This window comes from Taurulus bubalis (assembly GCF_910589615.1).
Source record: "Taurulus bubalis genome assembly, chromosome: 3".
NCBI classification, from domain to species: domain Eukaryota; kingdom Metazoa; phylum Chordata; class Actinopteri; order Perciformes; family Cottidae; genus Taurulus; species Taurulus bubalis.
In genome coordinates this window covers 9,816,241-9,877,188 of record NC_136591.1, presented here as the reverse complement: position 1 = coordinate 9,877,188, position 60,948 = coordinate 9,816,241, and the positions used below count along the sequence as shown (strand labels likewise).

The following is a 60,948-nucleotide window of genomic DNA, read 5'->3' as shown; positions in this document are numbered from 1 at the left end:
TGGGAGCTTTGGGCTGAAGGAGGCGAGGGAACGGTCGTGTGTGCGCGTGCGCGCTCGGTTTGGCGGGCACATCACCATCCCGACCCGACCGAGAGACAGCAGACCTCCCACATCCTCCCCCGCATCCCCAAAACCACTGCATCGTGTCTGCAGGCACTCCGATCGGCGCTCACGGACCGCAACATGTGCGGGGCTCAGTAAAGCCAGTACCTTCTTTCAACGTGCTCGCGGGGTCTCACAGTAAACCGCAGCTTTTTTTGAGTCGTTTTGTCAAGGATAATGATGAGGTAAGCGCTTCCGGTCGCCATTTTGCTGGTGTTTGAGGGAGAGAGCTGCATGAATAATAAGCTGCTAAAGCCGCTGTTTGAAGATACTGGTGGCAAAATGTTCAAGCGACATCGTTTAGATCTGGGGGACGAGTGTTCGCCGGGTAAAAAAAGACCTTCCGATGGGTATGTTACGTTAGCGTCGCCTGTACGCGTCCGGCTGTTGGAAATGTTTGGTTAATTCTTCCGGCTGTTTTTGTTGTTGTCCCGTTTCTAACTAGCCGTGCTAACGTTAGCCCGTCGCACGTTTAGATAGCGAGTATGTGTTGGAAATGCACAATTGTTCTCGTGACCACATGGCCATCCGACTGCCGGGGGTTTGTTGCCGGGTCGCGCAGTGGTCCAGTCGAGTGGCGAGCGTACCGTAAGCTAACCCAGCTAGCAAACAAGCCCGCCTGTCCCGGTCCGCACGTGGCTACGTGCTAGCCAGCGCGAGTCGAGGCTAGCACTCCCCCCAGAGAAAGGACGCGCATTTCACGAGCCCAAGTCAACGTGCCCTAATGAATTATTAGTTGTTATGGCGCGAGGCTTTAACAGCATGTTGAAAGGGAGCTGAAAACTGAACACGGACCACCACCACCACCCATTCATAGCCAGGCTCATGTTAGCCGTTTAGCGGAAATGAGATGTCACCGCTATGGATCAAATGACTGTCCACGGTCGGTCGGTCGCGCTCTCTTTTTGGGAGTATTGAAAGGCCGCTCAGCGTCCACGTGGGTGTGGTAGGCCAGTGGAGTAGGACCGAGGAGGTTATCACCGTCCCTGCTCAGCAGTTGTCAAAGTCACCACGATTACTCTCAGGGTCACTGCCCTGGATTTGACGTCGCTTTGACTTAACTGGAGCGACAGGCGAAATGCGAATGTACCCAAAGGGACAACGTCGAATGGATTGCGTGCTTCGTGTGACCGATACACTGTTATATTCACGTACAAAAACAATAAGAGCCTGGCCTCATTCGACGTGCATGCTGTAGCTTTCCTACCGTCAAGGACACGAGTGGTCGAGATGCGTACAGCCAAGCAAGCTGATTGGTGTTGAGGTTTCAAACCAGATGATGCACTTTTGTTGTTTGCTAATTTCTGTCGCTCTGTACACAAATGTCATTGACACATTAGACACATCTTAATATTGATTAGTAGTAAAAGTATACATTAATCGTTGCAATGCCTTGCAGATGCATAACTGATCCAAGAACTTTGTAGTATTTCAAAGTTTAATCTGCCACAGTATTACTCGCACCATGTCTGTCAAACTTATGTTCGGATATTAATGGTTCACATTCTGTTCTAAAGGCAGTGAATGCATTGTTCTGCAATAGTAGAACAAACTTGTGGATTGTGCACAGTTTATTCATAACCTTTGTGTTCTTTTTGCACCACTGCATAAGACTGTGCAGTGACCTGTGTACATTACCTTTTTAGGTTTTGTTGCATTTCTTTGGTAGGTTACATGGGTTAGTTTGTGTGACAATGCTTCATCAAATCCTAATTTCATGCATTTCCTCTCACAGGCGTGACCGGGAAAGAGACCGTGATGAGCGTTCGAGGGACAGGGACCGGGACAGGGATCGGGACCGGGACCGAGCCCCAGAACGTGTCTGGGACAGGGAGGTGAAGCCATCCGGGGTCCCCAACAACCTAGCTGCAGGCGGTGCCGGTGGCGGCTTCCTTAAGCCAAACCCCATTCAGCAGCAGATCAACCCCTTCACCAACCTGCCACACACGCCACGCTACTATGAGATCCTGAAGAAGCGGCTGCAGCTGCCTGTCTTCGAGTACAGAGAGCGCTTCACTGAAATCCTGATGTGTAATCAGTCTTTTGTGCTGGTGGGAGAGACGGGCTCCGGAAAAACCACACAGGTACAAGGCAGAATGTTTTTGCAATTTCGGCACATACAGATGCGTTTCTGTAATTTGCCCCATAAAACCATCTTTAATGTTACATCGAATAAAATCCACTAATATAATTGGTTTAAAAGTACTATTGTAAATAAAAATGGGGAGCAAAGAACTGATTATGCATTTAAACAGTAGAGCAGTTTCACAGTGTTTGGTTGTTAAGTTCATTTAAAGTTCTTGAAAGAGCTTTGGGTTGCCTGTTTTCTTCTCTTTTTATTATTTGAAAGTGAGAAAATTAGAGTAGATTACTAGTTGAGCCTGAGCAGCCTCCTGAGGGCAATACAAACCATCTTCCAAACACTTTCTAAACGATTTGGTATAATCTAGTCAGTGCGTTTAGCCTTGATGATGCAATACATCATTTGTATTCCACACATTTATCAGACTGTCAAAGACTGGTTAGTTTGTTAGTCACCTTTAAATACACACATGCTCACCAAGGTAGGAGCTACATTTATGGATCTTTACAGATTGCCATTTGTGGTTATTGCTCATAAAATAAATGGAAAAATCAGCAGTGCTGGTATTTCTAGAGATTAGTATTTTGCTCAGCCAAACAAAGACTCTTGTCTTAATGCAAATGCAGCCTAAATTATTGTCATGAACAAAGGAGGTAGCATACAGGCATTCCACCAAACACATTCTGAATATTATCAGTCAGTCTCTGTAAGCACTAATAACATATGTTTACACTGTCCTGGAAATGTTTACCTCGTCCAAACCTGTCATTTGCATTTTTTTGTATTCTTCTGATTGGATGACATTTCAAAGACTTGTAAGATTTGAATCATCTCTAAAGGGCAGTCATCCGAACCTCAAGCGTAATAGAGTGGAAGTAAGACACTCTTCGTTTCGAGCCGCTCTCAGTAAGCTGCTTCTCTGTATTTAAGCTCTATGCAAGAACACGCCGTCCGTTAAAATGTTGACTGGTATGAACATGTATTTGTTTTTCAAGACATGGTAAACTGTAGTGACGCACTTCCAAGTAATAGTACTATACAATCTTTTATTTTCTTGAATGTTTATTGTATGCGGATACAGCCACTGATTAGGTTCACCCTCCTACATCATCTGTCCTGCATTAATTTCCCTAGTTTACCTTTTCGTTTAGAGCATTCCTGTGACTGTCTTTCACAACGTGGCTTGTCTGCCCTTTTCCAGATCCCCCAGTGGTGCGTGGACATGGTGCGGTCAATGCCAGGAACAAAGAGGGCAGTGGCCTGCACCCAGCCCAGGAGAGTAGCGGCCATGAGCGTTGCCCAGAGGGTTGCTGATGAGATGGACGTCATGCTGGGCCAAGAGGTGGGCTACTCCATCAGGTTCGAGGACTGCAGCTCGGCCAAGACTGTGCTCAAGTAAGAAGGCTCGTTAGAAATATTCCCCTCGTGTCTCTTTTTATGTTCCGAACAACCAATGACAAAAGCTGCATTTCCACCTTGAAGTCATTTTAGTCCCGGGACTGCTTTACATTGATCTAAAAAGGTTCATCCAGCCCATCGTTGTCTGTGTTTCCACAGCAGGCTAAAGACCTTACAGAGTCTCTCGGGTAATCACGCTTTGCAGCTTGCAGTTCAGTGCGAAAAAGAAGCAATTTTTTGTCTCACTGCGACGACATTTACTGTGAGATTTAATGAAGAAATTAAACTAAGTGTCTGTGTCGACAGTAAATCATCTGTTTAGTGTTTGATGTTTCTGTATTTATGCTTTAGAATGAAACTGCCGTGAAACAATCAAAATGATCTCTTTCTTTCTTTCTCCTTCACAGCATTTTATCTCTTTTACCACATAGACAATCTCTCTATTTTTTTCTTTTCTTTAAATGAGTCAGGAAGCAGACAACAATGCCTAACTTTACTTTTGATGTTATCAACTGCAAACATGCTTCCCCCTCATCATACAACGGCCCCTAAATTGATACTTTAATAATTCCTTGTTTTATGAATGAAGTATGTTTTAACAGACATGAGACATCCTTTCCTCTGAAGCGACCTCGGTTTCTGATGACTGCGGCCGACTCACAGCTGTTCAGTCGGCTTTAACAGCTGACGGAGTTTGTGTCCTTACACATGATCATCGGAGCGGAATTGTTTTCTGCTCCGAACAGTTTTAGCAAAAATTGTAATAAAAATCCATTTAAAATATTGACCAAAAATGGTCGTACAATGTTTGCAGTTGATTTAATGGTGTAAACTACTACTAAGAATTTTCTCATCTATCTTGATTTTTAAAGTTCCTCCCACTTTGTTTATGTTCTGCCCACAGCAGTTTGGCGAGGGAATTGGTCTGCATGGGAATGCTCTGCTCATCACGCAGGGTGTTTAAAAGATATTAATGAAAAGATGATGCTGATGAAGCCTGCATGTCTTCTTTGTCCAGGTACATGACAGATGGAATGTTGCTGCGTGAGGCCATGAATGATCCTCTGCTGGAGCGCTATGGTGTCATCATCCTGGACGAGGCTCACGAACGTACATTAGCTACCGATATCCTCATGGGAGTCCTCAAAGAGGTGGTCCGCCAGAGGGCAGACCTCAAGGTACAACACAGTTTTTTCTTTTAAGATCTTTTCATGATTAGGTCTTGCAATCCTTTGATCGCAGGTGGATTAATTTAAAAGTTAATCAGTTTCTAAATCTTTTTGTAACTATCTGTGTACATTTTTATTCAGAATATTCAGCTCACTTCTATTTTGTTTGCACCTCTAGACGTGGTGTTGAAAATATTTTTGACAGTAGTCAGATTTTTGTTTCTGCAAATATGTCCCACTTAATGCCTTTAATGCATTGTCAAAGCCCTAAACACGACTTCCTGCAGGGTATGTCCCTCTTCTGTCACCTCCCTTTTGTCACATTTTCTTCCGACAGTGTTTGACAGCTGTGTATCTGTTGAGGAAAGAGAAATGTTGCTTTTGGGGCTCAGAAATGCACATCTATTCTGCACCGCAGCACTAGTGCAGATTGCTCCTAGAGTCAGCCCAATTTTAAGCCAATCAACCAGGGGGAGAATGGCAATGTGTGGATGGAGTGTACAGGCAGGCGGAAGTTTTATCGGCAGACTGTGCCAGATATCGCTCTCATAAAGCAGATGGATAATGACTGGTTGTTTGTCAGTGTGGAATCAAAGGTTAGATTGTTGTTCGCCGACTGTTAAATGAGCTCGAGGTTATTGGGAATGATCACCCACCCACACTCCTCTATCCCCTTCATCCCTATCCCTTTCCAAATTTGAAAGTTTAATTTGCCTTGATTAAGAGCAATTATGATGTCTCGCAGAGCGTAAAGCGAAATGCCGAGACACTGGCCCCTGAAAATGTTTGAGATTGAAAATGTGAGGTGCGTTTCCCATCAGAATCCTAATGCGCTCTATCTAATGGCTCTGGAGAGAACATTGTGTACCCAACATCAGGAACATGGACTGTCATAGCTCTGTGTAGGTCATTGACTCGAGTGTAATGCCAAGTTTTACACCATAGACACCGTCTTGAGATCGTAGCAGCGCCCGCACCCTAAATCCTGATTCAAAGCATTAGTCATGCTGTGTAGCTTTTTGCACTCATTATCTATTCTGTATTTGGTTGCACCCTTATCCACTTAGTATGTGTCCTTATCCTCAATTATCATCAAGCTGTTTAAACTGTTAACTCATTCGACACTTACTTACGCTTACTCCCAGAATCGCCACATTTACATTCTGCTATCTTTACTTTTAGTTGTATCTTACTTTTTGTGAATGCATTGTCCCTTACAGACTTCTCTCTCTTTGTGTGCCCTTGTCCGTCAGGTGATCGTGATGAGTGCCACGCTCGATGCCGGCAAGTTCCAGGTGTACTTTGACAGCTGCCCGCTGCTCACCATCCCTGGACGCACGCATCCCGTGGAGATTTTCTACACGCCCGAACCAGAGCGGGACTACCTGGAGGCGGCCATCCGCACGGTGATCCAGCTCCACATGTGTGAGGTGGATGAAGGCGATGTTCTGCTCTTCCTCACTGGACAAGAGGTACGACTCCATAGGTTTTAAATTAGATGCGTTTTTACGGCTTGCCTGTGTTCAACAAGAGCTATGTTTGTAAATGGATGCACCCATTGCAATTTTGTTTGCAGATTCCGATTTTTCTTTTTTTAAGGATTCCAAAATCTGACCTGCCGATTCCAAATTTCGTAAACGTCTGGACTTAAATGTCAGAAGGTTATGTCCGTCACAATTATTTTAGAGATTGAGATTTTCAAATGCAATTTTTCTTACAAAACAAAAATATCAGTCAATATATTTCATCAGTCAACTAACGATTGATCAATCGACTTATCTTTACAGCGCTAGATACATGTATATTGTTTTCTTTGTCCAAACGAACAAGGTTATAAACTTGGGCAAAGATTTTATACATATCCAAAGTTAAAAGTGTGCATATTAATCTAATTACATAGATGAGTTACATACATGAGCCCACTCGTGCACCCTCGGCACAGGATATTATTAATCCTTAGTTTGATAGATGTTAATGCACGTGATATGCCTGCTTGGGAACCACCAGGATTTGCACAGTGGAGAACAAAGAAGAAAAAAAAACTAGGAGTGACCTACCTACTGCCCTTTCCACAAATCTCTGAAATTAAGTCATTTATTATTATTTTTTGCCTCCCTGCAAATGCTGTCCACTGATGTGTAATAGAGGGCAGGGTTCACGCCCAAAATGATGAATTTGGTCACAGCAGGGTACACATACACATACACGCACGCTCGCACAGGAAAGCAGCAACAAATGTCCTGATCACTGGACAGGAGAAGCCTGTCAGAGCCAACAGTGCCTGTGCTGGTATGATTATTCTCTCAGCACTGACAAAATGGTGTTGGAGACTATGTGATTCCTAGTGGTTGTAAAGGAAAATGTAACTTGTGTCAATACAGCACAAATTGCTCTGGAGATTAAAATGACACATTAGAATTCAGTATTAACGTTTTTGTTACAAAGTACCATTTATTTATTTTTCATCTGTGCAAACTCATGTAATTGTCTTCCTGGCTTCCCCAATCACATCCTGTGACATGTTGTTTATTAGCAGTAATTATTTTGTCACTCGACATCAGCTTGACTGTGGCAGGACACCGACGTCAGTTTTCATTTGCCAAAGCAGGATCAATATGCGGCTTGTTACGAAGGGGATAAAGTCATTGGAGGGCATGGTGTTTTGAAGTGGTCTCCTTCGAGGGCTGGTAATTGATTTCAGATTTAGTAGTATCCCAGCTGCTCGGAGTGCTAGAAACGCTGATAGTCACTCCTGTGAATGTGTAGAACAGTCTGGGATATTTGCAAGCAATGTGTTGAACGTTTCTCATGCAGTTAAATGTAATTTGTTGATTTTATATTCCCACCCCGCACTGTGTCAAGCTAAGGCATTACTCAGAGCACTCCCACGTTGAGTTCATTATCACCCCGTCCTAATTGGGTTAAAGAAGTTAATGTGTGGTAGGTCTGGCAGAGATGGGTGTTCAAAGGGTGCTGCAGCACGCCCCTAGAGCGCTCCTTAACCTCTTCATTCTCCCAGCGACTTTGATGTAGACTAATGATTGGGATGCAGATCCATAGCAAAGCCATACACTCTTTTTATCTGACTGTTTAATTTATAACGGAGGAAAGCAAACTGAGCGGGACTTTCTTCCTCCCTCCTCCAGTTTTTATGCGAGATATTTTGCTCCCACAAACAAATAGAACCGAAGCACCAACTCCAAACAAGAAAGTTGAAACTTATCACAGCTGTTGAGCAAAGATAAGTCCTAATAGTTAAGCTTCCCCCTCAGCAGCTAACATCAAAACATGGGGATTGGCGGGGGGTTGCTTGCTAGTCAAGAGGAGTGCCTAAATGTGTCGGTTATTAGCTTGGCTGTAGTTTGTTGCTTCTGGGGTCGCAGGGAGAGCTAGTGGACAGGTTCCCAACACTGGCCAACTGCCCCCTGTATACGTGTGTATGTGCGCACAAAGACACACATGCACACACATACACACACTCTGTCTTGATGTCCCTAAGGGACAGACAGCCAGCTTGCTTCCAGCGCTTTGGCAAAGAGGCCCCCTTTTTTTTTTTTTCTCCATGGCAGCTGCTGCATCCAGAGGCTTGATAGGCTATTAATACCCAGGCTAATTTTACCAATCCATTCAGCTTTACCGTTTTCCACTTGTCAGTGTGTTGATTAAAAGGGTACATGGCCATCAGCGGGGTTCGACTTAATGCGATGAACAAGGGGACGACAGGGCTAATAACATACTTGCGGTCCAGAAGGATAACAGGAAACCGCGGTGCTTTCTCATGTCAAGGCAAGGGTTACTGGCTTCACACGGCGGTACAAATTATGTCCGCTTCAGTCATGCTTAAACTGATTTCAGCACAGTATGCTTTCTTTCAGAGAAGAAGACAAAACGTCTGAGAAGTTTTTGTGGGTTAGTTTGGTAGCCTACTAAATAATATTAATGGGCTACATCAGAGCTCTTTATTCACACTTGTCTGTCTTTTAAGCATCAGAATGATACATTTGGTTCCTGTTCATCGTCGCCTTATGACTTCTCTTTTGGAAGAATTGCTGCATTGCTCCCACGGGCCTGCAGGTGGTGCAACAGTATAGGCTGTAACGTGACGCATATGGTAATCGCTCCTTCATGAGGATTAAATAATTGTTGTTAGCAAAACAAAGGAAATGGTTCTTAACAGCGGGAGTTACTTGGAAAATGAAAAGCTGTTCTGTGTTGTTTTAGGCCATACCAGAAAGCACTTCAAACCTTCAAGTATGGTGATTAAAAATGTGTATGCTGGCACGTGACATAATACAAGTTTCTATGAGCTAATGTGGTCCAAGCGATGGGTGCCTGTGGAATGTGTCGGCATATTTAGCACATGTAATAGTGTATTCCAACAGGCCTTCAGAGAAAGGGCTCTAGCCCCGTGCTCGGTATCATGCTTTCTTATTCCTGCCGCTACTCGGGTCCTCTGTCTGCCAGCCCACCGGCTCCAGAACGTTCAGCTTCACTAAACTGATCTGCCATGATTTGCCGCTGGTTATGCATCAGTGCTGCAGTCTCATCTCACATTCCCCTCTACAATACGGCACTGTGGAATAATGAACCCTGTTTGAGTCTGTCTGGCTCTGTGTGTGTGCCTTCGGAGCGTGCGCCTCCATGTTTTCCATGATTGCTGCATTTGACAACAGGGCCACAGGGAGCTCAGCAAAGCATACTGCAGTCCAGGTTTAATTTCCTCCGTCAGATGGAGCGATAGTTAGAACAAATGTACTGTAGCAGGGAACCACGGTTCCAGATTCACCGCCGTTGTTCAGAAGCTGTTTGATTTTCCCTGTTTACACACACAGGTGACAACCTGGATTAATTGTTGCACTTGCGTCTTTCAGGAAATTGATGAAGCCTGCAAGCGGATCAAGAGGGAGGTCGACGACCTGGGCCCCGAAGTCGGTGATATCAAGATCATCCCGCTGTACTCCACGCTGCCTCCACAGCAGCAGCAGAGGATCTTCGAGCCACCGCCACCCAATAAACCAAGTGGTGCCATCGGAAGGAAGGTATAACTGCCGTGTTGCTGTAAAAACACTGAGAGGGGGAGGAGTTGAAGAGGGGAGTTTGAGAGAAAATGAGTGGGTTTAGTGTAAAAAGGCCAGATGGGGAACAAGGTGGGTAAAGGAAGAGAGCTGGAAGGTAGGGACCGGGACTTCTCCTCCCCCCCTTGCTGCTTTTGTCGGCATGCGATTCCCTGCTCTAAATTATAACTGGGGTATTACTCACGCCCTCTGAGCCTGAGGAAAGCACTGCATTCTCAGTCGTTTTTATCTTTCCACTACGTTTGCACAGGCCCTCTGCCGCTCAGACAGGAGGCCTTAGCCCTTTTGCCGTCTGAAGCATGTGAAACACACTTTATATGCGAGCTGATCCAAAACAAGAGTTTCCTGGCGGTTCTTCCTCAATCACTTAATCTCACAGGTGTGGATGATCCTCTCATTGATACAGACGCGAGACAATTCCTCCCTTTTGTGTGACTGTTTCGATTCAGATGGGCTCATCACCAGAGTAGCGGCACCACCTGCGCTGCCACACTGTTGGCTGGGGATCTGACAGAATATCAGAATATCATCACTGCCAGTGAATGAGCAAACATTCAAACAAACACTAGCATCTGATGGGGGACAGTGTTGATGAATGACTCATTGCTACAACCCCTCTAATTGAGGCAGATTAGGCTGCAGTGGCAATATTTATGGGCTTTCAAAGTTAAACGCACCACAATACTGTAAAACGCTCAATTCAACCTGGATTTTGGGATAGTAGGATTCCTCGCAATAAAAAATAAATTCTAAATTAATGTATATGTATATATATTTATATTTACTCACTAAGTGTGTGTGGCACAGGCTTAAGAGGCTCAGTAGTTTGATTAGCCAGTGAGATCTTTTTTTTTAAGTTTAAAATATAATTCTCAGTGTTTGCGTCTGCTGTTCAAAGAAGAGTTGACATGGAATTGAGCAGTGGTTGCGTCGGGACATATTTTAATATTATGTGGCTCTTGCAGTTGTACTGGCAAGACCCTGTAAATGTACTTGCATTCATCTGATGTGATGGAACTAGGAGGAACAAAAATATATATCATTTTTTCACTGGCAGCCAACTTAAAAGCGGTTCTTCCGCTTGGTGAACATCTTGTAGCAATTTTCACCTAATTCCTTTGAGTTGGGAGTGAAGTTAATACAGGAAATAAAGTGAATTCAGTGACCGTTCAACCTCTGAACTGTCGAGCCCGCCACCACTTCAGCCTCTGAACATTACAGTGGATCCCCCTTTTTTTCCCCTCAAGATCAGCAATTGAAAACTGCAGAGATGTCATCCAAGCTCGCCCAAAAGGGAAGTAGTGAAAAAGAATTAAGGTTTGCGATGGCTGCAGCTACGCATGCTAACGACTGCATTAGGCACCTCTCAATTAACATAAAGCACTTGCCCGTCATTGCTCTATTTCTCCAGGAAAGCCACTGATCTTCTATTTTTGAACAGTTTAATCATTTAGAGCCAAGGCAGCAATTGACTAATTACAAACAAAGACTATAATCTCACTTTGCTTTAAAGCGTCTCAGAGATTGTTTCAAACAAATGTGTGAGTGTTGGTTTTGTTTTTAACATTGTCACGTTTGGAATACTCCCTCAAATGTCACCCGTGATTCTGCCGCGTATCCGTTTCAATGGGCTTTCGACGTGGGTGCGCGGATGCAGCTCAAGGCACGCTCTCCTTTTCCCCGAGTCAGGGGAAGGCTTTATTTGTCAACAAGGCTGTGTTTCCCCAGCAGGGAATGTGAAAGATGGCCCGCGTTAGCCATAGTACTTACTCTCCTGCAGGTAATAACCCAGAAATAACATGCAGAGATGATGCTCTAATGATATTACTGATAAAGAAGCCAGGATTATCCAGTGCAGCAACAGACTGGAAGGAGCCAGCCTGCGTTCAGTGTAATGGCCCCAGCCCAGAAAATCCTTCAGAATCAATGCAGTCAATGAGGCCACCCATATGATCATGAAATGTGAGAGGTTGTCATGTGTGGCATCTGCTGGAGCACTGACTGTGTCCCAACATGCAGGACAGTGGCAACCTCGCCTCGTCCATTCGGAAAGCGGACTTTGAAGCGTTCCATGCCTCTCGTTCCTTGCTGGGACGTTTGTTGCTGGCATATAGTGTCTGTCATGAGACACTGTCTCTTTATTTTTGGGACAGTCACTTTAATTTCAGTCTGCCACAGTGTGGCTAATAGGTTTTGTGACGATGTAATTCCTCTGTATCTTTAGGCCACTGAGGGCCTTTTTCCACTGCAGGAACTCGGCCCGTTCCCTGAAGCTTCAGTCAAACTAATCTTTTAGGAACCGTTTGAGTCTTTGGTACTCTGTTTTTTCCTGAGTTTTCATTGTATTTTAAAACCTGGGACATTTCAGATATATGCCATTTGAAAGGCAAAAGCGAGACCTACCAAGTCATTTTCTGTGCTGTTTGGTGAGAGATTGAAGGCAGCGGTTGTTACAGATTTGTTTCCCTGCACTTTTTGGCAGTATGTTGTATCTCCATTTGTGCCAGACACTGAGAACTTTTTCCCTGACACCGTTTTAATTTCTAGCAACATACTCCAGCTCTCTGGTCTCCTCGAGAGTTCTCCATTGTTGTCCTTTATTGTTGGCTGTCCTGTTATAGCTGCAGTAGTAAAATTATTGTTTTCATGTTTTCTGTCGTCCTCTTCGCTGAAATGTGACGACACATCTGCCTAACCAATAACGATTGACGGCACTGCCGGCAACCTCTGAAAAACTCTGATTTAGAGTTATTATAAATTATGTTTCAGGAGCACGTCCCTTAAGCAGATTGAGGACAGCGAAAAAGCCGAGTAATGGCTGCCCGCTATGTTCAGACTGTGAAAATGGGCTATATGTGCATCGTTGAACCAAACTGTTGAGTTTGGTGTGTTGCTGCTTAGCTTGTTGTGTTTTTTGACGGCCCATATTATTTTCAGTTGACCTATCAAAACTAAGCAACTCACATTTGTCACGGGGTGCTCATGTCAATCAGATCGAGCCATTCATCCAGGAAATGCACGGACAACCCAACCATTTGCCAGATACTGCTCTCTGATCAGTTTCATACAGGTGTTTATTGCCATCTCTTTATTCCTCTGCTTGAATACTAAGAAGAATGTGTCTTTTGTCAGGTGAATTATCCAGGGTCAAGGTCTGAATGAGTGGGAAAAGGCCCTCCCTGGCATTAATAACTAAACACTCAGGCATTCTCAGGCTCAAGAGAAATCCTCTCTTAAAAGGCGGGATTTAAAAAGCATGTAAGGCTCGCAGCTTGAAGACAGCTGAAGAGGCACAGCTACAAAGGAAGTGTGTCAAGTGTGCAAAATTGGTTCTGTGGACCGGTATCGGCAATGACTATAGAGAAATGTTTGGTTTTGTGCTTGGCATTTTAGCACAAGGACGACCAAAAAAGCAGACTAGATACCACCAAATGGCTGCTTCGGGCAGCCCACAGCTTGTTCTCGTCTTGGTAGATGTTGAGCAAGTTAGCAAGGGAAGGATATTGATGTGTGGAGTGGCATTTGTCCAAACACCCACTTGCATATTAAGCTATAACAGTGGAGTGGCAGTTGCCACTAGAGTGGGCTATGATCCGGGCTGCTGCAGTCGCAAGTGCTAAGATGAATCCAAAAGGTTTCTCCGTCCAGTCGGTTTGAACTGTTACGTAAGGGGAACACACCCTAGCGGCGGTCAAGGTTTGCGTGAGAGCAGCTACAAATCTGTCTTCCTCCTCCCGCTGTGTATATGCTGACAGCAAGAGACCATAGGGTGATGTGACTCATTTGAATTTTGTATTTATTTATTCAACTGTCATTTCATATAGACAGCCTGCTATAGGGGATAATTGTAATGCAAAAATATCTGAGACTGGGAGATGGTGCTGGTTCACAGTTTTCCCCCTCTTCTTATTCTCATTTTGTCCTCTTTTTTTTTTTTTCTTTCTACATTTCTGTACAAAGACACTGAACAATGACATCTGCCCTGATGCTCAACGCCACTCCTATACCACTGTGGTAAACCACCTCTGATATTGACACCATTATCAGTTGATCATAATTGCGTGGGGTATGTGTTCGCTTGCTTTAAAATGTTATGCCCAGAACTGTCAACATACAATGGAATGTACACAAACGGTGCCTCCTTTAACACTTAGTTGGCTGATATTGCAGGGTGGTTACCACCTAATTATACAATACAATTACACTTGGGCACGTTGGTGTGAAGTACCCTGTTGTCCTTTTCAGTAACGCACATCTCGCACAAATCTCGCCACGATTGCTGCTTATCCTAACGAAAGAAAAGTAGCAGTAACTCATCGATTGCATGGAGAAGTATTTGAAATATTCTCGTGATAAGACAAAGTGCAGTCTAAAATACGTGGGTGTAACTCCAGCTGTATAACTAGATGCATAGCCCACAGTCCCTATATTTCACAAAGTGAATGAAGGAATGTAAACACAGTTACTGTTGGGAATACATATAATTAAAGCACAATACTGCCTGATCGCAGTACGTCCACCAAGTGATGTGGTGGCGGCATCGACGGGGGAAATCAGTGCTGAACTCTAAATCAAAAACTACTCCGAAAGTGTTTTCATATCTACGACGGGACTTTGTTAACTCTTTGCATCCAGCTTTGCATTCGGTGTGTCTTTTCACTTCATAACACCTGCACCTACAAAGGTGTATGCATCGTGTGCTCCGAGGTGACTCAACAACTCCAACTTTAGTGTTTCATTGTCACACTACTGCATTTTATTTTCAACAAATCACCCGTGTCTTGTCTCACCAGTTTTTTAAGGACTGGATGTGCCCATACATTTACATATTCCAGTGCTACGTGTTAGTGTTGAGAATTAAGTAGTTGCTGTCAAATCTCCAAGGCGTCTACACAAATAATAGCTGGTCCACTATGGATATACGATAACAACATTTTCCTGTCGTCAATGATGTTGTAAATATTTTAAACTGGAAACAATGCAAACATTTGTAGTGGCAAGAAAAGATGCCCGGAGGAAAGCAGTCATCGTTGTCGAGCAAAAAGCAGGCCACTGAAGAGGAACCATCACATCAACTGTATTCTGTGATTTTAAAAAACCTTTCCAAGAGAGGGATGCTGACATCTCAACGAAACTAGCAGCATGCTGAGGACATTCAGACAGAACCCACAACCTCACACACACACAATCGCATAACCCAAAAGGGCCAGAGGTAATGCATTTGGATGGGACACTGAGCACCGAGGCAGCGCTCGCCACAAATGCGTTGATAGCACATTGAACTTGATTGCAGAAACTGTTGGGCTACTCCCCTGTTGGTTTGCATTAGGCAGCGTGTGTGCAGTGCACTGTAGTGGCCTCTCTGCAAGGTTCTTCAGTCAACTGGCTCACATCAGGCGTTGTTTTTCAAGTGAAAGCATAGCAGATATCTGCCCTTGTTTCTTCACTCCTTTACTCATGTTGAAGAAGGTTTATGATTTGTGACTCTTTGTGATTGTTTAACTACCTTAATTCATGAAATGTCCAAGTCGAAATCTCTGTATTTCAATGCTTGCGTGTTAGAATGTATTTCCTAAAAAATATTTTAATGCAAGGTCTCGTATCGGGTATTGCCGATCCCTCCAAACACTGGATCATTTCTTAACCCATCCGTTCTCATTTCCAAAGGTTGTCGTGTCAACAAACATCGCCGAGACGTCGCTGACCATTGACGGCGTGGTGTTTGTAATCGATCCCGGATTTGCCAAGCAAAAGGTTAGCTTTCCCCTCTGCTCCACCACCCACCCATCTTCTCCCACCACCTTTTTTATCTGTCGCGATCATCTGCGTCTGCTGCCGGAGAATCCCCAGATAAACACAGCAGTGCACACCTGACAGCGGCAAAGCCAGTTATTTATTCCTCTGACATTTCACCAGCCTGGAGCCAAGTCGTACACAGGGCACCAGTAGAGATTCTATAAGCATTGTGCTGGATAGTCTGTCTGCTTTTTTATATATTTTTATTTAGTTGGTCACTTTGCTTCTTTTTTTTCTCTCTTTCACCTCTGAAAAATCTGTTTTAGTTTGAACTTTTTTTTTTTTTTTTTTAATATGACTTACTTTAAATTCATCTATCCCCTCTCCTATCAGGTGTATAATCCACGTATCAGAGTGGAATCCCTTTTGGTTACAGCCATCAGCAAGGCCTCGGCCCAGCAGAGAGCTGGTCGTGCTGGACGTACACGCCCAGGAAAGTGTTTCCGCCTTTACACAGAGAAAGCTTACAAGACAGAAATGCAGGTAAGAAAATGGTAAGAGATACTATGAGGTGTTTGATTCTCACATTCTCCAATGTCACAAGCACTTTGTATCCCCCCCAAAGCAGCCCTCTTGCTGGAAAAGATCGCCATTATGCAATATTTGCACTACAAATCCATGATTCCCAGTTCAGCTGAGTTATAATTCCAAGAGCTTGGTGCTAAACCCCAGCGCCTCCACCCTTCTTCAGAACCTCTGCTCATGTAACAGCCACCTTGTGACAAATGAACCTGCAGAGGCCCAGCGCTCCACTTTAACAGGCTAATTCCTTCGCGTCACACTGAGTGGCAAAGGGAATCTTTCAAACAAGTTAAATAGCCCTTCAAATGCCCGAGACTCCCGGTCTCTGTTCAAGTTGACATATGAGCAACGCGTGAGGAGATAATAGGCACCCCGACTAATTAATAATACATTTTTCCTTGGGTTTGTCTTGTACCTCTTCACTGGCATAGGACAACACGTATCCAGAGATTCTGAGGTCTAATCTGGGCTCTGTGGTGCTGCAGCTGAAGAAATTGGGTATTGATGACCTGGTGCACTTTGACTTCATGGACCCACCAGGTTTGTTTTACTTTTTTTATTGATATATATAATATGCACTCTGTACTGTGTGTGTTTGTTCAGTATTTTTTACATGGTTCTTGCGGTCATGAAAAACCTGGAAACATTATTGAATTGGAAAATAGCAATTTTTAGGCCTGGGGAAGTTTTCGAAACGTCATTGAAATTTACTTTACAAATATCCGTTTAATATAGTATACACGTCGTTCAGCTAAACCCGACTAAGAATAATTTATATTGGTATAAAAAGAACTTGTGTGTTCTTCGGGCAGATCAGTCACGTTGTGTTGTTCTCGTCTTGGAGTAACGTCGGACAGACTTGAAATCACGTCTTGATATTACTTTGCATTCGGTCCCATAAAGGCAAAAAAACATTTGAGATGTATTTAAAATTATAATCTTTAAGACGTTCAAATAATCAAACCCCATTTCTGACATTATTTATGGTTTGTATTGTTCTGTATTGACCTCTCTCTATGCTCTAGTAGTTTTCATTGTTGGTGGCGGGGTCCAGGTCTGGATTACATGAATCTTTTAATCTAGTTTTACCTGTATTTTATTTTGGAAAACTGTTTTTGACTGACTCGTTATTCCGACTACATGAGAACTGTTCGGCTGCACTCTTGACTGATACACCAGTTGCGCTTCATCCAATATCAAATCATAGTGAGCTCTTGATTTTGATCAGTGACATATTAATCTAAAAGTGCCGTAACAAAATGCTATAAAATCTTAATTTAGTTGAACCGTAGTTGTTTCGATATCAAATCTGGGTTGGCTGTCTCTCATGGGAGCTTGGGGGAAACGACAAAGCGAAGATAAAATGATCTTGGCAGATATCAAATACTGCATAGTGAATGTTAGAGATTTGACTATAAGCGCTCTGGCAGACGAGGATTACACGGTAGTGTTATGCGGTTTGAAGTTCAGTTGAATCATGCTGGATGTAGGCCAAAAAAAAGAAGAAAGTTATGGCATTCTCCAGGAGACTGTGTTCCCGCGGAGACCACCCCTCCTTTCCCTATCTTTATCCTCAGCCCTCCCTCCCCCCTTTTCTCACCATAATATAGTTTTCATCTCACCTCTGAGATTAAACCCATCTCTCCCCGTCCACTGTGGCAAACGGCATTTTGAGAATGAAATTGGTTACATCAATAGCTGCACTATCACCTTGGCTATTGCCTTCCCTTTATATTCCTCCAGTGAAACGTGACTGACCTCCACCACCACCCACACATTTCTCACAAAACGCGAGAGTAAGCGTCAACATGTGGGATTGGCCTTGTCTAACTGGGAACAGTGGGGTGAAGGGAAAGGGGAGGATTATCTTTTATTTATTTGATCCACTCATGGCAGAAGGTTTCTCCTAACTAGCTCCTGAGCGCTGGAGCTAGTTTCTGTGCAACGGGTGAATTCTGCTTTGAGTCTGAGAGAGTTCCTCGACAGGTTTATAGCATCCAGTTACACTGGATCATTTCTGATACGCCGTGTCAAAGGCCCACCTCCGAGTATATTGACAAGCTTCTCTGGAGAGTTAAGACTCTGCGGATGAAACAATAGCATTACATGAGTTTTAAGATGTGTTTTAATATATATATATATTTTTGGCCTTTTTCAAATCCGAAATGAGTGGATAGGTAGGTGGACATTCTTGCAATTGTCGCAATCAAAACCCCTTGGTTTGAAGCCATAGATAATGCCAGGGCAAAATGTGTTTTTATTGTTGTTCCTTGATGTTTAGATTTCAACGCCGATGACTTTGATTTAGGTATCATCTCCCTGATGACCAACAATGTCAGCCCCAAACGGCAGTGGCCTTTTCCATTTCAGGTTGTCCGTGTTCTCAATGGAAACCTTGATTTTCCTTTCACTGCGGAATGCTCAAATATCTAGTTTATTTCTCTCTTTGCTCACTAAACACAGGAGCGAAGGCGTGAGCCAGCCAACCAAATGGAAAATCCAAAAGAAATCAGTAGCGATTTACACAAGGACTTGGCTGGGTGGGATTCATTTGCCTCGTGACATTTCCAAAGAAGTACCTTTCGACGCCAATGTGGTTTAATGTACCTTTAGCCTTTCGTCTTATTGATTTGGCCCTTGGTTAATATATCGGATTCTTGTGTGTTGAGAGTCAATACTTACTTTCTGATGAGCCGCGTTGTGTGTGTGTATTGAATTTCCACACTGGTTCATCATCCTAGCAGTACTTGGAAATCAGACTTTCACCTTTTTTGTTTAGCCCAACACAAGCCAATGGTGTGGTAAGTAATGTGGCCGGCACTCATTTTGTGTGAAAAGAGGAAGAAAAAAAAGTAGCTTTGATGCCCCAAATCAATATTTCGTAATCATAAAAAAAAAAATGCCTCCCTGCTGTTTTAAATTGAATTTTTTTTGGAAACACTTGAAAGAAATGAAAGTGAACGAGCACCGCAGCCTGAGCTTGAAGCTAATTTTCAGTTAACATGCAACTGGTCATTAGGCTTCAGCTCTCGGGAGCCAAAGGTCAATAATTGCGTCTGGAGGAAAAATCTTTTCACCAAACGGTGGATGCCTTTTGTGTTTAAACATTAAGTAGAAAGTTCCCCTGTAATTGCATTAGTTGTTTAGGATCGCCTGAGAGGAGGATGAAAAATGAGCTCTGCCATGATTTACTTCTCCGCTAGGTTTCTGTCTAGAGTAACTCTGGGCATCACACATAGGGAGCCTCCTCATTTTGACTGACTTCATGCTCCCTGCCACCAATTAGCCACCGCTTTACTGTCTCTGTCTTTTCTGAACTCGCATCTGTCTTCTATTGAAGGTCTGAGTAAAGCAGGAGCTGGAACTGGGGTGTTTTATCAACGTTTTTTTCTTGGCCGTCCGCCTAAGTGTAATTTGGTTGTTAGAGTTGCAAATCACTTCCTTCACTGAGCCTACCAGCAAGTTTTTATCTTAATCCGATAACGGCTGAATTACATGACATGGATTCAAAGTTCCCCCTTTTTAATTATCTATCTACAAAGTAATCAATTACAATTATTACTTTTTCTTCATTTATTGTGTTTTTACATTTAACCTCTTAAATGTGAATATTTGGAAATGGTATATTTAATTCAATTTTGAAGACCCAAACCTGTAATAAGGCAGGATTTTTTTTAAACGCTCGACCAGCCAAATTTAACATGGATCTTAAAGCAAATGGTGTCAGATCATTATTGAAATGCCATAATAGAGAAATGTATTATTTGGTGTAAAACTTAAATAGGGCTGCGACTTATGATTATTTTTGATTTAATCTGCCAATTTTCTCAATTAATTTCCCCATTATAATAATCCAAGCCCAAGGTGACTTCTTCAAACGTCTTGTTTCGTCTGACCAACAATTTAAAACAAGGGTATAAATCTATCTGGGGATCCATGTGTTTGAAAAGACCCCAAATGGTTCTCCTCAAGTTTTGCTGTGATGATAAAATGACAGTTTTGTAAATTGTTCCCTCGCTCTGTCATCTGTGTGTATTGCCCATGGGCTTGGAACACTGGTAATGGCCCATTTCTCCCATTCTGTCTTCCCCAGCCCCAGAGACCCTGATGCGAGCCCTGGAGTTGCTGAATTACCTGGCAGCGCTCAATGACGACGGTGACCTGACGGAGCTGGGCTCCATGATGGCGGAGTTCCCTTTGGACCCCCAGCTGGCCAAGATGGTCATCGCCAGCTGTGAATTCAACTGTTCAAACGAGATCCTCTCCATCACTGCCATGTTGTCAGGTAATGCTCAGGGCTGGCTAAATGTGTGGGTCTGAGCTGCTACTCTTTCCATTTCCTGTGCTCATGACCAGTGAGCTGAAAGGAAATACAGAGCAGCTTCTGTTGCGTCGCTTTAATGTATTTGCATTCTTTGACCCTTCAGTCTGTTTTAGATTGGCCCTCGTCATCAAATTTCACCTACAACTGACTTAATCTGTATGAACAATAGATAGTCAAGCCCAGAAGTTGAAAACTACTCAGAATAAATCCTCCTATTGAACTTAACTACAAAGCAAGTATGGGATAAAGACAGTGGTGTCAGCTATTACGTGTGAGGAAGGGGGAAAGTACATAACTGTACAAAATGTATAGGTGTAGCTGGAGCAGCACCAGCATGCTACAGCAGTAATTGCACTTTCGGCTTGCCAAAGCAGAATGCTGCTCATTGAGATGAATCTTGACGCCTTTTGAAGGGAGTGCGAGGGTCTTTGAGAGTGGGGAAATGGATTTAACTAGCTCTTTGGACGTGGCGTGCACTTCAAGCAGGTGTTTCAGGACGGCAGGTTTTTGCTGAGTTCATTAGAGTAAGCAGCGAAAGTACACCTGAGAATGGTGCCGCCACAGCAACCAACCACGAGGCTCAATAAACACAGCTTTTACCCATTAAAACCACAATTAAGCAGGTTTGACATTAAGCAACCCAGAGAAAGTTCACAGAGGGGAGACGGCAGAACCTGAGTCCTCTGGATGAACTCTTCAGCTCTGATTTGTCTCGCAGTATAGCATCTATAAAATGGGTGCCATGTGGTTGCTGAAGCTTGTATAAAGCCATACTGTAGTGCATCGGGACGGAGAACCCATCCTTCCCTTCTCTTTGACCCTCATCATCTTTTTCCACCGTAAACACTTCGCAATACACTGTGCCCTGTGAAGTGCTCTGTGCCTCTCTTGAGCTGAGGCCTTGTTCCTGTCTGTGGGATTTGCTTAACTTATCCCTATGGGCGGCTGTGTTGGGGCCTATACCAACCTTGTTTAGTCCCACAGTGCTTCGTCCGACCCACGGAGGCTAAGAAGGTGGCCGACGAGTCCAAGATGCGCTTTGCCCACATCGACGGCGATCACATGACGCTGCTCAACGTCTACCACGCCTTTAAACAAAGTGAGTGGCGCTTTCATGCCCCTTGGTTTCACTGAATAGTTTAACATTGGCTTGAGTTGCCTTACACTCTAAATTGCTCTTGTCTCACACAGACCACGACAACACCCAGTGGTGCTACGAGAACTTTGTCAACTACCGCTCGCTGACGTCGGCGGACAACGTGCGCAAACAGTTGTCCAGGATCATGGACCGCTTCAACCTGCCGCGGCGGAGCACCGAGTTCAACAGCAGAGACTACTACACCAACATCCGCCGCGCGCTGGTCACTGGATTCTTCATGCAGGTCAGTCACGTCAGGGTCCCTTTGTGAAGACTGCTGTGTGGGTATTATTCTTAAGCCTGTTCGTTGCCATTTTGACTTATTTTTCTTTCTCTTTGCCAATACATCATTACATTTAAATATATATTTCTTGTTTGTGCAAAGGCAGTCGTTATATCCAGCTCCAGCGTTATTCTGATGTTCATTGAAGTTTGCCCCTGTTTGTTTAGTTAAATCATTTGAAAAATAAGTGTTTTTGTGCAAAACCCAATACAGACGTTTTTTGTTTTTTTGCTGAGATGTTAATTGCAATGGATAACCACATTGACACACACACACACACACACACACACACACACAGCTGCTTTGCTTTATACACATAAAAATAAATCAAGTCAATTTGCTCCTCGTGTAAGGAAACAAATGGCATTTTGCAAGAAGCCGTTTTCAGGGCTACATGAAACAAGCAGCCTGACAAGTTGAATTATGGTGTTAATATTTAAATATTTGTTAACATTAACCTTTATCTTGGAGACAAATTTGTGGTTCATGTTGGAGCTTTCACGGCATTTGTGAAACCATGTCTTTGTTGGGAAAGGCCTTTATTGAGACTGATTGCCTTGGTTAATCACAACAGCCACTGCAGCTTTACCTAGCATCTCTAAAGTAGGGAAAATCACTCACTGCCTGCTTACAGACAAGTTTGCAGCGTCGGGCTGCTTTTGTATCAAAAATGGTAGTAATTAACTAATAAGATTGTGATGTGTATGTCAAGGTAAATTAATGACTGAAATTAAATGAATATATGTTTTTCTTCTGTATTTCTGTGAGCTGGATTTGCTCCTTACTGATCCTCTTCTTTCTCTGTGGCGTGAACAGATCGCTCACCTGGAACGCACCGGCCATTACCTGACGGCGAAGGACAACCAAGTCGTCCAGCTGCATCCCTCCACTGTGCTGGACCACAAGCCCGAGTGGGTGCTTTACAACGAGTTTGTGCTCACCACCAAGAATTACATCCGCACGTGCACTGACATCAAACCGGAATGGTAAGTTTCAGTTGTACAGAGAATTATCAGAAAGAAATGTTGCATTTAATTACAAAATGCGGTTTGGAGTGCATACATTTAGTGCTCGACTAATCCGCACACAATCACTTCATGTGTATTGGTTAAAGAATATTATTTGTTTGAAGTAGCTTCATAGAGAGATTTTTTTTACCTTTCTTACCTTTTGTTAAACATGTTGTCGGAGGACATTTAAAAATATATATAATCCAATGCATTTCAGTCTTCTGAAATTGGATCCAAATCCTACACTGTTCACTCCGTGTTAATATAAATATCCTGATGGACGGCGTAAGACGTGTCGACACCCACACCTGTTCTGTGTCAACCCGATCAGGAGCCTGTCCTCTTTCTCTCACCTTGAGAGCGGCACATTAGCAGAGCAGCAGCAGCGTCAGAGCGCCATCTGTGTCGACACAGCACTGTATTTAGTGTCGGTCAGAGCCCAACCGAGGCTTGCTTTAGTCGGCGTCATGGGTAGTTGTCTGATGACAATCGACGGCCAAAATGCTCGGTGTGAAAAGTTCCAAAAAGATAAATGTCTCTATAGAGTATGAAATGGCCTACAATTCTACGGTCCTGTAAGATAAGTTGCTGAGACAACTTAAATATAGCTATGTTTTACAAAAGTTTGGTTTTGCCTTCGCTGTGATTCTAATCCGATACACTTTTTGTCCATTAAAGCAAATATCTCCCCACGGTCCACTAGCTGTCCGTTATTTTTTTAAATTGCACTCGAAGCTTTTATTGAGGTTTTCATACGTTCCGTTTTTTCGGCCCCGGTGAAAATGTTGTTTGTGAAACACCACTAAATATGGACTGAAGCATAATACACATTGTGTATTTTGGACATTATTACATCTACCTTTTTTTTCAATAAATGGGAGGGGGAATATAACGACGACAGGTTTATTAATTAAAGCTCAAAGTTAGCCTTCACCCTTCTAGAGTGCCGGAGTACAGAGCTAACACAGGTTTTATGAGTTTTAACTTCATAATAAAATGTAGGCCTCACCAGTGGAGGATTGTTTGCACACACTTGTACAGCGACTGCCCGTGTTCCTCTTCCCCCCCATGTGAGCTTCGACAATTAAGTATCAAACTTGAGCTTTCACTGGCAGTCGCCGTGTGAATATGGAAGAACAGCGCTCTCCCACAAGTAAACACTGAAGACCATTTCTGTGACTAATGTTTACTCTCTTTCTTTCCTAGGCTGGTGAAAATTTCCCCGCAGTACTACGAGATGAGTAACTTCCCCCAGTGTGAAGCAAAGAGACAGTTGGAGCGTATCATTGCTAAATTCTCATCAAAGGAATTCACTCAGTACTAAGAAGGTTTGCATGTGCTGCAACGACATCCTCAGTATCTGTACAAAGTAAAAACCTGAACTTATTTTTTAATTCCACCAACAACCTAATTTTGAATTCTATTTTTGTCGTGCTGTGTGTGATGTGTTTCATGATGACTGATGAAATGTGTCCTTTGAGGGCCACTGTGTCATTTCTTTGAAGCCCAGGTGGGTTAAGCGCTACCTGAAATGGACTGTAAATGACCGGTTATCAGGAATTTAGTCATTACCCATTCTGTTTAAAGCATGATATGTCATGTATATTTCAGCATTCTTCTACAATACATCCATACTATATGTCACAGCTCAGGATGCTTTGCTGTTGTCTTGCTTCTACTCATGAAATGGCACAAAGTCCATCGACGCTTTTGATCGAATATAATTTATACTGTATTTTGATGCGGGCATAATGTATTGTTCTCTTGTCATGGAGATGCTAAGAGGGCCACTTTGGTAACATTTCTTCGCTGTTCAACTTAATAAAAATGACTTTGTAATGAAATGTTTTTCCAGTGTCAGCATTTAAATAACAGGATAATCAGCACAAATGCGTAAACCTTTCACTTAACCCTCAAACACACACACACACACACACACACACACACTGAGCAATCACGTTTTGACCTGCCAAATCCAGCTCGTTTCCTGGCTCTTCGGGGAAGTTAAATCTTCTTACTGGGATATTGATAGCTTTAGAAACAGTTGGAGTGAGGGGGAATGTTAATTACAAATGTTTCGGAAGAAGATCAGTGTGAAATCCCCGCTGTGCTGGAGCCTGTGCCGGCTGTACTGCTTTGTGTCGGTGCCTCTAATGTGGAAGGGAAAGCTTGCAGTTTTGGGAGAAGCATGGATCGTAAGCACTGTGGTGGTGATCTAGATGAGAACATAACCAGAATAATGGGCAGGGACAAAACCTGAATGCGTATTTTACTTTAGCTAAAAACGCAGCTATCGGGTCAAACTTATGTCGTGTCCAGCACCACACTTTTAAGAAGTCCTTAGCAAGTTGGATGAGCTCTGACCAACTTTCTCAGGAGGCTTTCCCTTCTCATTCTGTGGGTCAACAACTTAAACGAGGAAGCTGCCTGTGAGTGACGGAGTGCGAATTCCACTAAGAGTCTGACTAACCGGACTCATGAGGGGCCTGTGAAGGTTCAGAGGGTGTGTGGGTGCTGTCCCTGAGCTCGGGTAAGAGAGCACTTTGGGAGCATCCCGGTCTAACAGAACCACCCCTAAGGACTGCTTACGGCTGCTTGGCAGCTGCCAGTTAATAGTGCGTGTCAAGTCTTTGCGTTGTTTTTCAAGTGAGTAACCGCTCTACTTCAGAGCTGCAACATGCATTAAAGGAGCACTCCACCCGTCCACCGTTGGTAGCTCGTTCCAGTCGGCAGCAGTGCGCCATATCTTGTGTACAGCGTCTTCTGTGGCTCTGGGCGAGCTTGTCAAGTCTGAGAAAATGGCTTGTGACATCACCCGGGCATTTTAGCTCTGCTTTGGAGATGTGGTTTAATATTTTTACAGAAATCTTGCACAACAAATCTATGGTGGGGCGTTTAAGAAATGTGGGCGTTTTATGAAGCAGGGTGGATCAATGTGCGGCGTCTGCGTCATTGGTTTTTGGCCATTCTCTTTTTACCTCACTTAAAAGGCCCTTCAGCTTTTAAAGAAGTACATTTTCTAGAATTTAATAGACTTGTTACTAAGGCTGCGACTAAATTTTTTTTTTTCACGATTCACTAATATGACAATTATTTAACAATTAAAAGGGGCCAACATCAATTTGACATTTCAAAGTCTAGTTGCATGTGAAAAACAACTAGTACAGATCCCTTGGTGGAACCAAAGCTGCCAGAAGTCTGATATACTGCCTCAGGAGACCGATTGAAAGGATTGGCATCAGTTGGCGTTGAAGACTTCAATGTACACAAATATATTTAAAAAGTGTGGTGGTGTGGTGTTGGATAAAAGTGAGCTGAACATCCCTCTGCAACCTTTTCCTGATCTCTGCCTGAGGCGAGTGACTCAAGCTACATTAGCCACCACGAGCATTATGCACCCAAACACCCAACCTAAGTGTTGGTGGTTGTGCTGCATTGACAATAAAGAAGAATGCATGGATTTGTAAACACAATACATCTGGTTCTGCTGCATACATTTTTATATATATATATATTCCTCCAATTTACAACCAACGGTCCAAAACCCAAAGGTATTCAGTTTACTACGTGCGATAAGAAAACTCCCTGCAAACTTTTGATAAGCTGCATCTGGCAGATGTTTGGCATTTTATGCTTGAAAAGGGATGAAAATGATCCAAATAGTTTGGAGTCGATACATTTTCTGATTGATTAAACGACTTATTGTTTCTTTGATGTACACACTTTTTTGTGTGGAAGAATTGAAAGCCCCAAAAAATGCAGTTATTCTTTATTCAACTAAGTTATAGTGAGGCTTTATTTAATGTTAAATGTAAATCAAAGTCCCCGTTTTGTTTTCATAGCGGTCTTGCATTTTAAATGGCAATCTTTTGAACTGCTTCTTATCCAGATTTTGTTTCTCTTCAGGTAGCCTTTATGATAGCATATCCTTGCCTTCCTCTGTATTTGTCGGGGAATATACACAACACTGACCGGAGGATAGAGGCAGAAATGAACCCGTCAGCATTTTTCACAATCTCTGTAGTGTCTGGAAGTAGGCAGGCAGAGATACTAGACCTGCTAAGGGAGTTTTTAAATGAAGCCCGCAGATTGTGTAATATGCTAAGTCAGGAAATTACCATGTGTGCTTTAATATTTTCTGGACTATTGGGAGACAAGTTTTTAAGTGCATGGCCTTTTGCTTGGGAACGTACACAGAACCACAAAATGGTGCCGGAGAGATTAGTCTCTCTCCAAAGTGAAGCCAATAGAAAACCCATTAGTTTGAGCTGATGTGGAAATTATATGGAATTGATCCTGAGGTAAGAACAGTTTTTCTTGCTCAATACTTCCCATTGATTCACACTGCCATGATTACAAATGAAAGTCATAATGTCTCCCAAGTTGTATTTTGTTAGTGTCTGATACGAGGGCACACGACTTATGCATGCAGTCCTACATCTTGTGCTTAATCACACAGTCTGTCTGTAGTATGGTCTGACGCAGGAATCCTTAGGCCTTATTAAAAGTTGAATTCAGACAGTTGTAATAACATTTGGAGTTTTGTTTCGATGTTGAAGCTGAAAGCTTGCTCGAGGTCAGGGATGTACTGTACATTTCCTCGCGCAACTGCACAAACACACCCATCCTTGCACCCTGGGCTGATGTTAGAGGCCGTTTTTATGTGTCTCTTTGACAGTAACTCAAGAAAAGTAGCAAACACAAACAAATACAAGACAGGTATTGTTCAGCTAGTTTCCAAACAGTGTGAATCACCGCCCCGCTACAGCTCAATCTCCTGCCACCCACAGAGTCCAGTATGGTGCCTCATCATCATTTGATGCCGTGGGTAGGGAAGTTTATTGCAGAACACCTCAGCGTTTCAGGAAATCCATCGCCCCCGCCCAGTCCTCCTCCCATCCCACGCCGATCCTTTCACCCACCGACGCAGCCACCAATCGGAGCCGAGACAGGTGTCTTATCTCCATCACACAGCACAAGCACAGCCAATCTTCCAGGAAGATGGCGACTGGAATGTGACAAATCCATCTGTCCTGGTTTGAATTTGTATGCTAATTTGAAGTAATAGCCCCTCTGGTGACAGTGCAAGGGAACAATTCAATCATGCCATCTATGACAGTTGCTTTCCAGCCTTCTCTGTGATATGGGAGTATATGCACGTACCGCCGGGTTAGGCTTGATAAATTGGTTATGTAGGGGAGATGTGGCATGTAGACTGCATGTTTAAAATGGGCTGCCAGTTTGAAATGAATCGCACAACTACTGAAGGCACCTGTGCAGAATGTGCAGCCACTGCCTGTCAGCAGAGGGGAAAACAACATTTGATTTGACCTCATTTATTTCCCCCTCAACGCGGCCAGATCGGTGGCTGTCCTGAACTTTCACCCAATTTTCCCGGACGCAGCCTTCATGAGATGCGTGTGGACGACAGAAATATCCCCACATAAAATCACACCAACACAATTGTTACATTGTCACACTGAATTATTTCAGGCTGTTGATTTAATTCCGTGAAAAGCTTTCATGTGTCACTGGGCAGAAGAAGAAACTGCTCGGGGGAACGCTCACAGAAGATGCACAAGTAGAAAGAAGCCAGCTCGATGCGATTTGTGATCCCTCTTGTGCCTTGGCACTCCCCTGCATTGTGCAAATGCATGGCACTCCATAATCTTTAAATTAATCTACAGCACAGGACAGATTATGGACGATGGTGACAGATAAGGCTAAAGAACAAACCGCTCTTCATTTTGCGTGCATCATTCTTTTTCTTCTCCAGACAGGGATTTCTTTCTTTCAATGCACTGAGTTGCTTTACCACAATCCCGCCCCCACCCCCCAAAATGCATTTTCATTAAAAAATATGCAACACAACAATCAAAAACTGTAAAATCACTCAGACCTTCAACTGAAAGCTCAAAGCCTTCAAAAATCCTTTATATATTGCTTCTCAAAGGGAGAGCAATTTAATGTGTTTTTATTCCACAATTTGCAGCATTGACACCACTAACAAGCCTCGTGAGAATTAAGAAGATGGAATATGTAGGCTATGCTATGGTCGGTCACCGTGGGGGACATTTGCTGTCATTCTGTCTTTCTATACACTCACTATACTGCAGTGGATTCTTGACAATTTTCTCCAGGACAAAGAAAAAAAATCACAGCGCTGTGCCAATTGACCACACTTCAAACGGGGTGCAGATCATGCGTGGCAAACACGTCTGATCAAACAAGGAGGCCAGCACAGAAGGCTGATGAACAAAAAGGCCCGTCTAGCTGCACGGGTCTCACGCCACAATAAATAGTGTGCTAAAAGACAGCTCTCCAAATGAGCTCTTCCAGCAGCCCGCCGTCCTCAGTTTGCAGGGAGCTGAAAGATTTTCTGCGCTCAGCATGGCTGCACGTGGATAACAAATTCTGTAGTGCAAATATTGTGCTGCTTTTTTGTTCTGTTTTCCGCAATGCTTAACAACTGCTCTAACAGTTGACATACTGTACTTTTCCGACTAGTTTTTTCTCTCTAAAGCTGTGCGAATATAATACAATTTTAATAAGGCAAGCTTTTCATTTTAAGTCATCTTAATGGTCTTAATTAAAACTCAAGGTCCGTCATGTCTATGTGACTGATAAAACCTTTTTAATGCAACATTCCAAAAGGCAAACTCAAAGTAGAAATGCTCCAAAGAAATACATAAAAACATGATTTTTTTTTTTTTTACCCCTCATCTGTGGCACTTTTCCATGCCTACAAATGAAGTCCACGAGTTTCTTCAACCCAATGAAAGTCTTCCTCTGGATGGTCAGACTTAAATGTGGAAGCCACTCTTTCACAGCAATGGTTGTCTTGGCTCCAGAGTAGCTACTGCTGCTTTTCCATCTCCACAACTAGTGCAGTCGCCTGGAGGGCTCAGATGTAAATCGGCCTCTTCAAGGCTAAGCAGCTACAATACAAGCAGACGTGCTCATCTTTTGAAGCTGCTGTAAAGCCTTGGTATCATGGCAGCAACGCTGTGAGGGACGAATAGCGCAACTGCCCAACTACCTGTTGTGCACTTACACTGGTGGTCAGCAAACCTTTAGTTTGAGCTTTATTGGCTAGTGAGGTAAATATATGCAGCTGGTTTACTCCCATGTCAAAAATGATTAGAATGATATTCTATTTCTGACCTTTGCGCTAACATTTTTCTGTCACTAATTAATTGGCTTCCTGTGCTTTGCATTGCTCTATTTCAGTGGCACCTGAGTTGGGAATAACCTTAGCCTCTGGCTATATCTGTAAAAGTGGGTTTTAAGAAGTGACAGGAAGTTTTAGCTACTTGTTTTTTGAATTATAGGCCAAAACCGTTTTGTTTTGTTTTCACTATTTAGTCCGAATGAAAAGCCCTCATGCAGTTGTTTCCACTTATTCTCTTTGACTAGACGTCTGCTCAGGCTGAAGCTATAGGCGAAGTGGAAATTGCATAATGTCGCTGCTCTCTCTCTGTCTGTACTAACTCTACGAATGTTAAAGGTGTTGCCCCACAGCAACAGGTGCAACAAATGTAACAGGAGAGCGAGGAAGATGCCAATCAAACACGGTTGTTGGACAAGCGCACGCAGTTCTGATAATACACCAGTGGCAGGCCGTCAGGGCCTGCTAAGCCTTCTCTGCGGGCCTAAACAGAATCACAAAGTTATAGCTATTTTATAATGAAATAGTTTTTCACAAATACATTACATGTATTATAATTATTTTTCCCTATTAGCTTATTTTCTCATTGGTGCGGGTGCGCCGAACAGCTGATTCACTGAAGGCACAAGTACAAAACCCACGGCCCGCCACTGTAATACACCACTTAAGAAAGTTTCAAAGTAAAGTCATGCCGTATACCTTGGTGTTTTATTCTTTCTACACAATTACATTGTTTACAGAGCTGAATGTTTTGCAAGTTTGTCGTCCATCTGGGTTGACCGCACTTCTTTGATTCAATGTATATTAACTGTTATGAAAAGGAAGTTCGCTGCGCTGTATTATTATTACATTATAATGGTGTATTTTTTAGCTCAGGCAGGAGTCATCCTAAATGAAAAAGCTGGAGGCTGATGCGAATGACTTGAGCGCGAGTAGATGTCATGTTTCGCTTTTGCGAAAAAGCAAATTGCGAAAGCCAATCGCCGTTGAGAAGCTCCGCCCGGCATCACCGCCGTCCTGCCGTTACTGAATCAGACTGCTGCGGGTCCGCCTGAAGGAGCACTGGAAGTGGCTTCATTCAGACACTCGTCCTGGAGGAGTCGGAGCTGTGTGCGACGACGGATAATATTATGAACCCAGACACAGGGGCGTTTGATGTTCCGACGTTTGTGGGACTTCCACAACAAGTATAATCAGAACTAGTGGTTATTTCAATGGTGAATGGCGGAAATAGTAAATGTTTTCACAGACACGGAGATAAGCCCCGGCCCCGTTTGCAGTGGTTACGAAAAAGTGAATTAACCACATAAAGTCAAGCGAGTAAACTCAGGCGAAAAAGCGGTGCGAAAATTCTCAACTCTTTTGGTGTTAAGACGGCATCAGTGAGCATGCAAAAATGGTTACAAATGATTTAAAAGTGTTGGATTGTAAACTATTGACTATCAGGGAATAGTGAGCGAGTGAAATGAGGAGTGATTTTTAGACTGGCCAAGGACAGCTTGTTTTTTATTTCAGTAATTGGAGCTAATTGCAGCTGGAGCACCAGGTGAATTTAATTAACTCAAGCAAGCTAGCTTATTGTGCTCACGGAGACTTCACGTGTTGTAATAACAACCGCATTACTACTTTAGCCATGAAGTGACATATTACTCTGAAAATTAAAGTAGCCTCCATCATTGTGGGCACACTCTTGAACCTGCAGCCGACACCTGACAGGCGGTCCGCGGGCCCCACTTTGGGAAACGGTGCCCTCGCCAAGCATCCCACTCGGTTTTTTGGGAGAAGCCGCGCACGTGACAGGGGAAGCAGCAGCAGCAGCAGCAGCCAGCACACCGCCGCTGTTCGTTTGACAGCTTCCGCGGCGCCGGACGGAGAAGCAAGCGGGGCAGAGAGGAAGAGAGAAGAGAAAAGGAGAGCGAGAGAGACACACACACATCCAAAGAGACACTCGTCGAGGGAAGACGAAGCGAAGACAGCGTGGTCCTCGTCGTCGTCTGCACCCTAAGAACTCCGCAGACTCTTCCTACCGAGACGGCTGGCACACATCATGGACGGTTATGCCCGGACTGAAGACGAGCTGTTCTCCTCGTGCCTCCTGAACCTCACCTGGGAGAATTGCTACGAGCAGGTAGGACACGACTCTCTCCCACTAACGCTGTGACTTCCAGCAAAACAAATAAGACGTTTTCGAACGAACAAAAAGATACAAAATAGTCACATAAGTTGCAAAGAATACACCGAGCGAGTCGCTCACGAGGCGGGAGCAGGTGGCAACTTCACCAAACTTAATTCTCGCTTAATGGATGACCCCGCGAGAGGGTGCCGAGTACCCCGCCTCCCCATTTCATGCATTATCACTACCAGGTCCGTGCAGTCCATTACAGTTCTCTCCGAAACCACTTCTGTGGAAAGGGTTGCCTTGCCGAACTTCCACAGCTCTTTGGATGGGCTCAAACATCCTGCCCTTGGAATCAATAATAAATTAACCGAGTAGACAAAATAAATCTTATGCCAGGAATTATATAAATAAATTAGGATGGGGGCGGGGGTAAACGCAAACTTAGCATTCCTTTGAAGTAACTGATATGCGTCATCTCCAGTGTTGATTTGAGTGATGCCTTTCGCGCATGCAGAGATCACGAGACGCGCGCGCTCTCCGTATCTCTGCGTCCCGGCACCCGTGGGTTGCCAGGTTGGTGTTGGAGTCAGGTAACGGCGCCTTTGGATTGGTCGGTGAGAACAGACTTTGATCCTGGGGTGTTGGGCCTGTTCTCTCACACAGCGGAGTAGCTATGGTGTCTGCTTGGAGATAATTACCTAATTCCTCCCTCTTCTCTCCAGCTTAATCAGTTCTGCCTTTAAAATACACGTATCATGCTGTATGAAATCCCTCTTAATTCTCACATTCTAATTTGTGTGTGAGGAATGTGAGAGGCTAAAGTCATCTGCCACAAGAATGCCAATGAAATCATTCTCTGAATGCGAAAAGAGAGTCTCCGAGCTATTTAGCAATTTATGCTCAACGATTGATGCCAAAATGTTTGTATAGTGATTTTTATGGTAATTTACTTGAATGCCACCGTGAGAGCTAAGTATATATATATATCCAGGATATGCATTCTTCTCTTATCAGTATCCAGGTTGCAATACAGCACAGGAAGACTTTTAAACAATACATCTCCCGTGGTTTAGTGGGCCACCATCTGAATACAAGTAATCAGAAAATAAAGAGGATTACGCTCTTGAAGTCTGAGCTTGCTCGTGATTGGCTGTGCCAAGAGTCATATTGTAACAGTTATTTTGGCACAGAAAACAAAAGCCACCTCAATCAGAACTCATTATGAATTCCATTTTAAACGGGCAACAACTACGCCTCAACAGTTCACTGATTTTTGTCAAATCAGTTTGGGCGCATTAACCCTCGTGTTGTCTTGGGGTCAAAATGACCCATCAACACACATACATATACACTCGTACACGGGTCATTTTGACCCCTAAGACAACACAAGGGTTAAGACACTTAAATCCACAACGAGAGCACTTATTTTAGCTGCCCATCTCTTGAACAGAGGGTTAAAGTTCTTAACAGGATTCTTGAATGTGACAGCCGTCTTTACATTTCTGGAGAGCTGAAAGAAATGGTCAGTGCATTAGTTTTTCAAGGGATAAAATCACTAATCATTTGAAAATATTCCTCTTTTAAGTCAATTATCAAGCAAAGATACCAGAGATTGGCTTGTTCGTCTCCTGGAATGTGAGGGTTTGCTGCTTCTCTTTTATATCACTGTAAAGTGAATATTTAACTTTACTGTCATTACTCTTGTGAACAATGAATCGTCTTGTCATTCCACGGTGTGGTGCAATTTCCTAAAATGATTAACTGTGATATAAGAATATTTCTGGCATTTCATAGACAAAGGGATTAATTGATCATGATTATTGAATAAATAAATCTGGTCTCCCTGGAAAGCTTGCATGTAATCTCCCAAAAAACAGTTTGGTACAGTCTGCACTCCCCTTAATAATCCGTCCCTGTAAAAAATAAATAAAAAAGCAGGTCATCGGCTTGGCCGGCATGTCGTTAGCCATGCACATATCCTCCCTTGCCCTCCCCAAGTCCTACGGCGGGTGGGTAAATAAATAAATAAGGAAGTAAAGGGAAATGTTGACACAGCCTGTCCTTGTGGCCAGATTATCCACTCGTGCTTGAGCACTGGGTAAAGGCCCTGCATTATTCAGCCTAAGACACAGAGATGGGGAAAACTGTGGAAAAGCTGGGTCTTGCCACAGGAGTGTGTTTGTGTGTGTTTTGGGGTAGGCGCCGCTTTTGAAGGTGCAGACATGGGGATAGCTGAAATGCACAGGGTGGGAAAGAGGATGTGTTCGTTAATCATCAAATAAAACTATTGCCTCTCACTTTGCGCCATCTCTTTCTTTTCCTTCTGCATCTCACACACTCACTCTCCCCCTCGTCAGGCTTCTTGGGGGCTGCTGTCCATGGTGCTGAAAGTTTCATCACACATTTTGTGCATGTCTTTTTAAAATTCCTTGCTCCAATCCCTGCTCTTCAAAAGCAATGTATTCAGTTTGTCTTGACAAAGTGTGCCAGCACTTGGCAGTCCAGCTCAAAAGGGTGAAGCCTATCATTCAAGACGTTTCAAAAAGCTGCAGGTAACGCAGCGTGCTCTCAGAAGCAGTGAGGACTAATGCATTTTTTTTATGTGTCTGCTTCTGCCTTCGGCATGTTTCATCACAGCAAGGCTCAAGTTACGTTGGTACTCACTCAGTGGCTTGGTTAAATGAAAGCTCCTTTTGTGTGTGCTCTGATGTACAGTATTTGATCCATGCGAGTCACTTCTTTTTCAGTGTAATGAGTCAGTAGCCTGAATGGGTTTATTGGAGGCACACACAACAGCAAGAAAGGAATAACACATTTAAATATGGTAGCTTTTTGGAGCCTGGGACTTCTGTGTCTTTCAGATCAGACTCAGCAGAAAGGTGGATTCTGCTACTGTAAATGGGGTGTCAAGACTCAGTGGCACAAGTTAGTGTGAGCCGGGTAATGTCTGATACTGTTGTTTCATGTTGTTCCACTCCGGCCACAGTCGTGTCTGTCCAAACATACGTCCCATTCTTGTGAACACTTTATTTTAGGATTGCCTGGAGAGAATGTCATTACATCTGTCACAAACATCCACTTGGACTCAAGGATGGACATGTTAGTGAGTTTGGTGGTCAAAGGTCAAGGTTTTTGCTAAATATGCTAATTGGGACAATTTCACACAAATATCTAATAGGATAGAAATGATGAAGGGATGATATTCTGGACAGACATATGAATGCAAACTACACTTTTGACTGGTTTGCCGAGGCTACAACCACAATGTGGTAATTCTACCTTTTGGCTATTTTTTTAATATTTAAGTTGATTTAATCTATTCCATACAATGCATGTTGATGGAGAGAACGTTGCTTTACTGCTTGTTGAGTAAGCCCAAGTGCATCAGCAGAGAATCATTTTTGTTTTCAGGACACGTGGTACAGTGATAAGGAATGTAGTTGGTGAACTGGCCATTCCTAATTAGCATTTGACTGGACAAATGCAGGGGAAAAGCTTGAAAGAAGCCTTATTATTACCTCTTCCAGAAACTCACTTACTTTCTATCATGTTTTGAGTCCATGATGTGCTCTGTGCACCTAAAACTACTCCCACCTCTTACAAGTACCCCCGAAGGAGTATATCTAATTTCCATGTTGGCACATATTTTATTTTTGTAATCAACAAGTGTGTGCCTGCTGAACACCTTACTTTTGATAGCAACCCACAGGAGCAGGGCCTGTCAGCAGTTTAATGAGAAGTGTGTTGTTCCCTTGCAACATATTGCCAAGATATGGATGGGTAATTATCTAATCAAGACTTTGTGAAAGTGCCGCCACTTACTCACCGCTGACCTGCTAACCGTCTGCCAGTTTTTGCTGCAAGATGGTAATATACTTTAAATTGATCATATAGCTACATTTGGGTGCTTGTTACAGTGTAGAATATTGGTTGAAGGTTTAAATGGGTACTGATACAGATGACCATGTTTTAAAAAAAAAGAGTATGAATTGAAATGGCAACATGTCAGTTGTTGTTACTTATTTATACTGTATGCCAAAGTGTGGTGCTATCCATAGTTGTAGCTATTCTGTCATTTGAAATATTTTAAAATGCAGTTGCAGCACAAAGTGTACGACCTTCTCTTAGAGAAACAAAAGCTTTGTTTACCACATTATGAACATAGATGTACTCAAAGCACACTTTATTCAAAGTGAGATGTGAACCACCAGAGGGAGCAACAAGCTTTGATTCCCAATGGAACTGACACATTTTAAAGATTTTCAACAGGAGAACCTTTTTTGACTAAACCACCGCGACCGAATACAAACTGCATATTAGTTGAGAGAGAGATTAAAAAAAAGATAGTGTTGGTGCTTTTTCTTAAGGAATATATATATTAGCATATGTCCCTTTTGAGGTTTCCAGAGATATTATTGTTGTTTTAATGCCTTCTCGTACTGTGCTGTCTTAGGGTGCTCGAATCAGGAATTTTTGGGGCAGATCGCCGATGGCTGCAGTACCTGCTTGTACCGATCACAGGATCTATTTGAAGCCTTCTAATCACCTTGTTGCATTATTTATTTAACCATTCTAAAGAGCATTGTATCTTAAGTATAACGATTATGGAAATGCTCTTTGTGTTTTGAGCCGTCTGATCCTCTCTTCTGATCATCCTTGATAGAGACCACGATCAAAATATTCCGAAAAATTGTCAGCCGATAACAATCATTGGCCGATCAATCTGAGCGTTTTCAGTCATAGCAGGCACTCCAGACTACGTTCTTTGATTATGTGTGGGAAAATGTCTTCCTCACCATTGACAATCTGTTGATACCTTGCAAAATCTGAGATGAAAGGAAATGCAGCTTAGACTGTGAAAAATCCTTGCCTTCTCACCGGGAGGTAAAAGTACTCTCACAAACATTGAATTGTACATCTGAAGTGTTATCAATTCCACCTGAAACGGAGGGGCCCCGGTGGCAGAGCTGAACCCCTGTGCTTTTGATCGTGCCAGCAGTGCCTGTAAACAAGTATTTTCCCATCTCCCTCTCTGTCTGCCTCCCCTTTCTCTCTACCCTCTCACTCTTCCTCCCCCACTAAGGTGTCTGGAGGGGGAGGTTCCTTTGATTATCTCCGCTGTGGATTAATTGCTTTTCTTAACCTCTGCACAGACGTGCTCCTACACCGCCCCGGAGCCCGCCGCACGTGCCCAGATGGACCCCTGCCAGGAGAAAAACAAACCTCACCATGCTTCTATCTTCCCACCTTCTCTCAATTACTGACCTTCATCCTTTCATTTCGCCTTGGATGTTATCATCGGCATTATCAGTGTATTTACTTTGTTTGTTTAGCTAGTTACTTGGCGCACTGCAGCATTCTTGGCTAGATTCTTTTAAGGAAGACTGAGTGGTGAGTTGTGTGAGAGGTGTATTAATTTCTGGGAAGAGTTACTACAGTGGATGAGATGAGTGTGTGTTGTCAGGTGAATGTATTGTGTGTCATAAAGTGACTGTGGGGCACGTGTCAAGTGAGACGGGGGCGTTTTGATGCTGGAATACTACACTGCCTTTTTTAGAACAGCCCTTATTTTATGATTAAATAGATTTTGGCCTTGAGTTGTGCTAGCCAAGCAATTTCAGTTACACTTTTTCTTCCCAACGCTGAGTGCTCTTTAGCATCTCACTTTGCCTTTGACTGTCATATCGCAATGGCTTGCTTCCTTCAGACCTTGGCATTTTTTTTCTCTTGTCCAGGACATCCTGAAAGCACATCCAGGGGCAATCTCAATGATCTATGCACACATGCAGACCACCATGCAGTACCTTCCACTGTATGGACTAGACTATGACGATAAATTGAATTGCCAAAGGAGTAAAGGAAAAAGTTCAGATCTCTTTTTTCCCTGTTGTTGGTGCTGACAGAGTTCAACATTTAGACATGAGGAAGTTTCTTTCTTAGCCTAGAGTTGTTGGCAGAAAAGTGTTGGAAATATAACCTTTCTCGTCTCTGCCGGGAGTTTCATAATCCATAACTCAGACTATTTGGTCTTGGTCTCTCTCCAGTTCATCTTTTTTATCTTTATAAGTGAATCCAGACAAACTTCTCTTATAACTTGAGGTTTTGCATGACTATTTATGACATTACTGTAAGTGGCTTTAGGGATTTTTTTTTTTCAGAGTGTAGCCTAATTGGTTCAGGTGTTTGATACAGAGAGCACTGTGGGGCTCCAGTCTTGCAGCGATGAGACAGCCCACGCATACACACAGGCACACACACTTGGATACACAAATGCAAAATCTGCATGTGAGACATGAACAGACGCATAATGTGCACACTGACTCACTCATTCACTCCCTAACAGGCTAGACTCCCTGGACTGTATGGTACAGCTGATTTTCCCCATCAGCAGAAAGCCGGGATGAGCTGAGCTAATTGAGCTGGGAGGCCCGGCGGGGGAACAGGGCCCCTTTCACACACCGGCTCGTCACTTCCTTTTTTTTATCCATCCACCACTGTGTCTTTAGTCCCATATCGCCAAACCACTCGGTGCGGCACAAAAGAAAAAATACTTTGATGCACGAGTCAATGTTTCAGTAATGCCAGATGCACATTGATTTGATCTGAAATAGGATTTAAATGCATTGCAAATTCCATACTTCATGGTAAATGACTGCAGTTCTCTTTATTGCTTTTTGAAGCCCATAGTACTAGTTTGAATTATTTCTCTATTAGATAACCCTCAATACAGTCAATCAACTGTAAGCTCTCACATAAATGCCCAACCTGACAGGCAATTGTGTTCTAGTTCTGTGTTAAACCTTAACCGAATTACAAGCCACAAATGGACACACTGCATTGTCTGTATCGCAGCAAACTAGCTGACAACAAAAGCTGATTACCTGTTCTCTTTGAGGTATATTAAGATGTTACATGCCATTCGATTGGCCCTGGGAGGCTCGTCATAAAAGCCACAGCAAGCTGTTGAGACGGAGACTCAGAGTTGTTTCCATCTTTTAGCTGCACTTGGGGACTGATTATGGTCAGGCAAACGGCCTTTACCTGGAAAGTCACTTTCGCTTTCTCGTCCACCATTTGTTAGTATGGCTAATGTCTCATTAAGTCTCACATCGGGGAAATGATGTGCTCTTTGGGTGAAGGTTGGGCTCATAGCTTATCATGAGACAAAAGAGAGACTGATTATCACAGCACAGGCGTGCCTTAGCCCGTGTCTTTCACAACAAGTCCTATTTGTGTTTCTGCTGGAGCTGCTCCATTACCCATAATCTATTAGCCCTCCCTCCACCTCCCCAAAATATAAGTTAAAACATTTGGGCTAAATGATAAATGCTTGATCACTTCTGCGTGGTGTTCTACGGAAAGGAGTGGACGGACAGGAGGTGGGGGGTAAATTTTACATTATCAAGGAGATAATTACAAAGCAATCATAAGTTGTTTCCGGTAAAGTGGTAAACAAGCCAAGGGCTTGTGCTCTTTTCCCAAGAATAATTAAAAGCCGCTTTGCATTCCATGCATCAGTGTCCTTTCCTCCATTCAGTGGCCACCTTTTTGCATAATTTGTCTGGCTGAATCTTACCATAGGGGAGGGCTCCTTCCCTCAGAAGTGATTTGGCATTTTCTGGACTTTTCTGTCTTTTATCTTGTTACAGATCTATAGAAAACTCTTGAATTTGCACTTTGCAGTTTTCCTTTTTCATCTGTTATTTTCCTGCTGCCGACCGACAATTCTGAACTTCTGTGAATTGCTGTGTCACAAAGCGGGAAGGTTTTCCAAATTTAGACGACTACTCCTCTTTGGTCATGCCTTTAATGCCTGAGTAACGAGTTAATTCATCGATTGGTCTAGACTTGAGAGAATGGCGACTTGCAGGCGGAGGTGAAGGAATATTAGATGAGAAGCCTCTCCATTTGGATGAATTCTAAAGCATAAAAATTCCATCAACTTTTATTCCAAGTGACAATAAAAAGGGATATTTATATGCAGCATGCATTTCAGCCAGGATTCAATAGCAAAATGCAGCGCAAATGAGTCTGGGAAACAGGATGCCTTCATTTTGTGGATTTCTGCCATTTATGTTTTCCATGGCTTCCTATAGCATCAAGTGTTTTGACCTCTTGCCGCAATTTGCCTGCAGAACCATTTTTAACACAGTCTGAAGATCTCAGGAGAGAGAGAGAGAGCAACACCTAAGGACAATTTATTTGCACGTTATCAAAATCCTTTCTCAGCCATGTCTATAATAACTTAAGATGCCCGTGGGCTGTGTCACATCACAGCGCTGACATGTAGTCGTTACTCCACTTTAACAACACTAGAATCAGTCAATTATCCATGGAATCGATCAACACAACCCCACTGCCACTCATTTAAAAGAGCCAATCAATCTGCATGGGCCTTTTCTCTATTTTCCTCGCCCTGGTTCAAGCTTTTGTGTGTGTGTGTATGTGTGTGTATGTGTAAGGCGCCGCAGGTTGGACCATGATGGATCTACTCGAGTGACAGCTCGTCTTCTGATTTATGGTTGTTTATCGGCCGAGTAAGACTGGAGTTGGCCCCTCATCTAGGTTGCTACCGCTTCCCATGATGCCTGGAAAGCCGCGCATTGAGTTGCATGATTGGCTTGCTGGACAACGTGTCGTCTGGAGAAAATTAATATTGCACAAGTAGAATTGGTGTGCATTTAGTATCTGAACTTTAAATGTTTGTACTAAGACTCTTAGGGCACTTTGACTCACTTAATCCAGTTTTCGTATGTGCCGGCTGAGCTCACCAACTCCTTGGTGACTTCATTACTAAATGCAGCGCCTCATAATTCCACATCGCACCGTGATAAATGCTGTAGCGGCAGTCTGTGAGGCAGAGGGGATGGGGTGAGGAAGGGGGACGCCGCGTCCTCCCTACCTGATGACATGCAAGGTTTATCACGTTGAGCAGAGACATGGTCACCTTACCCCGGGCTTCATTGTGACAGCCAGCAAGTCACTTGAGAGCACCATTGGAAATCAATAAGCCCCTGCTCTTTAATTGTTAGAAAAAAGCCTCCCTGTTTACAGCATCACATCATCAGTCAGGACAACCTGACTTTCATTTATTTTTGCCTTTTCCTCTCTTCCTCCTTGTCTTTTCCTCCTCCTAACATATTCTCCTCTATGGGATGTGCAAGCTGACTGATTGTTTAGGAGATAACCCAACGGGAGCTTGTTGGATTTTATTTTGGGGGACTTGTTTTGATATGTATACAGACCGCTTTTCTGGTTAACTTCATGCTGAAGGCACGTGTCTTATCTCGGTGAATGTTTTGCTTCAGCGCGATTTACTTTACTGTTGTCCCGTACGGACCGAGGACACACGCTCGCTTCTGTCCTCTGTGGACTTTAAGATGCAACTGCTCCACCGTGTGCTGAGGGACGCCAGTGATTTGGTTTCCATCATAGTTTCTATCTCTCGATCACACAGCAGTGTCTTATACTGCAGATTCCAAACAGTTCTTTTGGGATTATGACCATGTATGCAGCACGCTCTCAGCGCTTGTCCGGTCACTAGTGGGACTGCTGTGACCAGAGCCACATCCCTCTGTGTATGTGAGTGTAGACGTGTATCAAAATCACGCTTGATGGGTCTGTGCCCCGAGACGGTGGCGTTGCGAGGCTCATGACGCCGCAAATTATGCACCGTCTCTCTGGATGACTGGATTTCCAGCACCGTAAATCTGTTACCGTGGCTTTACTGCTTCGGTGGTCTGTCAGTTTGGCAGTTTGTTGTGTTTTCCTTGGGACGGCAAGGGTTTGGTGTCCCCCACCCCCAAAAAAAGAAGTAAAAAAGTAAAGCAATTTGATTCTTAAAATTGAAAACGTATATTCGAATAGTCAAATATTTGGGTCCAGCCCTAAAGTTTTAAACAACATTCCTGCTTCCGGTTTCACACTACTAATAACAGTTGTTGCCGGTTACACGCAAAGAAACAGTCATAACGCAGAATTGCCTGGCAAACATGCATGTAAATAATGCACTATATACATTTTTTTTAAAGATTGACCTTGCAAATGTTCTATTAGTAATGAAATGCAATTATCAGCAAATAATTTTTTACACACAGGTCAAAGCTTTTTTTATTGAGGGCCAAAGCCAATAGTTACCCTGCTTCCACACTCCATCTGCGTCTCCACAAGCTTCTCCTATTAGTGTGCTACCTGGGGAGGACCACAGCTCCAAAACTCTGATTAGGCCCTCTCTGGCTAATTAACTGCCCGGGCCACAGTTGGCCATTTGCAGCGTTTAATGGTGGGACGATGCCGCAGCTGTCCTTCGTCTGTCATTCATCTGATTTGTGCCCTTTATGCCAAAATGTGTGCCATAAAATTCATAAATAGGCAAAGCTAGCATAGCATTTATTGCTCTCATTAAATTGGCAGGACATGTAGTGCAGTCATTTAAGCAGGACAGAGGCTGTATTTTAATTATTAGAAAGGGAGGGAGAATGTAGAAGGCTTTTGTCCTAGTATAAGACATTCCTTGAGAGAGGACCTAATTATGACAATGTTGTGGTACTTTAAAAGGCTGCAAGCGGGGCTGATTGCTGTTAATTTTCCTCTGTCCTCCCTTCTTCCCTTTTGCTCTCCGGCTATTCAGGGCAACAGGCTGCTTAATAATTTATACCTATCTGTTACGGTATGAAAATCGGGAGGACACTAACATGCAACAGGGGGAATCTAATATTCCCCCATTGAGTGTCTAGTTTAGATTAGTTTAGAAGCTCTAGTAAAAGTGAAAGAGGTAACGGTAGTATTCAATTGAATCCCAAACAGATGGCCTGTTTTGTGTTCTACCTGCTTGCACCTCTGCACCATCATGGACCTACATGTATAAATAATAATATAATATAAATATTATACTACTCACTCACTTACCCACCCACTTGCTCACAAAAACCCCAGGCGCTATAGTATCATCCCGCTGCAATGTGTTCATTAGGCAGGGAGAGTGTTTGCCCACTCTGCCCTCTTGTGTGCATCGAAACGGTTAAATCCTTTTTTTCTTGAGTAGCCCTGCTAGATTATTTTGCAGGTGTTTGCTTTCATTTCTTGTTCGGGCCATCTTTCACATTCCACTTGGAGGAAATTCTACTCGGGCATGTCTGCGGTATTTCTTTTGCACTTCTGTACACGCATGCACAAATTAATTTATTATACAGTATGTGGTGGTTAGTCTTCGTACTAGTTCATGTTTCAACCCCATTTCCTTCTCTGGATGTTTATTTCTAAGAGTGTTCTCTTAGAAATAATTTTTTTTTCTCCAGTACTTCCCAAGGGAAAGTGGATAGCACATGTGAATGGATCACTTCTGATTAGTGGGGGTTCTTTAAAAAGATGCCTGTAGTGTTTTTCTCCAGAAACAAACAGTGCTGTGGCCTCCCAAGGGAAGACTGCCATATCCCTAGCCCAGCCCAACCCTGAGAGAAGTTGTTTTATCTCCCAAGTGTTGTTAACTTTGGGCTTTAAACTGTGCGCTTGCTGATGCCTTGTTTTTCACATCACAAGAACATGATGATACGTGCAGGATGGCGACAGAGCTGATTAAATTAAAAAAACACTGTTGGATAGAACGTCATCTAGTCTTCACAGGATGGCTTTCTTAATTCTGTAACCGCCTCACAAAATAAACTGTCATTCAATTTGCACTGCAAATTTACATATAAAGTGTCTGGTGAGCATATTTGTGTGTTGTAGATGCACTTTTGCGCAATTTCTGGCAAAACATAAAGGTTGGAAGAAATTTAAATCATATGGCATTTTGTGTGCGAGTAAGGCAAGATAGAGAAGGTAGGTAAATGGCACGGGAGGGTGGGGAGCAGAAGCGACTGATTTGTCTCCGTTCTGTCGGGAGGATTTACGGCGCAAGTGTGTTGAGCCATCAATCTATTGTGGTGCACTCCAAGGACAACTTTGTCTCTTTATGCAATTTGTAAGGCTGTCCAGTCAAATTGATTCCTTAACCAGGAGCCGTCCAGCTCCCAGACAAGAGTAAAACCCCACTGAAAAGAACATCAACCTCTATGTTTGCTGTAAAGACAATAAATGATAGGACTGTTGACTATTGATGGCCAAAATCCAACTGCAAAACAAAGTGGGTGACAAAAAAAAAACTTGATAAAAGTGATTGCAGCAGTGATTGATTTAATGTGATTAAATGGAACAACTGAGGATTGATGCTGTCGACTCCATATGCCAATTGATTCAGGCATTATCATTGTTTTACTCTCGGTCCTTCATGGATTATATCTCCAGAACAAAAGTTTAGAAATTTACAACCAAACATGGACATTCACACCCGAAAGTCAATAATGCACACACTCAGCCTTTGATGTATGAGATCAGTTGTTCTATTTGCGCCTTGCGTTCATCATTTTGTGAAATTGGTATGAATTTGTAAAATGTGTCATTCATAATTTACTCTTGGTCACTCCATTTGTCCACAACTTGCATCCATATGAAAATATGGCAACAACTATTCAATGGTTTGCCATGACATTCGGTACAGATCAGATGTGCCTCAGAATTAATGATAACAATTTTGGTGATCCTGCGACTTTTCAGCAAGCTCGATCATCAGGTCAATATTTTGCACAATGTTACTGATTAAATTCTGCAAAATGAATTACTTTCCCAATATCCTCATCCGTACTCTGTTTTGTGTTTGTTAGCTAAGATGGTGAACATGGTAAACATTATACATGCTGAACATCAGCATATTGATATTGTAATTATGAGCATGTTATCAGTGGCTGCAGCCTCTCGCATGGCTTTAGACTCTTGGAAATGTTTGAAGGAGTATGAAAAGTAGCACTGAACCTGGGAATTGATTAATAGTCAATATGTTCAAAGTATAACCTTAGTTTGATTTGTATCACATGATCAATATAATGTAAATCATAACTAAAAAAGGGTGCTGAAGGAAACCCTATCCCATAGTTTCCTGCTGAGCACGCACTCGGTCTTCTTCCATGTCGACTCTGTGGTGATTTGGGACGTTTAGCGGACAATAGGAGAGCGATTACAGAAGCAGGCTGTACACTTGAATAATTGATGCCGGAAATCGTGCTCATCTTTTCAGAATTCATAATGATGCCCCCCCTTATCCTTTATATATACACACACACACACACACACACACACACACACACACACACACACACACACACACTCGATTCAATTTGTATACAAACACTTACGATCAACTGCTGTTAGTCACTTGCTTGGGTGCAGTGATCACATTAATACGGAAATAATAAAAAAAAGTCCAACATTAATGGCATATGATGAATTACTATGCCGAGTAAATGTCTTTGCATTGCTTTTAATATCGTCCTTAAGATTTTAGATTAGCCTCCCCTCATTTTTCTGCTGTGAAAATTAAATTCAAAGGAACATTTTCCTTCCATTCTGCTGACTGAAATGACTAGCAACATAAATATAGAAACAAATTGAGTCAAAGATTATCTAATGAAGCGTGCGTCAGTGCCGTTTGTCACAAGCTTTATATAAGAGCATTGCTCAAAGGCCACAGTTCTTTAACTATTGAAACCGTTTTACTTACAAAATTGTACACGTTTTGAGCCGTTGCAGTGCACTGACTCATTCATTTAGGACATGAAAACATTTTGCCACTAGTAATTCTTTGACAGCTGACATCCTTATGAAGACTGGCTGAATTTGTGACAAAAAATAGTCTGAAAATATAGTTGATTTCAGAATGAGGTTGATTTTGACAAACGGCACCACGTCGGGGCCCTTGCTGCACATTTCGTTTGTGATAAGAAACCTCTCAAGGGAGAGATCCAATATTATTAACAATGGCTTCTTTCACAAAGATCCTTTCCAATGCAACATAGCAAGAAGTGAAATATAAGTCAAAATGGTATTCTATCTTGAGCCCTGGACCAAGGTTGCCCTGCAAGGTCCTTAAATTGGCCTTTACAAGTGAAAGTTCTGGGACATTTGTGACAAATACCATACATGTTTTACCTGTTAAGTTAAGAGTTGTCACACATCTCCACTCCAGTTACCAGTCAGACATGTAAGTGAGCGAAGATTATTAAGACCTTCTGAGCCGACCAAGGATCGTCATTGTCATTGATGCAAAGCACCTGAAACCATTTGACAAGGAAAGTAAAAGCTGATGCAAACAAGCTGATGTACACCGTCTACAGACGAGGTCATACCTGCTACTCTTTGGCCAGCTCTAGTCTGATAATCAGACTGATATGGCACATTCAGCCTGGCATCGTGTTCATGGTAGCAGATTTTTTGTTTTAGTGGGGGTGTGGTTTGCCACGTCGAGACACTTTGCACGTGATTTGTCAGTTTTGGGATTCTATGGAGAGATTTGATTAGCGCCTACCTGTACAACCTTCTTTTGTACCAACTAGTCTAAACTCTGTCCAGGGCCTGGGGAGTTCCCAAGCAACAAATGAACGATTTAGACATAGCTGTACTCGGATTTCAGCCGGCAGCTACCTGCTCCACCCGAACAGATTTTGATTAAAAAAAAAAGAATACAAAAAAACCCACCCAGACAATTGGGAGCAGAGGTGCAATTCCAGCCCAGCCATGTTTCAAGACTGTAGACCTGGCTAAAGTGTGATGTACAACTGCCTCGCTCAGAAGAGCTTTTAGGGATTCCCATCTGGAGCACTTGACATCACAGCGTGCGCTGTTACTTTTGGCTCCATTAGAAAGTTGGTCTTTGTTCATTTCGTTCTTTTGCTGCTTATTTTACATTCCGCTCACCTGTGTGTTTGCCAAGCGAGGCATTGTGCTGCTATTGATTGGCTGAGACCCGGTCAGTCAGGAAGAGTGTGTGCCCGCCAGGTTATCAGTGACATCACGGCAAAAAAAGCCTCTCCTTTCAGTTATCGATAGTTTGGGGAGTGCATTAAGAGTGGCTGCTCAGCCTGATTTATTGAGACGCGCCAGCGCCGCTCTGCGCACCCAAAGGGCACTGTGTAACAATCCAGTCTCACTTCCTTTCCCTGCAAACACTGTTTATTTACTCACTCTCAGGGAGGCAATGAAGGTGGCTCTGACAGACAAACAATCTTATGACGCAGCTTTCATGTCAAGACTGGATGTTTTTTCTTTCTCTCCTCTCCCTTCTTCCTCCCTCCAGAATGTCTCAGTCAGTTGTCAGTCCTTTTTCCCTAGCCATAGGCCCTGTTGACACAAGAATCCGTCACTCCTCACACGGGGGAGAGCGGGACATGTTGGCGGCCATTACTATTCATGAGGCAGTGTGATCCAATCTGTCAGCAAGAGGTGTCAGCAAGACACCCGTTGTCAGCAAGAGGTGTCTGTCTGCACCGCCGCTCCCCTTACTCTCTTTATCAGCCAGGGGTGGCTAATGAGAAGCACCAGGTTAATACCACCACTAGAACAGCAATGGCTTTAAACCTCTTAATTCATTTAGACACTGCTAATTGAAACCCATGTGAACTACACTCTGGACACCATCCATTTTCCTGAAAGCCACCACTAAAAGGGAAATGTGTGCGCGATTTGTCAGATTTTTTAAATTGATGCCAGAATTAACTCACCTTGAACCGGATAATTTCCCTTTTGAATTTGCATTCCTTTTCTAAGTAATTCCCAGCACCGCACATGATAGCCATTAAGTCTTGATGGGAAATGTCTCAAGACAACCACAACCAAATATATCTGGGATAGTGACATGCAACACCAAAAATAACCGGCTTTGGATAGTCAAAAACATCTTAGTCCAATTACAGCGAGTAAAAACAGCAGCCATGAGTGACTAATACTAGACAACTTCCTGGATGGGGCAAAGTGTGAATTAAAAATTCACCCTGCAGTTGTCAGACATGACTTAGTCATCCTGCACTTGAGTGTTTAATCAGCATGCAGTGAGCAGTGTGGGCTCGTGGACTAAAACCAGGAGTTCTTACTCTCCCTCCTTCAGTCCTCATGCATATTTATCCTGGCAGCTTTTGTCAATGCTGCTGGAAATTAATATTGACAACAGTGAGAAGGCGTTTTCTATCCCACCACATGGCCAACTTTGTGCATCTGGCACGTTGAGGCCAATCTTTTCCTCCCTGTTTGTGAGTTAGCTGAGCACAGTGCATGCCAACTTATCCCCCCCCTTGCATTCACTGCCATCTTTGATGCATCTTTATGCTGCACTGAAGAGCCGTGGCCTAATGATGGGAGATCATTCTACCTACCTAAGATGCAGCTGTACATATTCAAATGAGCTATCATCAGTCGATGGTGTGAGAGATAACGAGTCCATCCTTTTCCTGCCCCTTCTTGTGTGCGACAGCAGGATATATTTAGTTGACTGCATTATCGTCCCCAAAAGCGCTTGATTTGCCGGCATGAATTTCAGCAGACACAAATCCTTCCCCCCGCCTGCAGAGGCAAATGCTTATTCATTTACCCGTTTGTCATTTCAATAGTTATTTTATGGTGGTGCTGTATTAATTGAACTGCCTCTACTGCACAACAATTCAAGGCCCAGTGAATCTATTACAAAGGGAGTGTGCTGGAAACATCGCTGAACAGCCTCACAAATCAGCCTTTGCTGAGAGGGGAACCTCACAATAATGTAACACAATCGTACTAATCTTTCATTTACAATGTGAGCCTTCCTCAGCCATGCAAGGAAAATGTCTTAAAGTAGCTGCTGTGTACAAACCAGATTGGTTGCATGGGAGTTCCACTAGATTACTGTACGCTTGGAATATTTTGGGCTTCATGGTAACAAATGTCCTGTATGTTGATGAAAATAAGAGACTTTTAGCGGTTTGGTAACAATAAATTACTTCTTAATGTTGTGTGTGTGTGTGTGTGTGTGTGTGTGTGTGTGGATTGGGAGATAAAAAATTAGAAATCTTTATTTTCATTTTCAAATAACATTAAAATAAAATGTCTCATTTGACTTTGTTTAGGTCCTTTTTACCTTTTAAGCGTGACACATAACTTATATATTTTTTTTCTTCTTAATTTCCAATGAGATAATAGATCACAAGTAGCTTCCCATTCAGTTTTGAAATACATATAAAATGGAGCAGAGAAAGGTGGACAATTGACACATTTGGTATCATTAGAAATAAAAGTTCTATACTTACATGTCAAATAGTAAAGTAAATACTATGGCTGGGCACGTTATAAATGCGTTAACGCAGCAATCCGTTAACACCGACAATGATTTGATCATGTGCTAACAGCATGTTTTTTTTTTTTTAGCATTGGGAGGGGCTTAACACTGCAAACACTTGAATTTTGCGCATAATGCAATTAATCGCTGTTAATCACAGAAAAATCATGCGATTAATCGATTACATTTTTTCAACTTTGCCCAGCACTAGTAATTACACATTTGGAGTAAACAAAAAAATGCAGGATGAGCAAAGAAATACTTTTTTGTACACAAGCTGTAAACACAACATTTATATTTGAACCTTATAAAGTTGATGTTGCCTATTTACACATACAACAGACACAGAGCAACATTAGCATTCATTTGAAGATGTGGCCCGATGTTCACCTGCTAGTCACAAGCTGTCTGTCTGTGGTTTGGTACTCAGCAGCTTGTGTACAGGAGGTTTATCAGAGCAAGTTGCTGCTGCCGGCCAAAACAATAGAGTTGCAGGCCATAAAACTTCAACGATGAGCCAAAGACACTGAAATATCTGAGAACCGCAGTGTAAGCAACTGCTTTTGATCCATTGTTGATACAATTGATTATAGCTTTAAACCTTAACAATACCTTGCATCTAAGAATAACTGTAACATGTCTGAACTTATCTACAAAGTCCCTTAGCAACGCATTTTTACCCACTCCTTTGACTGGAAAGCTTCGAAGAATGATTCAAGCTTTTAGTGCGACAAAACAAATGTGCTCATAGGCCCAATTACTCGAGTACTGTCAGTGTCCACATGGTCGGTCTCCAGCCTGTTATCACTGGCGTTGCCATGCTGTGTAACTTGACATCATATATTCAAGTCATTGATGATTCAAGCCCTGAAAAAAAAAAAAAGCCATTTAAATGACGCTAATTTATCTTAAATATGGATTGTAGTTTAACAGTGTTTTGATTTCTCATTTTGTTAAAGCTGGTCGGAAAAAAAAAACAGCCTCCTCTTGCTCGCTTTGCCACTTTAATTCATCTGTTATCTTCTGAAATACTTAATAATGCTTCTGTGACTCAGCATCGCGTTCTCTAAAACAAACAACATGCTCCAGAGCTGATGGGGACATCCAATTTAACTGCCATCTTAATGGAATCTATAATAAGCGCAGGGGCACAATAATGGCAAAGCACTGCATCTTCTGATAACACAGCAAGCATCAAAACCCATGTGATCACCAAACAAGTCCAGTTCTTCCCCCGCAGAGGAGCAAAGAACAAAATGTCCAGATGTCATTGTCAAGTTGCTGGTAACGTATTCCCTGTGGGCTCCACACAGGGGGCTGCCTGAGCTCTCCAGCGGCCCTCATGCCGTATAAAGATAATCTGCAGTGTGCAGCGCAGGGGCCTCTCTGCATTTCCTTCCACACTTCTGAAAACCTCTCCTGATTTTAATTTCACGGGCACCTGTTCCTTCATGTGCTCATGGCGGAGGACGACTCGTATCACAAGAATTTCATATAAGCACTGGGACCGAGCCAGGGACTTGTGATTCAAGAGGAACAAGAAATGCCTTCTCTGTGGGAGCATGCTATATGACATGCTTGTCTGGTGGTGACATGTGGCGACGTGTTTAACAAAGACAAATTTGTGCCGATGTTTGTCATCTGAAGTGGCCGCCTCGGTGTGTTAGTTTGACGGGCAAAGCATGAAAATGAAAATGATGAAGCAACCAGGAGTCTGTCAAGCCAGGGCCCGCTACGGGAGCCACCGAGGCCACAGATGGGGTCGAACTATATTGTAGAAAGAGTGCGCGTGCATCCAGCTTGGATCTCCTGGAGGTCAAAGGTGGAATACAACTGAATTACTGCATGAAGTTTTTTTCAAAGGTAACAAAAAGAAGACAGAATGGGCAAACTCGGGCCGAATCGTGGAGCATGTATGAGACGGCCTGATGAAATGATAGCGACTTTGGCTCTTTTACAAATATTCAAATAAGATTACCTGAAAGCCAGAGGAATGACAGACAAATGGACACAAATCTGGTTTCATTTGTTTACTCTTCTGCAATTGTGTTAGGCACCCCCCTCCTGGCTCCAGAGGTAATGATTGTGGTGGGACCAGAATTAAAGGCTGTAGTCAGCTGTTTAGCGGGGCTCTGCTAACAGAGATTAGCGGCAGCTGTTTGGCGACAGACTTGTTGGGAGAAAAAAAGAAGTGGGTTTCATTGTCTCAGACCACAACCACCTTGATGAGTAAGAATGCCGGCAACAGGAGGCAGTATGAGCATGGAGGACTGGCAGACATTGCTTTCTTCAAGTCACATCAAAACTAAGTCACCAGCTTGTAGTCTTTCATGTACTTCTCTCCCCCTTCAGTTCTTTGCACTCCCCCTTCTTGGTGGCGTACGCATGGCGAGTCGTTGCAGATGTCGCCTGTAATGATGCAGACGGCACACACAGTCATAGAGAATGGAAGCTAGCTGAAATTAGTAAAAATTACTTTCTCATTACCTCCCTCATTGCTCCTGTAAGTAGTCTGAGTTTCCGCACGATTAGGAGAACGAGCCGTGGAGCACCGGGCCTAACCACACACACACACACACACACACACTCACACTCTCTCACACACACACACACACACACACACACTCTAAGGAAAAAGTAAGGCCCTACTTTTCTACAACCCACCCAAACACTCGCCACCTCACATCACCTTTCCACTTATTCCTGAACTTGCACCTTGTCAGAGTCCGGAGACCATTGCACTTATACAGATGTTTCATGCTTCATGCTTGGCCTGCAGCTTCTCTTTTTTCTTCCTCCTTACAACTTTAATGTGACAACTACTCAACCGTCAACTTTTCTTGGGCCCGACGGAAGCTAATTATTGCATGAGCTTCAATGAATGCAGTGTGTCCATTTGTCCTTGTCTGAATAGCATCAGACTCTTAGTTCTACAAACCCTGGGGCCAAATAAATTAGAATGAATTTACATGGTGAAATTACCTGTTTATTATGAGTGATGTACACAGGCCCCAGTTGAAGCCTGGGTTAAACCGTTTTAACCCAAAACGATTTAATACTGAGATGAAGACTTAAGAGTAGGTAATGTGGGGTTTAAAGTGGCATATTTATGGACGTAAAAGAAAAAAATCCCTGATTTGCAATAGAAACATCCGCTGCAAGAAGCACCGGGGATGATATTTCTGATTGTGTGCCTGTTCTACAAGCTGCGAAAGCTGGAAGACTAAAAAGGATGCAGTTGGCATGCCTGAGTAATGGATCACTCGAGACAGTCCGGAACAGTGGTGTGCCAGGATCGCTTTACACGAAACCCAGGAACAGCGAATATGCAATGTCCGCACAAAGCATTGCAACAGGAAACCCGGAAACCAGTAGCTTGTGAACCACAGGCAAAACTGTGTTTGCTCCTTTTTATAGGAACGATCGCATTATCCTCCTTTTCTTTTTTCTTTGCTCTTGAGTACATGAGTGAAGTGTGCAAGGTGTGCTGTGTAAATCTAGGACATGGCAATACGCCCAGGAAGGTGTTGATAATGTAATGAGTCTCTCTGTGCAGAAGAAGATATGAATTAGAGAGTGAAAAAAGGTGTCCATCTATATTTGCAATGTGCAGCGTGTTCCTGAGCCAATATAATTGGCTATTCTCTCAGTTTGCTTAACCCTGTTAATTATGAAAGCATGCAGAAAATGCATAAACACAGGTATAATCTAAATCCTCAGTATAAATAAACCAGATATGCACAGGAGTCCCCTTGATGCAATATTATAGATGTGTCATGTAATCATACTATCATAGATTGCTTTGGAAGACTTTGACATATCAGATGCTGTGAAATAATATTACACCCACAAAATTAGACTTGCTTTTCGGCCAAAAGCTTGACTGTACCACTACGTAGGATATATGCGTTTTAGCACCTCTCTCTGGCTGCAGGACGTCATACCGTGTCAGATGTTTCCTTTCCTGTTTCTTCCAACTGTGTGGTATTTCTTTCCGCTGTGCCTGGTGCCGTGTAAAGCATCCTCCAAAAATAACTTCTCCACTGGAATGCTGGAATAGGAAGGAATCGTGCTCATCCAGTTAAAATTATCTCCAGTCACTCTCTGGGAACCCACGCACTTCATCCCAAAATACTCCTGCCTTGCGTCACGGCTGGACCTTTACATAGCTTTAGAGTGGCAAAGTGATGCCAGCTCTAGTAAGTGTGTGAAGCTCCTGAAGCACGTGCCAAGTTTCTCATGGTGTGGAAATGGTGCCAGCTGACTTCCCCCCCCCCCCCCCCCCCCCTCTTCCTGTGTAAATATAAAGTGGCTGTATTTTGCGGGTCAGGAGGTTGAGTCAGCTGAGCTGGAGTGTTGATCTCTGCTAAGAAAGCTGTTTCCCTAAACATCAGTTGGTTTGTTCAAGAAGGCCAACTGCATTATGTTCTGTTGGGTACAGCTCACTATTTTGCCATGAATGCCAGGTGTGATTATTCAATCATGTTGTGATGTAGGAATATACCTAAAAAGAACAACAACACATCATATTGAGTTTATTGTTTTTGCAAAATCTGTAAAGAAGAGCAAGAGGAAAATGTCCTTTTTGTTATCTAAACAAGAAGCACATTTCCTGTGACAGACAACATCATTACATTCTTAACAGTCATCCTTAAAATGTATGTATTCTATACAATTAATACGACAAGACTTGGTTGATTGTAACAGAAAAGGACAGGAGCCCGAAACAGGTCTGGGAACAGCTATTGGGTTTCTGCTCCGGGAACTAGCTGTGACAAATAAATGATGGTCATTTTTTTATTTGCAAGTCTTTCATTGGGCTTGCCGTAGGGTATTGTAGAACAACTGATAATTTAAGAGCATCTTTGATTATTCAGTTGTTCCCCCAGCATTCACTACATTCTCTCACACAGGCCTAATTCATTATAGATCAGATTCTTTTTTTCTCTCTTCTTTCTTGTAATTAATGTAGCACTAAAATCTGAATTGGACGATGTTTCCACATTGTTCTTAGTGAACGGATACGTTTGGATTCTCTCAGTGAGTTTAAGTGTTGCCGTTATCTTTACCATTTTAATGGCAGATCTACAATCGCAGTGAATGAACACAATTATATTGTACATTCTAGTCAAGATGGAAAAACAGAGGAGAGAGAAGGGTCTTGCAGATTAGTGAAGTGCAATGATTGAATAAACTGCAGACAAAAATGTATAAACTGTACACATAAGATATAAAAGGCTTTTGATTCCACAGCTGAAAGGGGCATTTATTTGGCTTAAGTACTGAATGTCAACACATTGCTACCCTGAAACTGATCAGATGTCAAAGACAGCGGCGCTGACATTTCAGCAGTGCTTTCAGGCATCACAAAACAAATTCTCACTCTTCTAAAGGCTTGGTCAGCGTAATGGATCTTTGAGTTGGCCTACAAGCTACTGATACTCAAATAATCTTAACCTGCAGGATTACCCGATCCTGTCTAAATGGCAAGTTATGTCAGTATTAATCTACATAATGAGGTCACTCAAACAAGGTTGACATTTTGCCTGCCTGGATTGTCTCCCTGTCGCTTTGTGTTTGTGATACCAGCCTATGTAAATAAGGGAGCTCTGGTCTTCTGTTCCGCCTTGCCTCAGAATGTGTTTAGGATTAGAAATCTCATTTTGCCCCGAGCCCTGCTTGCTTTAGATCAGTCAGCTCATCTGCAGATCTCGGAGCAGATAAACGAAGCCGTTCTCCAGGCTTCAGCGTTTTTTCGCATTCTGCAATTTGCAGAGAACCAGTTTGCTCTGTTCTTGTCACATCACAGGCCGAGCGGGGGAACGGGTGAGGGGGATGCAAAGACGTGGGCACACCTGCAGGTCGTGACAAGTGTGCAAGGCATTGCAGAAAGAGTAAGCGCTCCAGGGGTTATCTACCTAATTTCAAATCCGTTCTTGGGGGGGGAGTACAGCCTGGCCGCTATTCCCATCTTTACAGAAAGATTTAGAGCGAGTCAGTTGACAGGGCAAAAAGGCATGGACAGCCTTTGTGTGGGAGATGAGTGACAAAATGAGTCATGGCCATCAGTTGGGTTATGGAGTGTGATGAGGAACAAAGACTGTTGGCCTGTCAGAGCGCAAAGCTATTAGACCAAATATCTCTCCACCTATGAAGACAAAATAGGGAGGGATGCACTGGGTCAAGAAACTTGGTGTTTGGTATGTTGAAATAAAAAAAACGATGCTCTTCAAGTATAGGACAAGTAACTGAGAAAGAGCAATAAAAAAACCTGTCTCTCCAGTTTTGTTACTTACATAGAAGTCCATGGTATTTGAAAAGCATCTGGAGTGCTCTGCCTGTAAGTTAAAAATCCTTTATTTATACATGGATAATCTACCTTCACCACTGGTCTTGGGTGTTAGATTTTGCGCCGAGAAATTGAGGGCAATCATTCTGTAGTCTAGTTTATTCCTCTATATTATAAAGGGAAATATTGGCAAAGGTCTAAAATATTGTCAACAAAATGAGCAAGGTTGATTGATGTCTCCTGCGGCTTTTGTTTTGTCACTTATTGGGTGCTGTCATGCATGGCTCCCCAACACTGTGCCAAGCCCATGTTGCTATTTCTGGGTGGAAAATATGGATGTTACATAATATATTTTTTCTGTGGAACAAGTTGCACAGGTTGCACTCGGGGCCCTTCACCTTGCCGTGTTTAAAAAAAAAAATTAAAAAGGGCCCGGGCAGAGCACTGAATGTACTCACTTTGTACGGCACACCAATCTGTTGAGGTTGAGTCAGAATGGCCACCCACGAACAACTTCCTCTGTATCAACGCAAGCTGGCCGCTTGCTGTGAGACGTCAGCCGCTTATCTAGCATAACGAGAACTGAAAATGAAGCGGACCAGAGAGTGCCGAGGTATTAGCATTTGAGCGTAGCGTGCAGGAGGAAAAGCTTTTTACCAGCCCACTGCACCCATATGGCATTAAGCACATAAAATGCCACTGTTAACATTTTTGGAGGCTCGGTGCCTCTGTAAGTGCAGGGCATCGATATTAGAGTCATTAGAGAGGGTACTTGATCCCATATTGATGATGAAACAGTCAAGCGCCACCTAGCCAAAAGATTCAGAGGTTCTGGCATTACTTCTTCTGTGTCTATATATCCCTATCCTTACTGGGGGATGGATGCAGTGCGTATTAGATCCAAGTGATCCTGAGCTATGAGAAATTAAATGACAAGCCAAGATAGCCAGCAGACGCCCACCCTACTCTGAAATACTCTCTTCCTTCACTTCTGATTCTCGTTATGTGGATTCTAAATGCGACCACTACAGGATTAGACCACTGCAATCATTACTTCGTCTTAGCTGTTTGATACATGTCATCCGGTTGCAAATCCTACTCTTGCTAGAAGCAACAAATTAAAGCTCCTCAAAGGTCAGGGAAAGGTGACAGGCACTCATCAGCAGCCCCCTGTGTCTGAGTAGGTATGCTTTGTATTGATTTGAGTTTCAGTGTGAAGAAACATTTCTTTTATGAGATTTTTTTTCTGAGACTACAAGAGCCTTAATTAAAAGGAATACTTCCCCCCACAAGATTCCCATTTGTATAATTGTCACTCACCCCTTTTTTTTTTTACCTCCACAGTGAATGAAGAATCATAAAGTCTTGATGAATTTAAGTAAATGGGGGCGACGTTTAACAACGGAACAAAACTATATCAAAGCATCCGTTCACAAACTCTCACACAATTGGTCACACAGCATGTGTTTGGGAAGTAGTGAGCATTCCATTATCCAAACCACTTATCTTTTTTAGGGTCTTCCCATCATCAGAACTTGATCAGCCTTGTTCTTCAGTGGTCCATATTCATAGTATTCACCGACACCTTTTTCAAATGTATTACCCTCAACTCTTTTGTTGTGTGTGTCCGGTCCTCTCCGTCATCACAGACATATCAAAACCTGCCGGGGCCCACTTGCCCATTGACTCACCTCTTTAGTTCAGCCATGTCGTTTCACCCATAATGGTCTACGAATTGGAAATGGTGTTTGTTAAGCTGCTAAACACATACACGATTAGATCAGGCTGTAAAATGAGCATTTGAAGTGAGCCACGTACTGTTAAGCAAGTTTCTATTGCAAGGCTGGATTTTGTGTATTTGCATCATTAAACATGTCAGTGTGACTTTAAAATAGGTTTTCTTGCCTGTTACCTACTAACCTAAATATGGACTTTAGGATGTCTTTTTGATTTGACAGTTGGGTGACACTGTTGAAATCAGGGTATTACCTCCAATTCTTGCACTGCAAAGCAACCACACCTGACAGCCAACAACTACACCACTTCCCATGAACACCCTTTGTCTGGTGAACACTTCTTACCACCTTTGCATTTTCCCTCCCATCTTGCAACCTCTCCTACCCTAAATAATCTCCTGATAAGAAATAACACAGCTGATGATTAATTATAGCCATTGTGCTTGTGGACTGATATACTCCCACCTCGCATCCATCTTTAATCCCCCCACCCCGCTCCCCCAGTCTCATTCGGTTACACGTGACCATTTGGCTCTGAGGATAGTTTTTAGAGTGACATAAAAGCTAGTCAGCTGTAAAGCTAAATGAAAGTCGTTTGCTCTCCACATAGTCTACTAATGTAACATGCAGCTTTAGGGACTATTGGCCTTTTTGTAGTTATGAAGTAACTCATTCATAAAGGCGGCGTTTAATAATTGAAAGTGATGGAAGGGAACAAAATTAGAATGGGCATAATTCAATGATTGAGTGTTCCTTGCTTTCTTTTTCTCTTTCTCGCCATACCCCCACTGTCTTCTTTCTCTCATATTTCCTCACCCTTTTTCAAGACAGGAAATGTACTCAGATAAATGGTGAAGGTAATTTAGTTTTCCATTTGTGTATCACTCTTCATTCAGTGTGTTTTCGGTGGTTGGTTGTGGGCAGCGTTTGTCAGTGTGCATTGTTTGTTTCGCTCAATTGATTAAAAAAAGATGTTGTCGCATGCATTGTGACGGAGTATTTCCTCCAGAGATTGCAGAGTTATTACAGAGCGGCAGCCTGGACACCCGTTGATGTATTGTTCTGGGTTTTGGGACAAGGCGAGGTGAGGAGGAGGAGAAACAGAGCAGGAAGAGGACGGGAGGGCGTGCTCGGTTAGGAGTTAAAAGATGGAAAGAAAAACAAGTCGCTCACAGACGCACCAACTTCATCAAACACCTCGCAAAATGACAGCGACTAGGACTGCATGTCTTTTGCCATGTTCCATCCCCTCAATCATCTTTCCATCAAACACCCACTTACTAGCGTTCAGACACACACACACACACACACACACACACACATGCACGCGTTACCTTACTAACAGGTTGTCATAGCACTGCCGCATGGTTGTCAGTGTCACGTCTTGGGCGGCGAATGTCTAGAGAGGATGGTTTGTGTTGTCAGTGACAACACCTTGTCGGAGTTATCCCAGGAATTGAGACCGAACAATATTGCAGGAGCAGAGAGTCACACCACAGCCCAGGTGGGATGATAATCAGTGTGATCCAATGCCTAAAATGAGTGTGAGATCATTCACGGTAACCTCGAAAAACGCTGCACCTATCCAATAATAAGAGGGCCTCAGTGCACACTGGTTAATGTTTCATGCTGTCTCTTTCCTTTTGTATCTTCTTTCTAGCTTGAACATGGCAAATAAATCTGTACAACATAAAAATTCAATCTTTTATTAATATACACTTGTTAATTTAGCAATATGAAGTAATTATAATCATGGATTTACATTGGTAATCCATAAACCTCTGTACTGGATAATGTAGCAAGCTATATCAAGGTGCTACAGGATTTAGCATTAAACATAGCATGAGGGAAAACTCTCCAGTAATTTGAAGCGAGTAAAACATGTACAACCTGCAATTTGCTGTCCTTAAATGTGTGTGCAAGGTAGAAGGTAGACTTTAATTAGTATTTTATTAAATGACCATTCCCCCCCTCAGGACTCAGGTTGAATACAACAAAACAATTCTAAATTAACATTATTTGTATGCAGCCTTTTCAAAGAGCCACACTCTCAAATTCAACTCTCAAAAAAAACGATTGTGCCAGAATCCAGGTGCACAGGGAGAACAGTAAATGCAGGTCAGTGGGCAGGAAGAGCTTGAAATACATTTGTTTTACTGGCACTGTTCTCTGCGACGGTGACTGTTTACTGCAGCCTAGTTTTTCCTACGCATTCTGAAACTGGCACCACATGAGAGCCTTTTGAGGGCTGTTTTTGTTGTTGTACGTATATGCACTTGGACTACATATATTAATTTTGAACCTTTTTTCTTTAGCTACCAAATTAAAGTTGTTTTTACTAAATTTTGATACACACGTCATGTTGGCACACTTAACTCAGTTAAAAAACTCTCAAATGAGTTTGTGCAGATTGTGTGTCTGAAGTGCTCCAGGTGCGCATACAATGCAAATATCCCAATGTCGGTTCTAATACGGGCGAGTACAGTAAGTTTCAATTAATCTTTTGCCTTTCATTGTCATTGTAAGATGCATGTGATCTCGTGTTCACTAGCACCAGCACTCCCGTGTGGTTGATTTCTTTAAACTTTTTCTCTTGAAAAGAAAACTATCCTTAATCCCACAGCATTTCGTGTTTTCCTGATTGTCTCGTTATACATGAAATTGCCTCATTGCCGTCAAAATATCTCGGAGCAGAGAAATCATCTCCATTTAGATTTGTTGTTTGTTCCAGCATCTCATACATTTTAAAATGTGGTTTGAATAAATGACAACTCCTTCACAGACTAATGTAATACCTCCTGCCGAACTTTTTTTTTTATGCTAGAGAAACGGTTTCAAAACACTGGAGATAAATTTGCAGAACTATCCACATTTATAATACTTTAATGTTCTACTCTTGGATGAAATGAGCCTCTTTCAGTTACACGGAAGTGTGTTGCGTCTACTTAAGGGCGGCATGAAGACAGACTCAGGAAATTGAATCTCACATGTGCATGACAATAGTGTCCAGGTGACCTCTAATTGAACAACCACCCATTCATCCCCGCCATAACTGATGCAGGTGTCATTCAGCTACGCCCCTGTACCTTCCCCCTGCGCTTGTATCAGCAGCAGATGTTTGATCGGAGATAAGCACGCAGGTCAATGTCGACCTCATCACAACAGACCTGGACTCGCCCATCAGGCCAATAACTGCCAGGCGAGGGGTCCTCCCCTTTGCTGCGCTCTGATTGACAGCTCTCCACTGACAAGGTTTATGGGGGTCAGGACCTTCCTTTCTGTCACCTCTAATTGGAGCACCGTGCCATTAACGGGTGGACCCGGACCTTGGCTGGCAGCGACCGGACAGTTATCCTCCTCTTTGTGAAAGACAATGGAAGCCCTCTGATGAATTATCTACAGCATTGCCACAGGCTTCCTGTGAAGACTAGCCAACCATGGTTTTGAGTGATCAGCATCTACTCAGTAAGCACAGGTGTGTGTTCAATCAATGGTTGAGAGGAAACTACCTTGTGTGGAGCGCTAAGAGGGCAAATATCCAAGTATGTCAAGGCCGGCGTTGA

General features: G+C 43.0%; 1 protein-coding gene across 2 annotated transcripts; it reads left to right on the top strand.

The window, feature by feature from the left end:
* Positions 1–384: 384 nt before the first annotated feature.
* Positions 385–24,704, top strand: dhx15 (DEAH (Asp-Glu-Ala-His) box helicase 15; the record flags this gene model as incomplete). 2 transcript variants are annotated; one of them, XM_079216056.1, is made up of 14 exons in its annotated part: positions 385–452; positions 1,838–2,186; positions 3,387–3,580; positions 4,602–4,761; positions 6,006–6,224; positions 9,624–9,791; positions 15,495–15,581; positions 15,957–16,106; positions 16,577–16,685; positions 20,239–20,430; positions 21,446–21,568; positions 21,661–21,851; positions 22,707–22,876; positions 24,107–24,704. In XM_079216056.1, 14 exons carry the CDS (start codon positions 385–387, stop codon positions 24,222–24,224), a joined length of 2,298 nt encoding a protein of 765 aa, XP_079072182.1. In that variant the 3' UTR covers positions 24,225–24,704. The 2 variants fall into 2 exon arrangements, with proteins under 2 accessions (XP_079072182.1, XP_079072181.1); XM_079216055.1 differs by having other exon boundaries at positions 385–461.
* Between the last annotated feature and the right edge of the window lie 36,244 nt (positions 24,705–60,948).